General features: G+C 34.5%; 1 protein-coding gene across 1 annotated transcript; it reads left to right on the plus strand.

Annotated features, from left to right (window-relative positions):
- The first annotated feature begins 26,060 nt into the window (after positions 1-26,060).
- Positions 26,061-30,969, plus strand: LOC149184488 (glucan endo-1,3-beta-glucosidase 14-like). Its single transcript, XM_089417524.1, has 4 exons — positions 26,061-26,396; positions 27,216-28,264; positions 30,293-30,642; positions 30,767-30,969. The coding sequence occupies exons 1-3, from the start codon at positions 26,201-26,203 to the stop codon at positions 30,386-30,388; spliced, it is 1,341 nt and encodes a 446-aa protein (XP_089273650.1). The 5' UTR covers positions 26,061-26,200; the 3' UTR covers positions 30,389-30,642; positions 30,767-30,969.
- The last annotated feature ends 41,120 nt before the right edge of the window (positions 30,970-72,089 follow it).

Genomic DNA, 72,089 nt, shown 5'->3' on the forward strand with positions numbered 1-72,089 from the left:
CTTTAGGCCTAGAATGAACATGACATCCTTGAGTCTGAGAGGGGATCCCGACTCCCTCTGAAAGGTGATTGTACCAATATTAGTCGTGCTATACCTTCCATTGTATCCAAACTCGATATTCGTATGGAGATCTTTCTCCTTTAGGTCACTAAAAAACTCTCTACACCCAGTCATGTGGAATGAGGCCCCTAGATCCAAGTACCACACACTCCCCATCACAATGTTGGTAATGCATGTGATAAGCGTGAAATCTAGCTCAAACTGTGAATCCAAAGCTTCAACTACCACTGCTACAACAGATTCCTTCTTGCTAGAATTTTTTTGGGGACACTTAGTAGCATAATTCCTGAATTCATGACAATTGAAGTATTTAATTTTGGAGAATTCTTTCTTCTTGCCCACTTGGTTGGATTCAGCCTCACCTCGGGACTTCTTTCCCTTGGCCTTCATTCCTTTGTTGACTAGAGAAAATTTCTCTTCCTCTTCTTTGGATGAGGTTCCACCTCTGGTATTCCACCTTATTTCATCCTATATCAAATTAGACCATAAGTGCTCCCAATTTGATAGTTTCTCCCTCCCGTTCACCAAATCTTGATAGTTATGCCAGCTTTTGGGGAGGCCCATTAGGGCTAGGCTTACCAAGTATTCTTCAGGGAAATTAACATCGACCCCACCAAGTTCATCATGTGTGTAAACTTTATCAGATACTACGGAATTGTGTCATTCTTTTGCATCTTGATACTTCAAATTTATCCTCGAGCACTAGCTTCTTGTGGTCACTAATATTCTCAAACAATTTTTCCAATGCTTTCCACATCACGAACAAAGTTTCTTTTTCATGGATATTCGAGACAATATGATCCTGTACTCCCTCCAATATTATTCTCCTTGCCTTGGCTACATCTTTCTTCCACTGAGAAATGTTATAGGCATTAGACAATTGAGGTTTTGCAACATTTGTCTTGATGTATTTTAGCAATCCATTGTCATCCAGTACTGCCTCCATGTGTGTAGGTTTTAACCCTGTACAGAAATTACCTACATATGAATTCTAAAACACAGAAAATAAACAATGCGAGAGCATAACACATAAAACACATATACACAGACATTTTCCCTGGATCCCAAAACCAGGACTACTAGATTGATTTTTCATTATGTTCCTTTCAGTGTTACAATACATATGTATACATGTCGAAGCATCCAATACCATGGACCGAAAAACCATCGCTCCTAAAACCATGCATAAAACCATAAGTAGGTTCGTCCCACCTAATATAGGGTCCCAAAAAAATTTCCCCGGGGCATTACCCCGGACCCCATAGAGGGCGGTTGCCCACCCCCCCTCTACGCAATCGACACAACAAATGGAGCGCTCTGCCCCCGGTTAACTAGGGTAGCTAGTCGTGGAAAGAATATAACACGGCCCAACATTCTCCCACTTGTTGTTTTCTTTCCACAGGAGAGCTTAGTCATTTATCCAGCCCTACAATGCCCATTATTTCTCTACTCCAAGAGAACTTCTCAGAGCTCACAGATTTTGTCAATGCATCTACAGTATTCTTTAAAGTGTCCACCTTTACCAGCAACACCTTTTTGTCTTCTATCATATCCCTCACAAAGTGATACTGAACATCAATGTGCTTTGTCTTTGAATGATAAGAAGGGTTCTTTGCCAAGAAAATTGCACTTTGGCTGTCATAGTCTATCCTTATAGCTCCCTATACTAACCCCATACTTGAACACAATCTCTGCAACCAAACTGCTTCCTTGCTTGCATGAGTGGATGCTATGTATTCTACCTCTATAGTTGATGGTGACACTATAGATTGTTTCTTACTCATCCAACTGACTGCACCTCCAAATAGGTTAAACACATACCCACTTGTAGATATCCTGTGATCCAGATCTCTAGCCCAGTATGCATCAACAAAGCCACGGATATCCAAAACTCTGTCCAATCCTGGTCTTCCTTGGTAGCACAAACCATAATCACTAGTGCCACGCAAATACCTGAAAACCCGCTTCACTGATGTCCAATGCTACTTCCCTTGTTTTGACATAAACCTGCTCAATACTCCCACTGCATGTGCAATGTCTGGTCTAGTACAGACCATTGCATACATCAGGCTACCAACCGCACTTGCATATTGAACACGGGACATGTCCTCTTTCTCTTGTTGTGTCTTGGGACACTGTTCAGTAGATAACTTCACACCTACAGGAATATGAACCTTCACCAGTTTACTATCCTGCATATTAAACCTCTGCAGTATTATCTCGACATACTTCCTTTGATTTAACCAGAGCTTCCTCTTTGTCCGATCTCTTTTAATTTCCATGTCCAAAATATAGTTTGTAGCACCAAGATCTTTCATGTTGAATTTGGAGGACAATTGGGTCTTCAAATCCTGGATAATTTCTTTTTCATTTCCAACTAGCAACATATCATCCACATACAAGACTAGATAAATAACACGGTCACCAATTAATTTAAAATACACACAGTGATCTACTTTGCTTCTAGTGAAGCCAAGTCCCTGTATAAATGTATCAAATTTCTGATACCACATCCTTGGTGACTGTTTTAACCCATACATAGACTTTTTTAACTTGCATACCAGTTCTTTCTTACCCTTCATTGCAAAGCCTTCAGGTTGCTTCATGTAGATCTCTTCTTCCAGATCCCCATGAAGAAATGTTGTCTTCACATCCATATGTTCTAACTAAAAATCAAAAGAAGTAGCAACAAATAAAAGTAATCTAATAGAAGCTACCTTAGCAACAGGAGAAAAAATATCACCAAAATCAATTCCTGACACATGGGAATAACCTTTTGCTACCAACTGAGTTTTGTATTTGTCCACCTTTCCTTCTACATTTGTCTTCTTCTTGAACACCCATTTGCTGCTAATGGGTTTCCTTCTAGCCGGCAACTCCACCAAATCCCAAGCCTCATTTTTGTGCAAAGATTCCATTTCATCAACCATGGCCTCTTTCCAGAGTTTTCCATCCTCTGAATCTACTGCTTCCTTCACAGTTCTGGGATCATCATCAATAATAGATAAAGAAAAATTTGAACAGAAAGCATATGGACTATACATTTCTGGTTGCCTTCTTTCTCGAATTGATCTTCTCACACCCAGATTTTGTGGCTCTTCATCTTCTGATTCCTTTTCTACTGTAGAGTCTGATTCTTCCTTCTTAAGCTCAAACTCTATCTCCTCAGGTTCCTTTGGTTAGACTTCATGTTTAATAACATCTTTCACCTCTCTGAACACCACATCTCGGCTATACACAACCTTCCTTGTTACTGGGTTCCAAAGCTTATAAAACTTGAAACCATCCTTATACCCAATAAAGATGCACTTTTTAGATTTACTATCCAACTTTGTTCTTTTCTCCTTTGGAACATGTACATATGCATCACATCCAAATACCCTCAGATGTGAAAGAGATGGTTTCTTACCAATCCATACCTCTTGTGGAGTCTTATCCTCCAACGCTGATGAAGGTGATCTATTGACCAGGTAACATGTTGTTTCCACCGCCTCTGCCCAGAATTCTTGTCCTAACCCGACACCACTTAACATGCTTCTTGCCCTTTCCATCAATGTCTTGTTCATTCTTTCTGCAACTCCATTTTGCTTAGGTGTGTATGGAGTAGTCTTCTGTCGTGCTATACCACACTTCTTACAGAATTCTTCAAATTCCTTGTTTCAAAACTCTCCACCGTTATCTATCCTCAACACCTTTATCTTCTTCTCTGTCTGGTTTTCCACTAGAGCCTTAAATTCTTTAAACCTGTCAAAGACTTCAGGTTTCTTCTTAAGGAAATATATCCATGTATTCCTTGAGAAGTCATCTATAAATGATACATAGTACACAGACTTACCCAGTGATGGAACATTCACAAGTCCAAACACATCACTGTGTACAAGCTCTAATATTTGTTTTGCCCTCTTACCACCAGAGGGGAAACTCACCCGATTCTGCTTCCCACATACATAATTTTCATAGCAATCAAAATCCAGAGAGCTATCAGTCATACTTTTTACCATACCTTTACCATGAAGTATTCGAAGGCCCTTCTCTCCAATATGTCCAAGCCTTTGATGCCATAGCATGGTCTTTTCTCCAAAGACCACTAGATTTTCTGCTCCACTTTTAAGAACCACAGAACTGTTTCATCCATCAATAATAGTGCTACCTTGCAGCGTGTACAGAGTTCCAACCCGAACTCCCCGCATCAATACCAGTGCTACCCGAACCATCTTGCATTTATCTTTCTCAAACATTGTTTTTACACCTGCATCATCCAGCTTACTTACCAAAATCAAATTTCTAGCCAATGCAGAAATATGCAGAACACCCGGAAGTGTTCTAACCCTTCCACTTTGCAACTTCAACTTTACTTTTCTGTGACCAATGATTCTAGCCTTCCTATCATCCCCTAAGAAGACATCACCACCATCATATTTCTCATACTCGCAGAACCACTCTCTATGTGGAGTGAAGTGAAAGGATGCACCTAAGTCAATCAACCATGCCTCATGATTTACATGTGTACTTGAAGAAGCCAAGTACACATCCCCACCTTCATCTAAGGTGGTTTTCGACTCTGCAGAAGGAGCATCATTAGATCCCTTTCCTTTGTCAGGAGCTTTAGATTTACAGTCCCTTTTGTAGTGCCCTTCCTTTCCGCATTTCTAGCACACCTTTACAGGTTTTCGTAGAGATTTAGATCTCCCTCTAGATTTAGATCTCCCACTCGATGACTTATTTTTGTTTATGTTCTGGGACCGTCCTCGTACAGACAAGGCATCACCATTCTGGCTCTCCATATTTTTCTGTCTCATCTCCTCCGTCAACAAGGATGAGACTATTTCATCAAACTGTAAGGCAATTGCATTGCTACCTATTGCAATAACCAGACTATCCCACGAATCTGGTAGAGAACACAACACACTGATGCACTTATCTTCATCTGAAATTTTAATATCAATAGATAATAACTGACTTACCACGGTATTAAATGCGTTTAGATGCTCTGTCACCAAGTCTCCATCTTTCATCCTCAGGTTTTATAACTTTTTCTGTAGGAATAGTTTATTCACCAGAGACTTAGATTGGTACAAAGTCCCTAACTGGACCCACAAAGCCTTAGCCATAGCTTCCACTGATACATTCAACAATACTGAATCTGAGAAACACAATCTTATTGTGCTCTTTGCCTTCCGATCCAACTTCTTCCATTCTTCATCAGACACTCTCATTGGTTTAGTACCCGGATCTACCGCGATCCACTGATCTTTATCTACCAATAGATCCTCCATCTTGAGTTTCCATAACTCAAAACTCTGACCATTAAATTTTTTGATCTCTATCTTTCCACTGCTCGCCATCTTCTTTCACCACCAAAATCGATCCCGCAGATCTCCCACTGAACAGGGTCTACCACAGGCCCGAGCGAAACCCGTCAGCAACAAAGGTGTCCCCTTGAAGCCAAAATAGCTCTGATACCAAATGTAGGTTTTAACCCCGTACAGAACCATAGGTAGGTTCGTCCCACCTAATATAGGGTCCCAAAAACTTTTCCTCGGGGCACTGCCCAGACCCCATAGAGGGGGGATACCCGCCCCCCTCAAACCCCCTGGACAAGGGGGGATGCCCCCCCCCCCCTGTGACCCCCTTGTTGCGCAATCGGCGCAACAAACCCCCCCTCTAACCCCCAAGTTAACTAAGGTAGCTAGTCATGGAAAGAATATAACACAACCCAACAATGTGGTCCTTCCATGCAAAAGAAATTGAGGTGAATTCCAAGGCATACTCTAGCGTTAGTCTATTGAAGACCATCTTCTTAGCTCTGAAAAAATCCTGCTACATTGATCTTCAAATTCGAACCTCTAAGAAACAAATTTGAATTTCCTGCTCTAATGTGAATCCAACTCTGGTACCATGTAGAAATTAATGTGTAGATTCAATACTTCTCATGAAATTTACTAAATCAAAATCACAAGACACAAACCTACTCTACTATTATTCAAACATTAATTCACAATTTAGAACAAAAATATCAGACATGCAATAAGAAATCACATACTTGCAAATAGTACGACAATTTGTTTTCTCAACTGAGCTCACCCTGTAAGTGCACAACCTATCTCTCTACTCACTGAAGGCATCTAACCCAAACTTAGTCAAATTTTGCATTTACTTGAGCCCTTATTTTCCTACGCAATTCTTGAGGAAATAAGTTCCTATTAATTAGGAATTTCGTTCAAAATTCTTGCGTAATTCCTCAAGGTTGATCACCTGACCTCATCCAACACATGTACACTCAACTAGTTTACAATTGTTGGTTAACTGCCTTGGAAACTCCACCACATATGGGCAACTCGTATTCTTTGCATGCATGAGCTAATTATTAGTTGATTGATCAGTTAGTTAGATGTTCTCTAAGTTAGATTGATGTCCCACTATGTAACTGACCACCAACTAGTTCTATTAATAGTTAGAACTATTTTAACTGATTACAACTGAAATTAACTCAACCTAGGCTCATAAAATTTAGGAATCACTACATACAATTGAACTTCATGCCCTTAACTCGAATTAACTGAGCTAGACTCCTGTTTTTTAGGAATCAACACAAGAAAACTGAACTTCAACTCTTTAGCTCGAATTGAGTGTTCTTAACTGAGTGACAAGAGCCATTTCACCTCAGTTAACTCCACAAAGTTTTCTGCTGATGCGGAATTTCGAATTTATTCAATTTGATTATGGCAAAACCAAAATTGAGACTTTCTTGTTGTGTATTCAACACTCAGGATCTCTGATGATTCTCATATCAGTGATGAGAAGGCTCATATTTTAGAGGTTTTTATGAACAACGGTTATAGTAAGCATCAAGGCCTGAAATCCTTCCAAAAAGTGGCAAAAAGGCCTAGAGCTAAGGTTAATCCTAACAATTCTATTTCCATTATTCATCTTCCTTTTATTCAAGGAACAACAAACAAGTTGGCTCGTATTCTTAAGAAAATAATATCTCTACAACCTTTAAGTCGCTTAATACTATAAGATCCTCCCTCAAGTATGTCAAAGACCGAATTGACCCCCTCTAACAATAACGGGCTCTACATCATCCCTTGTTTTTGTTGGAAACCTTGTATAGGTGAGACTGGTTGGTCTATCAAGTGTAGAATTCAGGAGCATGTTGTGGGCATTAGACATAATCACTCTTGCTCTACAGCTCTTATTGAACATTATGTTAAAATGAAGCATCACATTTGCATTGAGGATGCTTCTATCCTTGCTAGTATCTCTCATTTTCATCATAAGAAGTTCAAAGAGGCAATCGAGGCCAAGAAACAAATTGCCAACAATTTGAACAGGGATGACGGCTAGAAAATTAATAAAACTTGGATCCACGTTCTCTCCTCGAAATTCTCAAAATTCTCTTCTTCTTAGATTTCGTCTTCCTTCTTTTTTTAAATTATTATATTATTTATTTATTTATTGCATTATTTTTATTTAAGTATTTATTTATTCCCTTGTTTTTTAATCTTTCTTTCTTATTAGGTATTATATATATAATATATAATATATATATATATATATATATATATAGAATATTTTTATATTTTTATATTTTTTATAATATATATTTTAGTATCTTAGTCTTTTTCCCTTAATATTTATCTTAAAATATTAATATAATATCTATTTATATTTATATTTACTATTATTTTTAAATTTTCCTTATTTTTACCTTAATATTATTTTGTACCCTTATTATTTATTCTAATGTATTAATATATTAATTATACTCTTTTTTTTTTCTTTTTTATCCTATTTATCGTTAATAGTAACTTATTCCCCTTTTTAATATATGTTTATTCCCCTAATACTATATTATCCTTATTTTTAATAAAATTATCCCTTAGTTTATTTTTATAAATAAATTATAATAATTGTTTATAGCAATTTATATTATTATTTCTTAACGCTTATTTTGATTTTTTTTAATCATTTTTCTAACAGTCATTTTCTTTAGACTTTTGCTCTTTATATACCTTTGCTTGATCTGATTTTCTCCATCTTATCGTCCTGATGTTGAACCACATTAGTTGGTTCGAAGCGCGTCGACAAATAATCCTTTCATGTGATGAATCCTAAAGTCATTTTTCTAGATTTTATTTAGTTTTTAGAAATTTTTGGTGATTTTTAAAGTAAAATACTTTTTCCTTATCAAATTTGAGCAAATCATTTTAGTAAAAAATAAAAATTAATTAATTGTTTTTTGAAAAATACATAAAAAAATATTAATTCATTAGAAAAATTTAGCCCCCAAAAATTTCCATAAATCCAATCTTCATCATACAATCATTGGAACAATAACATGTTAATTTCCTTATACCATTTACAATGACTCAAAGATAAAAACATGTATATCTTATTCTCATGAATGCATTCACTAAGTAGCTAAAAGTTTCCCCGCATAAAAGGTTGCATAAATAGTTGTGAAATTTTAACACATTCATTAAGTACACCTAAAAGTTATTTCCACTCCATAAGGCATTTCCTAAATAGTTGTGTAATTTTGTAATTTTTGTTAACTTAAATAATTATATGACAAACCTTAAAATCCCTTTAAAATTGGTTAATGTTATTGAAACCCCTGCTTGAATGTCATTACTAATCATTTAACATATTAATTGATGATTACACTCAGGTGTTCCCATCCTACCAAAGTAGTAATGGTATAACAAATTCTAGAGTTAAAAGCTATGTAACATTTGAAAGAAAGCATTCAAATTAGTAAGGATTAGTAAGGATGAACTAGGTATGTTACTCTTGTAGTTTATTAGGAATTCAAAAAAAATACACTAAGATGCAACAAGATATATCTATTTGATTTAATTTATTTAATTTTCATGTAAGAAGTTCGTTTTACTATAGAATATCTTATTTTTACCACGGGGATGAGATAATTTTCTAAAAGATAGATAGATGCAATTAACATATGTGGATAAACTTAGGCTTAATGATGTGTTAACAATTAGCACCCAAAGGTTATTGATGACTTTAAATAGTCACCTACTGATAATATATTCAAAACAATCATATTTGCGGATTTGTAAATATTTTACCATTTTTTAAAATTTATCGCATCCTATTCATATTTTTCTAAATCCCTAGCAATAAACACAATTACGAGTATTAATAGTTCTTTGTGAAATTTTATCATTTTGACAACACAAATTTTATCAACAATTTAGTATATGTATATAAACCTAATTATAAAGTTGTGTACTCTAATTTTAGATATCATTTTATTAAAATGTGTTTAGAAAACTATACAGTACCCATTCTATGAACTCACGTATTATTCATCCAAATTATCGAGTGATGCTTTAATTATAACGACAAGAAAATTAAGAGGAAAAATATTTAAGGATAGTGATTTGATGTGTTTACTGTGTTTACTTGGGTTTTTGAACAGTTCAAAAAATTAGAAGACAACTCTACCACACATTAAGTCCATAGGACTATTATTTCCCCTAATGCTCCCAAATTTTAAAGTAGAAAAATCCCTCTCTATTCAAGCTATCAATAACTATGGCAACAACACTTAGGATTTAGATAACCACTACATTTATATAACCCCAGCATATTGTTATGGAACTTGGAATTCACCCTAAAGTTTGGCTCCAAAGATGCCTTGTTGTATTTGGATGAGAATAGGTAATGTGGGTTTGGTCAAAACAAGATTTGTTCATACATTTTGTTGGGTATATTCAAATATGGCACTTATAGAGGCATCCTTGCAACAGTAATCCATATGTGTACCCACATAAAGACTAGATTTTTGCCACCAATGATATTAACATGATTTATATGTTTTGTTGTTCACATATCATTACCCATTAATTGTGTTGCATTAACATACATGAAGATACTCCCAACTATGTGTGGTGCAATTCCATGGTCACACTTTTTGGCTTGGCTCTTTATGGATGCCCTTGTTGTATGATGTGATAGTTGAAAGCTCACCATGTAAACTGGCACAAGGATTATTATGTAAAAATGAAACCAATTAGACTTTGGAAGTTATCAAACTTATGGCGCACTTGATGAAATCCATTCACACCATCCATACTTATGTCAACTTAAAGGTTTTAAAGAACAAGTACTCAAGGTTGATGGCTAGAAGTTGTTCAAATTGTCCCATGTTAAAGATAGACATTGTATTTTGGCTGAAGTTATAAAGATATTATGAAATATTATTAATTGCACTTGGCGTTTTGACTTTGTGGCATTGATAAAAATTAAGCACAAACACATTGATTATTAAAAAAATAGGTGAGAAATAATTTATAACCAAAAATGAAGGATAAGAGCACAACCATTGCTTATTGATATATAATTTTGAAGTGGTAAGTCCATATACAATTTATAGATGTATACATATATGCAAGAACTGGGTTATGAGTTCTCTTACTATATTATACCATCAACCAACAAATTCACAAGAAAAAGGGTTATGAGTTCTCTTACTATATTATACCATCAATCAACAAATTCACAAGAAAAAGAGAGGTAACCAATTCCCTATAATGTGTAGTTCCCCAATGGAAGATTATTAATTCATGCTTTTGTTGAATAATATATTGAGGCTATCCATATACATATATAAGACTAGTTAGAGTGTTTCAAGTTGGGCATTGACAAGTATCATTTTGGCAAACAAGGTGTATGGTGACCATCACTTATGAATTACAAAAGCAAGTTATATGCATATAAATTTCTTGATTGGATTAGAGAGGATGGTGTTTCAAGTTGGCTTTGAAAAGTATCATTCTATCAAACAAGGTGCATGGTGACCATCACATATGAATTACAAAAGCAAGTTATATGAATAAAAAAATCTTGATTAGGTTAGAGAGGATATGAATACATTGTAGGTGTTGGATAGAATATTAAAGAGATTAATAAATCATATGCCTAAATACAGGGAGTTAATTTCTTAGAAGAGACACCCACAATAGTAAACACAATGCTTGTATAGAGAGGAGAAACACTTGATGGCATAGGAAGACAAGAAAGTTGTTGAAAAAATGATGAAACAAGGTAGGCACTCTTAGAACCCCAAGTTGTGTGTTTATGGGATGTAATCTAGTACCTCTTTTCTTTAAAAGTAGAAACCCAAAGAAAAACCCACACATATAGAGCAGCATCCAAGCAATAAGAAGAATAATCCATCACTTAAGCATCTTATTACATACACCAAGCCAAGAAAAAACCACTAAATAAGAAGAAGTGCAACAAGATCCTATTGAGAAATTCCTCTTGAATGAATGCACCCATGTCCATTCAACTCCCCAATCTACTTCCCTAACCTTGAATTCCACATTAGATCATATCCTACAACGCAATAGAAATGAGAAGAGACTTTGGGATCCCACTTTACTACATGCACAACAAAGTGGCATTTTCTCAATAGATGAATTAATACAAAATAATGTAAAACAAACCTAACAAACTATATATGACACCACCTTTGCCATCACATATAAATCCCATGTTACTTTATTGAGCCCAAATTTACCTTATAAAATAACATAGCCAATGCACCAACATTTCCATTGAAGAGGTATCATATGGTATATACATAAACAAGTCACTTGATGTCCCAATTATTGACCATTAGCAGTTGTTGTCCCCTATCAACAACTTCCACAGTCCCCTACCAACAATGTTCATGGTTCTTGGCCAAACAACATTGTCCACAACTTGCTAACTAGCAACACCTAGTGTCACCCAAATAATAGTTATCAGAAATCCAATTCATTGACTCATTTACTAGTAGGAGTAGAATTAAGGTCCATTTGAATCCCTCCCATATTGCAAACATACATAGGCTTTTTCCTTTTAGTACCACCATTTTGATTTTTATCTTAAGTAAGGATCTCTCAAGTTTATTGGTGATCATGAGAGAAGATGAAGAAGAATATTGGCAAGAAACAATTTGTAATAATTCATTAGCCACCTTGCATTTTGTAAATCATATTGTGTTAGAACATTACATCAAGACCACCAAGAATCTTATAGAATACCAAAACCATTTACAATGCAAGTAAAGACTAACCCTAAGGGAATTTATCTTCGTGATTTAAAGACTATTTGCATTAAACTTGAAGAATTACATCTAGTTGATTGATATGTCCAAGTTTTAGATAGTTTAATTTGCACACCGACCTATTAGATGTATTTCATGACTGAATTAAGTGCCATACTTCTGAGTTTGAGAAGTTGAGATAAAAAACTATGGTAAAATTGATCAAGTTGGAATATGTTATGCAACAAATTACTTTTCATAACCATGTAGTTGTAGACAAGCATATAGATTTAGAGATGAAATTGTAATAACCCTGGTTAAAAATCCATGTAATAAAGTTAATAAAGGCAAAAATAATAACCATGATCATGGGACACATATTCCAAGCTAAATGTTGGGCAAACACATAGTGACAGGGATCACTTGTGATCAATAAATGGCTATGGAAATTGGCAAAGGAAATGGCAAAGGCTTTGGAAGTCCATGAGACATTTATTGACATTTTATTTATGAAAATAATGGGAATTAGGAGAAAAGGAAGGTGAAAGGTCACAGGTTGCATGTGAGGAGGAAAATGAAGGAAAATAATGGAAAACTGAAGAAAATAAAGGCCTCATTAATAAAAGGCTTTTGAGGATCAATTTGTAGCTTTTTGTCACTTCCGTTTTGGAGCTCTCATACCTTTGGACACTTAGAATTTTCTGGGAGCACTCTTGGAGGAGTGTGCCATACTTGGGATTTGGAGCAAGAGGTAAAAGGAAAAGCAGGAAAGTGCAAGAGGACATTAAAATCTGTAACTACAACAAGCTTTTCTTATAGGTACCAAGTTGCATATATGATTTCCTTACTAGTTTTGGCAGGCATGACACATGCATGTGGTTTCTTGGTTATGATTTGTCATTGGCATGGAGATTGCCTATATTGACAATAGATTTTCGTAGCCTTTCCATTTATTGTATAGTCATGGTGTTGTGGGTGTATTTCCTTTTTTTTTCTATTTGGTTCTCATGTTCCTTATGGCTGTGGATTGAGTTACTAGTTCCTGGAAGCCTTGGTTGGACAAACGCTCAAGAAGCTCTGTAACAACTTGGGTTGAGCTACTAGTCCTGGAAGCCTTGGTTGGAAAAACGCTCCAGAATCCCTTGTTGGGGGTATTTATTGGTCCTAGAAGCCTTGGTTGGACAAACACTCTGGAATCTCGACAACATCTATGGGTTGAGTTACTAGTCTTGGAAGCCCTGGTTGGAACAAACACTCTAGAGCCTTGGATAGCTTGGGTAGAGACCAATCTAGTGATGGTTAGTGATGTCTGACCATGAGGTGGAATCGTTGGTTGAGGGTTGATGTGGCTTGGCCTCTGGAAACCCTGGTTTGGTTTTGTTTTATTTGTTCCATGAGATACCACATTCATGCTTGGAATATGGCATGGGGTTGATTGGATGAAAGAAAGATTTAGTTACGCCAATCTATGGTAGGGTGGTACGTGGAAAACCTAGATCTGGTTGCATTTTGTATATGTTAATAAGAGCTCATTTTCCTATTGTATTGATGGGTAAATATACTATTTCATTTGTGGTTTTTATGGTTGTTATATCTTTGTTATTTCTATTGAATATATGTTGGGTAAGAGGATGTTTTATGACAGACTTGATGTATGTCTCTCATCATGTTTTGATTAGCACACAAATGACAAATAAATATATCACCTAATAGATGATAATGCAACTATCATGATAAGGCATCAATTATTCGTTATGAATCTCAGGTAAGTATGAGACCCCTATGCAGATCCATTGTTATGACCTGTAGATTTCATATCTGTGACATGTTTGACAAAATGCCTATCATGGCTATTAGGGGTCAGATCAAGTATCTATACCAATGATTGCATTAGCAGCCTTATTCCATTGTTATTTATCATTTATGAAAGTTTCATGAAGTTATGGGTAGTGGCCTGAGCCCTAGCCCTGAAAAAATGACACAAAATCCGAGGTTGTTGGCTCAGAATTGGCTGAAAAAGTCCATAGTCGTTGGCATGCCTTACTGTGAGAGTAATTAGAAGGCCTTAGTCACATGCATGGCTTGTCATGGGAGCATCTGAGGGTCTAGATCAAAGAAATGCCGAGTTTTCTCAGGGGTTGGTCACCTGGAAGGGTTGTTTGGCTCCTGATGGTTTTGTAGCATGTGTGGAAGGTCATAATGGTTTTGTTTTTTCGATTCCACTTCCTTAAATGTACATGGGGAGTTGAATCACATCAAGTATTGTCTTGTCACATGTTTACCACGACGGAACGGTTAAATCGGGTAAATGTGGGAGGAGGGTGTTACAGAAACATGATATTACACCATTATGGTTTAAGTCAAAAGGTGATTAAAGTGACCAATGTGTTGAAAATGTAGCAAGAAAATCTCAGTTTGACTTTTCCTTTTTCAAACTAGAGAGAATTTGAATATCTATTTTAGTAGAAATCTTGGAGGTAGTTAACTGAGGTGAGATGGAACTTGTCACTTAGTTAACTCAGTTAATTTGAGTTGGGGAAGCTTGATTTCAGTTCAGTATGTTTGATTGCTAATTTGTAGCAATTTATTTCAGTTAATTTGAGTTATTTTCAGCTAAATAAGTTCTAACTATCAGAAGAACTAGTGGAGGTCAAGTTGTGGAAGTGTAACTTCAACCACACTCAGTGATCAACTAGTTAACTGATCAATTAAACTAAAATAATTGTTGCATGCAGAGAATTCGAGTTACTGAGTTGAGATGGAGATTCCAACTTAGTGTACTATCAGTTGTAGCATATTCCCATGTGTACAGGTGGTGCATGCAGTTAGAGGAAGGAACTAGAGGAATTGTGCAATTAAATAGTGAGAAATTCCTAAATAATAGGGGCTAATTTACCAGAGGAACAACGCAAGGAAATAGGATATTGGAGGGCTTGAAAATTAACTAAGTGTTGGCCAGAGTCAGTCAGTCAGGAAGAGGGATAGACTATACACTTGCAGGGCGTGTTCAAGCTTGAGAAAGCATATGTATTTCATCTCTATTCTATGATTAATGCAATATAGATAGTAAGGGGTTTTGAAAAATTGCTTTCCCCTAGATAAATATCTGTGCATATGTGATGTTTCCTTTTGCATGTCTATGATTTGTGTTCTAGATGGTGAATTAACTTTTGTAGATCCATAGAGTGGCTTCAAGTCTTGTGATTAGTAAATTTCATGAAAATTTTTGAATATACACATTAATTTCTACACAATGGATGAGTACATCATTGGTTATAAGGAGAAGAAATGGGAAAATATGAAAATATTGTGATGTACACTCTTTTAAGATGAATGGATGAAGAAGTTAGTAGAAATATACATGTTTATTGAATAACACATAATTGCATTAAAGGATCTAGATAAAGCCATTGGTTCCCTACAAACATTTAGTTTAATCAAACTAAACCCCAAACATGAAAACATTAGATGCACATGTTTTAAAGAGTGTGGTTGTATTTAAAATATATATCTTTAAGCATTCTAATGTGTTATGAGATTCCTCCACACATGATTTTGGGTGAATTTGTATCAATTAAAATATGTTTACACAAATAACTCTACATTTTAAAATAGCCAATAAATTACACACTTTTAAAATTATAGACAAACAATTTTAAGAATATTTATAAAATAAATTTTTATATAATAAATATTATATAATACTCTTCTTCAAACCATATTCTCCTAAATTATAAAGTTATTAATATAAATATTAATAGATTACAAACTATTGTAACCCAAAACCCATAGAAAGCCATTCAAAATAAACTTTGAAAATATATTTTGTAAAAATAATATATATATATATATATATATATATATATATCATCATCATCATTTTTAGTAGCCAACTCAACACATGGCATAACCATTTCACATTTTCTTGGAAGCCCTCTCATATATCTTTTTCTAAAGAGGTATTGAGCATTGGCTACTAATATATTGAATCAATTTCTAATTGTATTTAGTGTTAGGTGGATTAATTTCCCTTTTAATTCAAAACAACTAATCCAACTCTCACATTAATTATTAATCCAGGTAGGCTTTTTCTTTCAAGGCTATCACACAAAATATATGCAGATGGAAACTAGCACTCATAAAACCTCAAACCATCATTGTAATGTCACTCCCAGGAATCACAACACACTTGTTGTTACAATCCAATTCTTGCTCACACGTTCAGAAAAGAAAGACACATGTTGCAGAAGAAAACTCACTTTGTCACACAATCACTCCAATTTGAAGAAACAACACTCCTGAAAACTATTGACGCTCAAGCAATTGTTGAAACACTCATTCACTAAAAAAAGCAAAAGAGTTGTAATAGAAATCAAATAACACCACACCAATGTAGGGAATAGTCTAGGACCTATGTTGTTACACAATAACAGAGATTATAATTCTACAACCACTTGATGCATGAAAAAATTGTAATAATAACAATAAATCACATATGAATAATAACTGGGAGGAAATAAACACGTTGTTACAATACCTCTCTAACTAGTGATCCCTGCTAAGAAGGAGGGCCCTTCCTTCCTAGCATAGGTTGATAAATTACATAGCACACAAGCTACTCAGAAGAAAGGTATGAAGCCATGAATGGTAGAGATTTGCATTAATGAAAAAATACATTATATAAGGATTACAACGTTGGTACTACCTTCTTTGTTCTCTTATATGTGTGTCTCATGAGTAGAGAGTACATTCTTTTATAATTACAAAATACATTCCTATTTTTGAAAGACAATATCATCATGAGAATCTCTCGATTCTCATGTGATCTAAATCAAGAAGATAAATGCCTTTTAACAAATAACCCTAGTTGAAACCAAGTTGTAATAGTTTGTCTAATATTACAATGATTTCTTAATTAAGAATCTTAACTATTTCAATTAGGTCAATTGTGTTTTCCACAAATGTCTCCTTCGATGGTCGAGCTAGCTCTAACCGAGTGTCTATCCAAATCGGTCTTCATTACTAAAAATAGGATAAGAATGTGTCCAAATGAATTCATTGTGTATTAGCAGTGTCAACAAGCTCTTTGCTCCATTCTTGGCGAGGAACAATTAGGAAATATAATCCTGTAACAACACCTTAACAAGCCACATACCCTATAACAAAACTTCGACATTTTATTGATAAAATTGTCTAAAGTAGTTAGCTTCCAAGTCAAATTATGAGCAAAACTAGATAACAAGTATGAAATATAGAAAGGAAATATACTCTAGTTAATGATGACTATCAAAGTGATAAAGTATGGCTTTTGAGAGTCAAAATGATAAGAAAAGGTAGGGAAAATAGGTGTAAAAAGGTGTTAATTTTGTGTCCCAGCATTTAGCACAAATTATTTGAGCATCAATGAAACCTAAAGGGTTAGATAATGTTGAGCACTCATTCAGTGTACACACCTTTGGCATGGAACCCTTTCAAAGGGTTAAGTGATACTTTAATTGCATTTATATTATTTCATGTCAACATAATAGGTAAAAAATTTATTTAATTATATTTTATTAAGATGGGATATTATTGTGGATTTGAATGACCCCCGCCACTTTGGGAATTTGTTGTCAAGGGGGCGCCCCAGCCCCTTCTCCACTACGTCTATCCTTCTACTTCTTTTCTCTAGTGACTACTAGACTTTTGACTCTAAGCCATCCACTTTTATTTAGCCGGAAGCCTCACTTTCTTAGCTTAAGTAGGAAGGCATGTCATGTCAACCAACATCAGTTCGTCGAGGTGTAGCCTATTTCCAAGATCATGGCCGAAACCAGGCCCAACTACGAGTTGAAATCTTTGTAGCCAAGTTTTGAGAACTAACCCTACATCCCATTTAGGATGAACTAACCTAAGTGAAACACAATTTGGCAGATGAATGCTGCACCTTCACTAACTATGAATTGCTAACTAAAGTGGTTGAACGAGTACTTGATGTAGGCCATACTCCAGGAAAATACAACCAATACATGTACACATTGGACATCTACTAGCATCTTAAATTTCTACTTGGCAGGATCCTCCTTGACCAAAACACCACTAATGAAGACATGTTACTTTCCCTAGACCACATGCAATGAAAATTGGCATCCATAGACAGAATGATGGGACACATTGAAGGACACATGAGCCTCCCTCCAGAACTAGGTTGCTCTCCTAGTAGCAACAAGGATCCCATCCAATAGAAGTCACTGACTTAGATCCTACATCTTGAAGATTTTCTGTTTGTTTTGTTAATTTTCATGCATCATTTTTGTATGTATCATTTTATTAAAGGCCCTTTAGGCCTAACTATTAATTTTAGTTTTATAGATTTAGATTATGGGGATAGATTTTGGATAAAGACACTTTTGAAAGGTTTGACTTTTTGCATATCGTTGCATCTTTCTAATGGCAAATGACATCAGATATAAATTGTAACCCATATTAGTAGGAAATACAAACTTTAACTCCACAAAAAAAGAATATCCAAACTCAAATATTTACTAAAATTTATATATATATATATATATATATATATATATATATATATATATATATATATATATATATATATATTATATATATATATATATATATATATATATATTCATTCATTCATTCATTCTTAAATTGTTTGTCTTTTATACATATATGTATATATAACTTTCCATTTTATCATTTTTTCTTAATTTCTATTTCTTTTTTAAAATATTATTGAAATTAATAAAAATTATTATTTGAAAAACTTATGCCTTTTACATTTAATTACTAAAAATTAACTATGACTTCAATTTTAGGGATGGCAGGAACCAAGGGTGGGTTATTTTTCATCTTGGTGGACAACTAGAACTATCATACTCCCAGGGTTTACGACTTGCATCCAACAACTAGGACGAAGCTTATGGATTGTATCAAGGTTGCTTCAAGCCTCAAATATCAACCTAATAAGATTAATAACTATAAGATACTCACAAATTTTAATTCATCATCTTAAGCTAGGTTCCAATATGAAGGATATGCAACTAAGCATCCTCCTCAAAAGAATAAGATTTCTTCTAAATCTATTTCAAGCTTTGTTATTTACCATGTATTGAGGAAGAATACCTAGGACATTGATCTCCATGCAAACATAGGAGCTAGGATGGAACAAGGCTCCCTTCTAGTTAATGGAAAGGGTTATTTTTTCATATCCCCTAATGTTTTCAATCAAGAGAAGTTATGAAAGAAGAGTGCTTGCACCTAGGACATGTGTGCTCATGCATAATAACATATAACAATGGGATAAGTGTATTAAATATGGTGGAGGGGTTGTAATCTATTCATGACTCGTGCTAAAGTCAAGAATGGGGGATTATTGATATATCATGAAATTTAATTGTGATTATGTCATTCATTAATGGCACATGCTAATATTTATTTGTATTGGGGCATGTTATTAGTGCATCCAAGCCTGGGTGAGGTGGCTGAGAGGATAGGCTAAGGTGAATATAAAGTGGTATTATGAAATTTCATTGCAAAAATTATTGGGTGGTGGTAGTATGAGGAATAGGGAGTTATTCCTTCATGGGAGGGGAGGTTCTAGTTCTCAAGACCTTCCTCTCGTACCAGATTTTGATGTTGAAATAAGGTATGGAGGGTTTAATGAAGGATATACATTAATTCAACTATGTGTTAGGGTGAATTTAATAGTGAAAATTTGTTTGTGGGAGTTCTTGTTCATATTTGTAAGTTTAATTAGAAGTATAGTTATTGATTCCTCTATGCATGACTATTTCTTTAATATGTTTTTGCCAAGGAATGGATATGTTGATAGTGTAGTGAAAGAAAAGGTAGGAATTTGTTTGGAGTTTCAAAGGGTCCTTATAGAAGTTTGGCAAGGAATTGGAACCATGTGGAATAAAATTAATTTGGATCTTTGGGTCTGATGAAATATCTTAGAAGTGTTAAGTGATTGTGCTAGTGTACTAGGTTTTGATCCTAAAAGTGTAGGTACTGGCCTTACTTTCCTAGAGACTAGTCCCTTGTTTGGTCATTAGCTTTGTTCTTGTTTTGGAGAAATTTCTTAAATTAGACATCTATACTTGATTCGGTAGCAACTAATCTTGCAATGCCGCATCAAGATGATAGTGTTCTTCAAGACATTCATGAAGACATTTGTAATTGTAGACTTGTTACAATCAAATTTCCTCTATTTTAACATCAACCATGGAAATTCTAATTGGAAAGGGGTCTCAAATACAAATGGTAGAATATGAAATGGTAAGTCTTAGGAATAAATTAGAAGAACTGTAATAAGAATTAGCTGAAGATCAACAAGGCTCTTTCTGCTTGGGAATTTCTTTGAGTGAAGTAAATTATCGACTCTTGTATCTTAATGTTATTGTATCTAATGAAATTTAGGAGGCAAACAAGGCCAAACGCTCTCCAAAATAGCTCAAATATTCATCAAAATTAAATTATGTTTCTTACTTGGTGTGTTTTGGAAAGTGTATACATACAATCCATGTAGTTTCCTACTATTGGTGATAAGTACTAGGTTTGATTCCTCACTTTTAGAGCAGGAAAAAATTGAGTCAAAAAGGTCGTTCTTATACACTTTTGACTAATGGTGTATTGTTGCACCCACAAACATAGATTTATAATATAAAATTTCATATTTAGTTAAACAAAACTAAGTACTTAATATTTTTTATTACTCTAACATATAAAAATGTGATATTTAATAATTTTATATTTTAAAATTTATATCCAAATCAAGGTATTCAATTTTTGGCCTTTCCACTATATCTAGTGGATAATTGTTTATCAAACCATTTAATTACTATTTTATTGCTCCAAAAAGAACTCACACATTGGCTTCACTACATTACAATATCTAAAAAGGGATAACATTTTCTTCTAACTCCTGGTTGACAATAACAATTTGGCAAATTGTCTCATTTTTTTTTCTCTTTTAATTTAATATAATTAGCAAAATGTTTTGACACGATTATAGACCTCAGTAATTTTGATATATATATTAATTGTTAACAAATTGAGGAAATGATTAGTTCCCATTCCTTAATATCCAAATAATTTTTTTCATACCTCCTTTTTTCTTCCATGAGGAATAACTAAATATGAAGACTTGCAGTTAACAGGTTGACTCTTTAGTCATCATTATATCAATGTCTACACCACACCTTTTAGTGGGTGAGGTGGGGTCATTTGTTGCTCCACCTAATGATGATTCATCATTGAATACTTCCACCATGTGGGTTTATCATTCTTAGAATTTTCTACTTTAGAAACTTTTAACTTTTACCACATGCTCATGATTAAACAACCCCCCCCTCCCCCCCCCCCCCCCCACCAAAAAAAAATAAAAAAAAAAAAAAAAAAAAAAAAATTCATTATGTTCATAAATAAATAAATAAAAAGGTTTCCAATGAGAAAGCTCACACTCCAACATAATTTTATTAAAAAAACTCTTTGCTCAAATTACTGTAGATTCAAGTAATTATAATCCCATTGTATGGAATTAAGATAATAAAATTTCTTTAGATATTATCAATCATTAAATATAGTTTCAATACTCAAGAGGGACAAAAAATTCCACAATAAAAAACTTTTAGCACATAGGTGGATCATAAGCACCTCTAACAAGAAAGAATCCCATGAAACAAAGATCCACATTAAGAGATTATTTTGTGATGGAAATAAGCAATAAGTCATCATGTCTTTAAAAAAATAATCACCTTCCACCATAACCCATAGAGGAAGTTAATTTTCTTCCTCCTTCAACCACTTAACGTCAAGGTTCAAAACTAACTAAGAAAATGGTATCCACGTAGAAAGAAAAAATAGAGCAAGGGAATAATTATTTGAAACCAAACCAGTAACAAACTTAGTGTTACTATAGTGCTTCCTAATCATAAAAATACATCCTTAAGTTGTACTTCTTTAACATAAACAAACCCTTCAAATAGAATACTAGGGTAACTTTTAAGATCTCAAAGTAGGACATTGACCCTCTTTTTTAGAAGCTTTCTCCTTGCAACAAAAAACTGTTGCACCATACCCAAACCACTACTAATGAAAAAAATGCAGGTTCATAGAAAGAAGAACACAAATATTTCAAATTTCTTTCAACAAGATAATGATGTAGGCAAGCATGGCATACTCCATGGTAGAAGTTTTTCACCCTTAACACCATTAAGAACAACAATGAAGAGTTCACATCTACCTAGAAGTTGAGATTTGAACTCTTGTACAATGAAAGCATAATAAGATCATGAAGCATTGAGAATTCAAACAACCATGGTTAGTAAAATATAAAGACATATTTTTAAAAAGTTTATTCACATAAATATAATATATTAATTTTTAAAATATTTTATTTAATTTAATTAATGCATTTGTAAAAGTTAAAATGAAAATAGAAAATAGATGAAAGGCTAATAGACTTGAGTATTGTATCCCCCCATATATATATAGAGAGAGAGAGAGTAAAATTATTGTAAAAATCATGTAAACTCCAATGATTATATTAGAGTTAGTGACCCTAATAAATGCAAATAAACCATGTTAACGACATTTTCAAACAAGTTAGGCATGATGATGATCAAAAACTTATAAATATCACTAAAATTTGGACAACTACTACAATGCATTGGCTAAGGATGCTTCTCCTTGTTAAGTATCTTAAACAATCATTAATATACCAATTTTTTATTTTTATTTTTGATGGGGTGGCATTATTGGAGACCTCTAGAGTAAAACTACATGTACTTTTGACTAAAAATCAAGATCACCTTTAGATGTAAGGGGTCACTTCATGCAGATTAGAGTGATCTAATCAATGCAATCACTTCATCCCTCCTAAGGGGTCATCTCTCTAAATAATCTAATGTATATTAGGGCTTAGTTCAATGTGCATGACTAAACTTGAATGCTCATCTATGGTTGTGGAGGGTAATATTGGGATAGATTGGTGGGTGAAGGTCCAAGCTCTTTGCCATTTTTGACATTCATTTAAGAGTTAGAATAGAATGTCCAATTTTTGCAATTTTCCTCTTTCTTCTACTAAAATCTTGGCCTTAAAGGCATACCTACTTAAAATTAGCAATTTCCTGACACACTCTACTCTTAATGCTATATTCTCATAATCCCATCTATATATCCAAAGAGAGTCATTCCAAGCTATTGCAATCTTATATTTTCTTATGTGAACATACTAGGTAATGCTGCATAAATGGACATGATTGATTCTATATTCAAATATTTTCTAAAATATTTTTGCATTAGTTTTAGAGTGATTGCTAATCCCACATAAAGTGTGGGAGATTCAACGTACATGACCACACAAGGTAGTGATAACAAACATTGTAGCTAAATTGAATTTGATGTTATCTAAACTTGTAAGAAACTTCCTTCTAGTGGCTGGAATCAATTGATATATAGAGTAAAAGTTCCCATCCATCAAAACTTTAATCAAAATTTTGACATGTTAGATTAATTAAGATTGAGAAAAACCCTTGTTAACTTCATTCTGCCCTGCATAGAACTTGGATCATAATGGAACTTTGATCATGCCTAAAATTTGTCTTATATCATTATTAAATTATAACAAAAAAGACTATTTTCATACAATATTAACTCATTCCAATTAGACTCTAAAGATGTAAGATTTAATAAAAAACTCAATAATCTCCTCTTCCAAAACCTTTATACACTCATAATTAATATAGTATAAAAAACAACAAAACTAAACAAAACTTTAACTTTTTAAAACATATATAAAATATCAAACTTTATTGCCCTATAACTATGATCCACCCACAAAGAAAAGTGAATAATGACACTCAAATATCATTGAATCATAATTTTAAATGCCTTGTCACAAGAATCCTTTCTAACCCACATCCTCCCAAAAGCAAAAGTTTAAGGGAGGCCTAAATTTATAATATTATATGAGGTGTATGATGTTTTTAGGGTTTTATTTAACTTTAAACTAAATATACTTTTAAAAATTGATTATAATTGCACTCATAAGTGTTTTTTAGTTGAGTATGGAAGATATATGTTTTAAAAGAAGAAAGACCGTAGATTCATTTTAATTTTGAATTTATTAAGTACCTAAAGGGATCAAATCTTTTTTCATTCTAAAAGAGATTTGTACCCGAAGAAGTTTGATAGAGATTTGATTACTCTTTGGCCTTGGTAGATCTAGAATTAAGATGGATCTTAAGATGCCTATAAATTTAGAATTAAGATGGATCTTAAGATGCCTATAAATTTATCAAAACTCTTGATATAATTTTTTTTTCTAAAAAAAAGTTATAACATAATTAAATTAAATATTATACTAGGTATATGATCACATACTTGCTTTTAGTTGAGGGTATCTTGGATGGTTGGGTGGAATGGTTGCTATCTTCCCCACCTAGGTTGAAAACCGGCTAGTAATATGATGAGCTACTATGACTTTGTGTCTTGCTAGTAATATGACGAGTTACAATGACTTTTTTTTTTCAGAAGAAAAAAGCATAATATATTCATATAAAAAGAGATTACATGATGCAAAATGCAAGAAGCATATGCAATAACGTGGACCGAGCCACATACAAATCTGTATAAACAGATCACCAAATATAGCCCCGAAAGACCAAATATGCCCAGAAACATGGCAAACACATCTATAAGGTGCAGAAAAGGCACCAAAGCACAAAGCAGATAAGCAACGGAAGACAGCGCAGGATCTGACCGCCCAATACAATAAGGAGAGGCACGAAATGAGGAAGAGAGCAGCACAAGAAGCCACTCCTTCCCCGCCCCCTCAAACTCTCCACTCGAAATCAGACGAGAAACAAGATCACTGCCACAATCAACCGCATTTACAATGACTTTATCTCTATATAAACTCTTAAATGAATATTACTGAAAAAGAAACTGACTTCTTTTTCAAAAAAAATCATCACATAGTAAAAAATAAATAAATTAATAAATACAAATAATATAACATTCCAATTTTACATTAAAATCTGATTTTCCACAATTACTCAAAAGTTTTAATATAATTAGTCTTACATTCAAATTCTGCATTGTAATAGATTCTCTATGTAAAAATGATATCCTTTACCTAATTCAAAATGAATTCAAATTATTAATTTAAAAAACCAAAATTGTCAAAATTAGATGGTTCTATTAATTTTTAATTCCTCTCTTAATAAATTCCCATACTACCAACTAAATTCTAAAATTAGTCTTACATTCAAATTCCGCATTGTAATAGATTCTCTATGTAAAAATGATATCCTTTACCTAATTCAAAATGAATTCAAATTATTAATTTAAAAAACCAAAATTGTCAAAATTAGATGGTTCTATTAATTTTTAATTCCTCTCTTAATAAATTCCCATACTACCAACTAAATTCTAAAAATTTGTCCATTTCATATGATAATAACATTTTTCTAAAATTCTAGAACAAATACATTTAACACGTGGAAATAAAACACCAATCAATTCAACTAAATTAACACGTGGAAATATTAAACCAACCAATTAAATTCAAGTTAATTTACACTTGGAAATAATAAACCAACCACTTAAATTCAAGTAAATTCACACGTGGATTTAACACCAACCAATTCAACTAACCCTCTGGTTAGATGGGTGGAATAAGCTGACATTGATTGCAGCTGACGTGGCACCGGAAACCGCAGAAACCGGAGTCAAAAGTGTGAGAAACCGGGAAATGCTGATCACGTGGCCACGCGAGGGCTAATGATGAGAAACACCCCACGCCCGATTGGTCTGCATAATAGGTTGTCCGTACATACGACAGACAGTCCGCCACGTGGTAACATGCCACGTGGACATTGCCGGCGCCTTGCAAAAGCGCGGCAAAAGGCGGTGCCTTTGGGTTAATAAATTGGCAGGGTGAACAAACCGGGTAAGGAAGGAAGGTAGCGAGTGGGCGACAGTGAGGGAGGGAAAGGCAAGAAAGGGATCGCGGAGGGCGAACGAAGGAGCTCTGAGATATATTTTAAGCTCAAAGGAAGGGAAGAAGCAACAATGAAAATAACATCTGCAAGAAAATCTTCCCTTCCATTCATTTCATTTATTGATTTTCGATGTGATTCGAGTGCTCTTACAGAAACCAGAGCGCTGCCGTTACGTTGCATTCAGTGCCGCCGGCTTATGCGATTTGGGATTAGTTGCAGAATGGCTATGGTGTTCATTGTCTGGGCTCTCATGGCGTTTCTATCAGGTTTGTGTGTCTCTTGGCGTTGTCTAAGGAGGCAACGATTTTGTCTGGATAATTAATTTCTCTCCAGAATCAGGGAAAATGGATCCAACACCATTAAGAATTTTTAAAGCATCTAAAATTTTAGAAGTTTTGAAGCTTTGACGGTCTTTTTTTTATGGTAAAATTGGATTCAATACTATTAAGAATTTTTAGAAGTTTTGACAGTTTCTTTTAAGGTTGAAAATGGATTCAACATTATTAAGAATTTCTAGAAGAAGCTTTTAGAAGTTTTGACAGTTTTTTTTAATGTCAAAAATAGATTCAACATTATTAAGAATTTCTTTTTTAATGTCGAAAATAGATTCAACATTATTAAAAATTTCTAGAAGCTTTGAAGCTTTGACAGCTTTTTTCAATGGCAAAACTAGATTCAACATTATTAGGAATTTCTAGTAAGAATTTCTAGAAACTTTAAAGCTTTGACAGCTTTTTTAATGACAAAAATGGATTAAACACTATTAAAAATTTCTAAAAGCTTTGACAGCTTGTTTTAATGGCAAAAATGGATTCAATTAAGAATTTCTAGAAACTTTGAACACTTTTTTTAATGCAATCTATTAAGAAATTATAGAACATCTAAAATTTTTGAAGCTTTGAGTTTTGATAATTGTAACTGGCATTTTCAAAAAATTATTTCCAAACTTTATCAAAATGATGCTGGAATTTCTATTGTTTTACTGGCCAAATTTGTGGCTACCCTGTTTTTTTGGCTGACATTCTGGTTTTTCTTTATTTTTGTGTATTTTTGTGCTGAAAGTTGGGCTGGATTTTGTTTGGCAGTTGGGTTGGAGGATTCGAAGGCATTGGCCATTACTGGCAGCACAGTGGGGATTAATTACGGACAAATAGCCGACAATTTGCCCCCGCCGGCTAAAGTAGCAGAGCTTCTGAAGGCCTTAAAAGTAACCAAAGTGAAGCTCTATGACTGGAACCCTGCGATCCTGAAGGCCTTTGCCAATTCGGATATTGAGCTGGTAGTGGGCATCGGCAACGGGTTTGTGGCGGGACTCATGGACACGCAGGCGGCCCTTTCTTGGGTAACGCAGAACATCCAGCCTTATCTTAGCAGTACCAAAGTCACGGGGTTCTCGGTGGGCAACGAGGTCTACACGGGCGACGATGCTGCCCTCAAGGCGAACCTGGTACCTGCAATGCGGAGCATCCATACGGCCCTGGTGAGCCTCGGTTTGGACTCTGCAATCAAAATCTCGACGGCCCATTCGCTCTCGGTGCTCACCAGCAGTTACCCGCCCTCCGCCGGTGCCTTCGATCCTGCTATTATGCAGCTCCTGAGGGAGCACCTGGACTTCCTGGCGGTCACCGGAGCTCCGTTCTGGATCAACGCGTACCCTTTTTTTGCCTACAAGGACAACGCTGGGAAAATCTCTTTGGACTACGCGCTGCTCAAACCCAACCCCGGAACTGACGACCCCAACACTCATCTGCACTACGATAACATGCTGTACGCCATGGTGGACGCGGTTTACTCTGCGCTCGGTGCCATGGGGTATGGGAATCTGGAGGTCAGAATTTCAGAGACCGGGTGGCCTTCCAAAGGGGACGCCGATGAATTAGGGGCCTCCCTTCAGAACGCTGCGACGTATAACAGGAACCTGCTCCAGCGCCTTTTGAAGAATCAGGGCACTCCCATGAAGCCCAACTTTGCTCTCCAGGCTTATATTTTCGCCCTCTTCAATGAAGACCTGAAGAACGGCCCTACATCTGAGAGAAATTATGGGCTCTTTAAGCCCGATGAAACCATGGTGTATAATATCGGTCTTGAAGGAGGACTCACAGTTGAATTCTCCGCTTACACTTCTTCAGCTCAGGTATTATTATCAGTCAAAATTCATCTTAGTAATGGCTGCTCTGCAAGTTATATAAGTTCCAACCTATCATCTTTCCATATCTTTGGAGTTAATGATTTTACTGAGAGAAAAGCTCGCCATTCATCTTAATTTGTTCTAGTTAAGATTAACCAGTGTTATGGAGATTTTTAATCTTAGCTAGTTGTAAATTCAGAACAATAGTTAGTTGTAAATTCAGAGGATAGAGTGTACCAAAGTGTGGCAAGTAAGTTTGTTTGTTTTTTTTTTTTTTTCAAATTTTATCAATTTTAGTTTTAAATTCAGAGGCATAGCATACATAGTTTTAAATTTAGAGGCATAGAATATATTTAGTTTATTTTAGTTTTTGTATTCAAATCAAACTGTGGCCAGGAAAAATTATTTTGTCACAAACAAAGATATTATACACCAATTCATTGTTTAATGGGTTAATAACTGAATAATAATCTTAAATTAGATTATTATTATTATAATTATTGATTGAAAATGATTGATTTAACTCTCATGAATGGAGAGAATAATAAAAATATAATATTATAATTATTATAATAAATCATCATTTGTTTAGTTAAATTTAACGTGTTTATGAAGTTTTTTAATTTTGTTGCTTCATGTAAGAAGTCATTAGTTTAAATCTAGAAAAAAAATATAAGATAAGTAAAATATGTATAGTTTATGAATTTTATAATCAAAATTTTCTAGTCTTGTTGCTTCTCGTAAGAGGTTATTAGTTTAAATCTAGAGAGATAGAATATGAGACCCGGAGAATATGTATAGCTTATGAATGTTTGTAATCAAAGCAATGAATATTTAGAAAAATATTATACATTAATTTAGTATTTAACTTAACGAAAATATTAAATTAAATTATTATTATTTCATTAAATTAGATTATTATTATTATAATATTTAATTGAACAAGATTGTTTTAACCCTAATAACTAGGAATGAATAATAAAAAACATATTATAATCCAACAGAATGAATAATAAAAAGCATAATATAGTATAATTAGATAGTAATTGTAAAATTAGATAGTAGTAATATATTACTGCTTGTGACATTTTGTTATGATTATAAAAAAATATTGGTCTGGTGAGAAATCTGATCATTAGAAGTTTTAGCATAGTTATGAAATTATGAACTTTTGATGACATACTTTTGAAATTATGAGCATACCATGTGCAGTGTTCTGTATGTCAATGTCTACAAGTTGTCCACAGTGCATATTACATAATAATTGATAGTGATTGATTTCTTGAGGGATGGTGCTTGGGTGTCAACAGACTGACAGTGGTCCTCCATTAACATGTTTATTAATATGTTTCCTATTCACATAATAATTGTGATTGTGGGACAGGGTTGACAGCAATTTCACATTAGTTGTGAGTTCTTGTTAGGGACAACATATAGCTGCTAAGATACCATACTTCTTATGTCAACTGGCTGTCCACGGTGTTAATGAGCCTGGTCAGTGGTCAGTGTAATGCCTTGTGTCAACTGGTTGTAAACAATACTGATTGTCCAGAGTGTTACTCAGCCAGGTCAGTGTAATGCCTTATTTCAACTGGTTGTAACCAATACTGGATGACCCTCTATTCATATAAAATGATAAATTAGTTTATATCAACATAATAATTGATTAGTTCTGAGATGAATATGAGGTTAGGTCCATCACTGTGATGCCCAATTACTCAATCAATCTATTAGTTCTGAGATGAATACAAGGGTAGGTCCATCACTGTAATGCCCAATCACTCATCAATCTATCAGTTCTGAGATGAATATGAGGTTGGGTCCATCACTGTAATGCCCAATCACTCATCAATCTATCGATCCCTAGCAATTGAGTTCCACAAGTATAAAGAGGCAGTTAAAAGTTTAGATTCACTGTAGTACATTTTTTCATGGAAGTTACTGTTTATAAGTTTTCTTTATTCTAATTTCTTCATGAACACGTTTTCTCAAGTTCCTAGCAATCTGATGAAATATTGCTCATATTGCTTGCAGAGAAGATATAATGGCGCTGCAATGTCCATCGCCCTCTCGCTCCTGCTCTCAGGCCTTTGCACGGTTTATTTCGTTCTACCTCGATTACATTTCTAGCTGTATATTCATTGTCATTCTGCATTTAATGCTTGCAATCCTGGGCAAGCAGTGAATTGAATCCAATGATCAGCCATTGAAGCAATATGCAGATGATCTCAATCTTAACACACAGAGAGGCCGTGGACTATAAAGTCAGATGGACGACCCTTCTCTTTTAACATGACATTGCCCATTCGATTATGCGCAGCTCTTGTAATGGTTATGGCCGCTCTGCTCTTGAACAAGGCATGGCAATTGAGGATTCAATTCAAGTAAATAATTTCTACTCGAATCCCTCGTATATATATCTATCTGTGTGTGGATCACTTAAATTAATTATAGCTCATATTTTAGCTCACACCTTGGTTACATTGTTTGTCTTTTTTGTTGTTGCAGAATAATATTTCATGTTGCCTGCGGCCGAATAACAGCAGCGTGGGATATCTCTGTTACAAGTTCTGATTTAGACATTATAAACAAATTACGATGATTTGTACCATACATGAATACCTAACCAAAAACCTGTTAGTCCATCTTTTTCTACATGTACAAAATTGATTAAGTTGATAAAAAATCTGGCCTTGCATGATTTCTTATGATGTCACTGTTATCAAGAGTATTATCTTCAATTTCTTTCCCTTCTTTCCCTTCATGGTGCGAATAAGGATATTATACAAATTCCTATTACTTATTTATACTTTATGCAGAGGGGTGGTGAATTTAGTGGTTGTTAATTCTAATGGCAAATTTAATGATTATCAATTTTACAAAAATTTAATGATTGAGTTGTTTATTGAGGTCGAGGAATTTGTTAGAATAGTTAAATGTGAAAAGAATCTGGCTAAAAAAAATTTCAATTTTTTTTTTGTAATAACTGTGTTTGAATCGGGTTTTTAATGGTGAATTCAGCACCATGGAAAATCCATGGAGCATCTAAAATCTTAAAGTTTGACAGCCATAATTTGGATTTACAAAAATCTCTACCAAAATTTCTTAATATATTACCAAAATTTCAATGATTTTCAAGAAAAAAAACAATCTAATTAGACTAAAGCTTTAAAGAACACTAACTAATTAGAAATTTTTTTTTTTTTTTTTTTCACTTCACTAGGCTTGCAAATAACACAGATATTTCAGGACTTTCATCCCTGTTGTTGCCAAAAAGCAAGAAAATTCACAGATAACACAGATATTTCAGGACTTTCATCTATGTTGTTGCCAAAAAGCAAGAAAATTAAACAAGCTTCATGAAAATATTATAAACCCTCTCATAGCATACATAACTTTACAGAACTTTCATTTATGTGGTTGCAAAGGAAAGCCTGAAAATTAAACAAGATTCCATAAACCCTAAAGAGTCCCTATGAAATATTATGATACAGCAACTTCAACTGTAGCTGACAAACACAAGCATGAAAATTACGCAAGTCCTCATAAGGGTAACATACATATAAATGTTTTGGCATTTTAAATTTTTGGGGTTTATATATTAAAATGGAAAAAAAAAACCTATACTCTGTCACGCTAGACAGCAGCATCTTTAGCTCTGTGACTGTAAAAGCAAAAGCTACTTTTAACTAAATAGTTATGGCAAAAGCAAAAGTAGGAAAATTAAACAAATGACTAAAGTGGTCATATTTATAGTGACGCTTTCTATTTTTACTTTTTTAATACTTCTAACATAGAATTAAGAGTTAAAGAAAATATATTTGACAGTTGGAGTGGTATGGTTAGTTTATTAAAACCAGAGGTATATATTAATTAGTATTTATTGTTTAATTTAAGTATAGTTTAATTAAACTAAAAATTAATATATATATATATATTATAAAAATAAAATATTGTATTGTTGAATGTTATTATTAAAAATTAGAAATTTAATCTATATATAAATATAATTTTTTTTTTTATATATATTGTGTTTTTTCACTAATATATAATTTTTTATTATTAAATTAACTAAAATATGTTTTTAATATAATAATAACTTATTTTAAATTGAAAATATAAACGAAAAACTATAATTCATCAAAAAAAAACTAAATATAGTAACTAACAAAAATGGAAGTTGTTAAACATCCCATAACAAGACTTCAACCAATAACATTACAAATAAATGAATTTAAATAATAATAAAAAATAACAAAAAATGAATTCTCAATGTTAAACTATGGATAAAAGAAATAAATTTTTAGTCAAAATCAAACTAATACAAAGTCAAAGAAAAAATAAATAAGTAATACCATGCTTGAGATGGATAATAAATGCTCCATTTCAGTATTCAATTAAAAATTATTTCCATTTAATTGTTTTAAATACTTTTTATTTTAAAAATATAAAATAATTAAGTTATTGAATGAACTAACATATTTTCACATATTGTTTATAGAGAATACATAAATTATGGTATTTTGTGGTAAAATGGTTCATTAAACAAACTTAACCAACTTAAAAAATCAAATAGATCATTTTTATTTTTTAAAATTTTATAATAATAAGAACATGGAAAAATCTTGACATAAGGGCTTGGTAGGACAAATTAACACAAATATTAATATAAGGGTTAAATATTATAAATTGTTTAAAAGTTAAGTTTTATGGAAAAAAATTAGATATTATAAATTGTTTTTTAACATTTATTATATTATAAAGTAATAAGATTTGAAATTAATTTTATGAAGTTTTGTATACTCCAGTGGGTTTAATGATTAAGAGCATGTGTTTCTTCTTAAGAAGTTAAATGTTCAAATTCAAAAAGGAGCTAGAATATGTACACCTTTCTTGTCTCAAAAACAAGGTCTTATACACTCATTGTTGTCCAACTTGGTTGTGACCTTAAAAATAGATTATTAAGTATTACTTTTGACTTTAAGGGCATTGGATCAAATCCATTTCATTTAATTTATTGATTGTGACTAGACAAATGTGTTTTTAAAGAAGGTAGGTTAGACCAAACACAAATAATAGTATTAACATTTTTTAAAGAAGGTAGGTTAGACCCAGCACACATGATAGTATTAACATTTTTGTTGTGGTTAGTAATTGAAAACAATCGTACACAAAGGAATCAAGCACTTACAAATGCCAAGTAACTCCAAATTACTTATAAATTGGGCAAATGGAAAGTGTCAAATCACAAAGCTAACTCTGAACCCTAGTATAGATAGAATTGACATACAAAATCTCTTTAATTTTAATTCATATTTTCAAGAAATTCAATAACCAACCTAAATCCATCTTTACTCCGAATTTATGAAGTACTTATAGGGATCAAATAGTATAGATAGAATTGACATACAAAATCTCTTTAATTTTAATTCATATTTTCAAGAATTTCAATAACCAACCTAAATGCATCTTAGCTCCGAATTTATGAAGTAATTATAGGGATCAAATAGTATAGATAGAATTGACATACAAAATCTCTTTTATTTTAATTCATATTTTCAAGAAATTCGGTAACCAACCTAAATCCATCTTAACTCTGAATTTATGAAGTACTTATAGGGATCAAATCTGGCAAATTGTGAACTTTTCCTTAAGTTTTGCATTCAAAAAAAGTTTGCACCTTGAGAGATTTAATCTCTCTGGGTACCATTGGTTATATTTATTTTTATTTGACCTAGTCAAAATGTTTACATTACACTATTTCTTCTATATTGGATTGGAGAGCGCCTCAAAAAACAAACTCGATTAAAGTTTCCTCTCTTCTTGCAAAAAAAATCTCAATAATACAAAAATATAAAAGAGTTCAATAATAAAAGGGAACAAATATATTATCTAATTTTCTCATTTTTGAGTTGATGTAGATAATGACTGTAACATAAAAGGTTTTGATGGGATAATACCCTAAATGCATATTAGGACTGGGATGTAATATGAAGAAAGTGATGATAAACTTCTTAAAAATGTTAGAATTTGATTTTTTGGCAAAAATGTAATAGGAGAAGATTTAATAGTATATAAGTGATTTTTTTCATTTTAACATTAGAAAATAATGAAACTTGGGCAATATACATTTTGGTTTTTTCCAAATATTAAATGTTATATTATTTAGGAAAAAAAAATTGTTAATTTTTGGTTTTTTTATTGAATTGGAGAAAAACAAAAACATTAAAACATAATTTTGTATTAAAAAATAATATTCATGATATATATATATATAGAGTATTTTGTGTTTTTTATTTCACAGACATAAACATAAACATAATTTAAATTATTTCTAATACATAAAAATAAAATAGTAATAAGAATGACATAGTTTAATTAATAGATAAAATATTTTTTTTCCCTTAAGATTATGATTTGTGATTTATTAAATAATACAATTAAAACAATATTCATTAAAGAGATGACGCAAATAAATCATTAAAAAGAATTGAAATGCCTCACTATCACTTTTACTCCACCGAAAAACAATATTAATTTATTCCCAAAAAAAATCCAAAAGTCAAAATGTAAGGGTTAACAAACTCTGATCCTTGATTATGTCACCTTGTGTGCAATTTTGTAGTTATTTGTGCCGTGTATGAAAGCGAGCGTGCAGAAATTAGCGAGTTGGGCCAACACGCTTTAGCTGTTGTCATTTCAGTACTGTGACTTTGTGAAAAAAACCACTAATGTTGATGTTTCTGCAATTAATATTTCAACTTTATTGAACGTGTAATAGTTTTATGTAAAGTTCCCAGCTGTACGTGATTAAGAATCAAATCCATGATAGTTCACATGTCAAATTCTTTATTGAACCTGAAAATCTCAAAGTTGTTGCACTGCAAAATAATGTTGTCACATCAAAATTGGTGCTTTGGTTGGGCATATGCCAATCCATGTTATACACTCTGCTGTCTAACCATATTTTACAGTTGTTATCAGTATAAACATTTTTGTATTTTGTATTTTATAGTATGTTTAGGTGTTTTTCATTTGTCAAATTGTTTGTAATTTTTTAGATTTGATATGTGGCTTGAGGGTCACACTAGCTTTTAATTGACTAGATTTTTTAGCATGTCTCTTCCCCCTAGCACAAGGCACAAGCACCTTCTCTGAGGTTTGATTGTGGGTCGCCTTGTTGACTAGACCCATCCTCAACTAATGGGATTTGACACATAATGTTTAGGTTAATAATATATATTAAAATGTTCATTTTGAAATCTAAATTTGTGGAGGATAAATATTATATTATGGTTTAGTATTTAATATGATGTGATTTCGGATTTTTTGGAAAAAAAAAATTATTAGTGGTTTTTTTTTAAGTTTAGCAGAACTACATTTTCATCATCTCCAATATATCACCATGATAGGGGTGAGGAATTGAACCAATGAGTTCACATCAAAAAATGCCTTACTTAATTCTGATTAGAAAATGAGATATTTTATAGTTAATTAAGATATTTTATTCAGTTAATTAATTTGTAAATAATAATATATTAAAAATTAAATTTAAATAAAAAAGAGAAGACTACTAATAATTTTTCCATATGTTCAATTTCAATTTAATTAACTAAAATATAATTTTAAAAATTTTAATCTATAATTTAATTTAATAAAAAAATAAAAAAACAATAAATACAAAATCAGATTTGATTTTAACCTAAATAGTTTGGTGAACAATTCCTTTAGATAGTTAAATAATTAATAACATTTATGAAAAATAATACTGACATCTCATCTTTCTAAATATCCATTCTCCAAAAACAAATTTATAATATACCCATAATAAATTAAACTAATTTCAATATATTGTTTTTCTTAATATTAATAAATTAAATAATTTTGTAAAATTATTAATAACCACACTAATATTATAAATGTGTTGATAAATAGATAAATTTATATTTAATTATTATTATTAGATTTAGGTTAGGTAATTGGAAAAAGAACTATAACAACTTAATGCATAAGGTACTATAAGACTCTTTTCTTCATCCTTATAAACAAAAATAATTTTAATACCTTATTTTATAAATATTATAAAAGTACAATTTTATATTTAAATTTATATTTTTTATATCATTACTTCATATTTAATTTGTTAATTTTTAAAATATATAAAATTATTAAGTAAAAAATATTTATTATTTTATTATTTTAACCAACCTAAAATTAATTTTTTTTTTACCATCTAAATTAATTTCTAAATTTTATTACTATTTTTGTAATTTATAATAATAATATCTAAAATATAATTTAATAATAAATAAAATACAATAATTTAAACTAAATTTTCAATAAAGAAGACAAAAATTAAATATAAACCAACCTTGTAATAATCTAAATAAGTTTAAGTTTCACCTTACAATGATCCTAATATTTATCTTGCTTATCAAATGGAAAATTGATGATGGTCATTTGTCTGTTACTTTAGGGTTTTATGTAAATTTTCAAACTTCTATTTTCTGTATTGTTATATGCATTTTTTTATAACAATGGGGAGGTAAGGTTTAATATAATTATGCTTAGAAAAAGAAAACACAATAGCTGAGTACAATATGAAATTTATGACAACTATGTCCAAGTAAACAATATCTCTACTTTAATGTTTCTCAATATTCTTTTTTGTGCCTATAAAAATCTCATTTACAACATATTTACTTTAATGTTTCTCAATATTCTTTTTTGTATCTATAAGAATGTCATTTACAACATATCCACAAAAAAGCACCAAAATATAAATATTGTAATTAAATAAAATATTAAACTTAACATAATTGTAAATCACTCATTAAACTTTATGAAAAACCACTTAAACATTTAAACATCAAATTAAAATTTCAAAATATGTTTACTCAAAATTTTCTATCCACCTCAAATACATTTAAAAACCAAAAAAACCCTTTTCAAATTCCAAGCCACCAATAACAATTACCTTGGCCCCGTCCTGTAAAAGCAATGCAATCACTTTTCTAAGTAAATTTCAGCTTGGTCACTCATGTTTAGCTTTACAAGACAACCACTTTCAAGGAAGGACATTATACACCAAAGCCAACACATTGTCAAAAGTTGGTGCTAACCATTCAACACTAATTATGTACCATGCTCTAAAACTCACATCCCCAAGTGATATATGGAAAAACAAAGGTCTACTTTTGTGTTAAATGTTCTAACACTAACTATGTACCACACTTTAAAACCCCCATCCCAAAGTGACAAATGGAAAAAATCAAAGGTTTACAACTTTATTAATCATCTATGTTTCTAACCACCATTCAACATTAATTAGTGCCATTCTTTAAAACCCACATCCCAAAGTTGGTAACCACTCATAACACTAGTTTTGTACCACACCCTAAAACCCACATCTCATACCAATAGTGACATAGGGAAAAACAAAGGCTTGCCAGTGCATTAACTAATGTATTATTTAATAACATGACGGATTATTTTTATTTTATGCGAATATTATTAAGTTGTTTTTTTCTTTTGTTTATATTATTAAGTGGAATATTGAAAAAATATTTATATTATAAAAAATATTTAAAATATAAATATTAAGTATTTTTAATTAGTAATGGGTATGTTTAGTGGGTATTTATAATTTTTGTCGGGCACTTTTGTGATAGTTGCTGGGAAAAAAAAATTAGTTGGATTGATGTGGTTCAGATTTAAAAATTAGTTATGTTATTAGATTGATGTGATTTAGATATTAAATTAAGCATAATTTTTAAAAGTGATTTTTATGAATTAAATATTTTTTTAGATTTTAATTAAAAATTCTAAAATATAAAATAGCTATTTTACTTATAAATTTAGTATTGGTAAGGTTATCTTATGATTATGTCTAAGAATAACACTTAAATATTTATGAGTGTTGTAATAACATTTGATTATTATCTATCTAAAGTCTGTGGACAAAAAATTACACATAATAATTAGAAAAAGCCAAATAAATATTTTAAAATAATATTAATATTTAAAAAATTATTACAAACCCCAAAAATATAATATAACCACTGATATCAACTTCATATCACCTACTCTCGTACAAAAAATAATAATTGATATTTAAAAAAAATATACCTTTACTTAAAAATATACTTCTACTTTTGTTTTTAATTAATATTTTTATTTATAAAAAATAAAATAATTTATTTAATATTTCATATAATTTTAATTTTAATAATTCATTTTTTAACTAAATTTTTTATATCTATCATGCATTCAATTATATATTTTTAATAACCACTTTTACATAAAAGCTCCAGAAACTTTCCTAATTGAATCATCACCATTTAACCCCACAAACTTTCCGAGTTGAATCATCACCATTTAACCCCACCTAAATCGCTCTGTATTTAGCTCCAAAATCTTTCCCATTGTAATCATCACCATTTAACCCCCACATAAGATTCACAATCTCTCCATGTTAAGCAATAATGTTATCATTTTAATTAATTTTTAATTGTTTTGCTAAAGGGATCCTATGTCAAATGTCAAAAGGTTGGTATCACTAAATGCATTGACCTATTGGAAATAGTGGACTCTCTTGCCATCTAGGTATCTCTTTGCATCAAAGATGTTTTTAGTGGGCACTCCTACCATCTAGGCATCTCTCTACATCAGGGGTGTTTTTCTTGTTTTCTTTTCATTGATGTGGGCTTCAATGTAGAATGCTTATTTCTTACTTTAATCCATACAAATAATTTTAGTGGAAAATTTTGATTTGGAATATTTGTGATAAATTTTAGTTTGGAATATTTATTTTAATAATTATCATGATTTTTAATATTTTATTGTTTTTAGAAAAAGTATCAATTTATAAGAAGTAAATGTAATTTGGTAATTAAATCTTAATATAGCACTAATTCCTAAACCACACCATTAAATATATAGTTTAACCAATTAAATAATAATGAAAATTATAAAAAAAATTTAATTTATTTAAAATTTTATTTTTAATAATAAGTTAGTTGGGTAGAGGTAGAAGGGTTATTTTTAATTTTATAGAAAAATTTAAATTAAGTACACTTGAGGGTTAGGTAATTATGCAAATAATATGATAAAGGCATATGGATTGCTAAGAAGGGTTTCTTATCGCCAAAGAGGTAAACATCAAAGATTTGGTGGTGTTTGAAGATTCAAAGTTGAATGTCAATCCCCTTGTTCATTTATCTTTGCCTAAGGATTGCAAGTTGCAAAGCATTATTGATTGAATCAGGAATCTGAAACTAGCCTTCTCTATTATTAGATTCTTTCATTTGTTGAGAATGGACAATTCTGCTATAGATGATCTCACCAATAAAGGTGTAAACTTGGACATATGAGTCCTAATGAAAAATATTATTCCTTCCCTCGCAACTATTCCTTAACAATGGGTCTATTATGCAGTGTAAATTTTGTCTGTATCTACAGGTCTTTTGGAGAATCTACACCTCCAAAGACCCTGCATCCTTTAGGATAGTAAAATGACTAATAGATATTGAGAATAAATTGGCCTCAAAATATTTTCATTATACTCACATGTTGTGTAGGTTGTGATCTAGGTGCAATTTTGATTTAGTGCAATATTCTTATCATGGTTAATAACAATAATAATAATAAAGTTAGTTTATTAAAATAATAAAATTTCGATTAAAAAAATTGAAAATAGATAATGATTATATTTTAAGTATAATGAATAAAAAGTTATTAAAGAGACATAATGTAGATGTAATCATGTAAATTTTTAAATTGTAAATTACTCTTATTATATAAATCAGATGCGGATTTACTTAACCACAAAAATAGATATTTCTAAACATTCAACAATTATAGGTATAATTAAAAATAAATAATTAAACCATAAACATAATACAAAAAAAAATTAAACCCTCAAATTATATTTTCCTTTAAATAGTGCAAGCTTATAATAAACTGCATTAAGTAAGAGTTGTACTTTACACACAAAAATCAAATTTATAGACCTACTGAGATGAATTCGTTTGCTAGTGTGTACAACTCCTCTCTTATGCTCTTAGCTCAATTAATCTCCTTTGATCTCTTGAGTCTTCTTGGTGTTCAAAAATGTGTGTACAATAGCTGTCATTTTCTACATCTAAACCCCAAGGTCGCTTTATGTACACTTCTTCCTCAATGATCTCATTAAGGAGTTTTTTCTTCACATTTGTATGATGTGTAATATACTTGGTGACTAGAGAAAAATTATCCTCATAGTATACTCCCTCTTTCTAGGAGAGCCCTCTCGTTACAAACCTTACTTTGAACTTCTGAATCTTGACATCTGCAACATGTTTGATCCTGTAGAGCTGCTTGGAACTCACAACTGATTTCCCCTTTAGTCTTGACACTATATCCCAAACATCATTCTTCATGATGGAGGTGTGTTCCTCCACCATGGAATCATGTCATACATGTTGGTTTGTTTCCTCCTAAAAAGCTTAAGGATCAAAATCATTGATGTTTCTCATCAATGCCATGTAAGTAGAAAACTTCTTCAAAGGCTTCCTCTCCCTAAATGTGTTCCTACATACTCCTAAGAATCCTTCAATGTCTATGTGAACCATTGAGGTATCCTAATAGAACTAGAAGGGACCAATGTCTCCTCCACCTTATGTGAAGATTATCATCTTGAACTGAAACATTTTGGTGACTTTCATGACCATGGCTCAACCTTTGGAGTTTCCTGCTCCTCATCCTCTATCACTAGGATAGCATCATGTGACCTCCTGGATGTGAAATCTTCCTTAAACTTTACATCTTTGCTCATTATTATCTTCCTCTCCTTTGAAATATAGACCCTATAGGATTTTTAAGTATCACTATCTCCCATAAATAAACCCTTCCTATTAGAGGGATCCAACTTGATCCTCTTTTTTGTTGATACATGGATATAAACTAGACAACCAAAAATGTGGAATTAATTACCTTTGGCTTCACACTAGTGAATTCCTCCTCTGATGTCTTTTCCCCCAAGATCTTGTAAGCACACTTATTCTTGATGCATATTGTTGTGTTGCATGCCTTTGCCCGAAGAAACATGGACACGTCTTGGTCATGGATCATGGCCATAGAAACTCCTGCGATGGATCAATTCTTATGGATTTATAGGTGAAGTCACAATATCCATGATGATATCCTTTAGATCATTTTCTTCCAATACTAATGTTACCTTGGATTTCCAGGATAAGTAACTGAAGACACCATCTAATCTGCCCTCAAATTTGGGGCTTGCTACTGCCATCGTTGATCTATTTTACAAACTTCCCAGATCTAAAGTAAAACAAAATATTAACCCCGTAAAAGTGCTTAGTCATTCAAGCAACAATAATGAAAACCTCTAATTATTGGTCCATCATTTTGGTAGTTAATCTACTACCATAAATCCTTGAGGATCTCGGCCAAAGACTATGATGCTTTGATACCATGTAAATTTTTAAACCATAGAGGAATGGTGTCATATGTTTCTCTTAATTAAAAGAATCATAACTGAACTTATATAATCATGAAAATAAATATTTCTAAACATGCAACAATCACACATATAGCTAAAAATGAATATTGGAAGCATAAACACAATACACCAATAATTACACACTCAATCAACTCTTCATTTAAATATTTGAATCTTATAGTGAAGCCTCCACAAGCTATCAAACTAAGGATCATGCAATATACATAAAACATTAATTTTCACTTTACTATGATGAATCTTCCTACTGGAAAATTGAGAATCTACTTGCTTCTCAACCTCAGCCCCTCTCTAGTGCTTTAGATCTTCTAAATTTATCTCTCTTGATTGAGTCTTCCTTGTCTACAAAAATGTTTGTGCACCACTTAGCCCATCTTGTCCTACTGGACAAGTGAGATAACCAATCTCCTCAATTTGAGCAACTAATCTCCCCTATCTTAGCAACTAATGTCAATTACTCTCCTTAATATTAGCAACCACCTAATCTCAACAATGAGTTGTACAACCAAGATTTCATCAAATCCAACTCACTAATATTCCAAAAATCTATAGAATATCTCATTTAGATTTTTAAGATTTAAGAGATATAAGATAATTAAACGTTCACTTTTATTTGATAAGTGAAAATATGAGATGTTATTATTTTTCACCTTTAATAAGTGATCACTAAAATGATCTCAAATTACTTCTCACACATTCACACTTCACCTCGACAAGATGTTTCAATTGGAGCTACACTTCTCAACAAAATAAACTAATAACATATAAAGTAAATATACACGAGAAACGATTACATTACAACTTACATGTTTTTTAGCATGTAGATTTTCACAGTTAGCAGTAAAATGACGAAAACTTTTAGAATACTGTGTAAGATTATTGAGGGGTCCCACGCTTAGGGTGAATGCTTCACCCAAGGTTCAAATGATGATATGACGAGTGCTAGACCACATATAAATAAAGAAAATGACTGTTTAAAAAGGAAATGAGATTGAGATTGATGAAGATTTAAAATATTAAAATAAAAATTTAATTAAAAAAATTATTTTGGAAAGAAATGAACGTTAAGGTCGTTATATATTATAAACTAATGATTAAATAACAATAAATATAATTTAAGAAAGGGGAAAGTATGAGCTTAAGTTTAATCAATTAAAAAGCATTGACTAAAAAAAGGAATTAATTAAATTATGATTAATAAATTGTTTAAAAAGATAGAAGGATAAAATAAAAATAATACATTGAAATAAACATGAAAAAAATAAAAACAAATTTAAAATTAAAAAAAAAAATTTCTTTAGCCCATGTGTTTTTTTCTTACGACACTCTTCTTTAATGTGGCTTATTTAAAGGCTAATAATTACCTATATCCACCTTAACCAGTGATCTACCAAGCACTAAGAGGGATCAAATTAATTATCAACTCAAATTAAAAAAAAAAAGGACAACTCCTCTTCAAAATTAATTATTGTGCCTGGAGATGCTCTATAGCCCAGTATAGCAACAATGTTGTGAAACACGATTTAATGTTGTCATTTAAAATAAAATTAAAAATTAAAAATAGTAGTTATTTAATAAAATAATAAAATAATTTGGGATCCACACTTGAAATTTTTGGTTGAACATTTTTTCTTGGATAATCTTATATGTATTTTAAGGTTTTTGATAATTTCATGGTTTTAGGTGATGCCTCGGGGTTTTATAGTTATCCTTTTCTATGGGTTTAAGCAATTTGCTAATTATGTGCATGCCTTGGCATGAATTATTTGGAGATAAATGGATATTGTAGCTTCTATAATGAGTAATGTTATGAAATCAATATTTTTTTATGAGCTCAGCCCACGTGACCGCTCACTCCGATGCCTACGGGGGAACTACGTGGCAACTTGCAATAATGAACTGTAGATTATTTGGTATACGAGTTGATTCACCGGCAATTGGATTTATGGTCGCTTCAATTATTCCATGTACTGGCACCAGTGATTGGTACCTACGACTCCCGTTAACTGCCAACTGTCCTCCCTCGGTCTTCACGATCCGCCTAGGTATGTGCGATCAAACCCTCACTGTGGTCATTTGGCTTGTGTCTTTGTTGGGTTCTGTAAGCTCTGTGTATTCGATGTCTTCTGGAGGTTTCGACTTGGGTTTATGCTGCTCGTTCCCTGACTCGGAATACTGACCGGACATTTCCCTCCTCGTCTGCTTACAATGTTGGTCCGGTAAGGTCTGTTCTTACTTGCTCTGTTCTTGTTTTTGGCGGGTTATTGGTTATCCACGGTCTGCATTTGCATTTTTGCACTTCTTGTAAATGACTGTATGAATGTTTGTGGTTTCGTTCTTTTTGTCACTGCATTCGACTATTGACTAGACTGCTCCAGATGTTCGTTCTCCGGCTCCGGTTCCTGGTTATCCTTTCTGGTTCGTGGCAGGTTATGGTGTCAACTCCTTCCGGCGCCTTCGTCCATCCACCAGGTAAATTCTCTGATTCTATGCTATCAATATATGCTTTCTCCTTACTCAGATAACTAACGTCTCGGCTCCTTCATGAGAAGGGCAGTCTGGTATAGTTTTTCCGGCCACAGCTCGCCAACGTCAGGTAAGCGCTTTGGGGTTCTGTTTTGTTACCACCTGTTAGACATTTATTTCTCCTTGCATGCTTTTCCCTGTGTTTGTGACATTGTGCTATTGGTTGCAGGGTCCGATTCCTCGGAAGGATTGGAGCCCGACGACTTGGTTGGCGATTCAAAATAATTCCACACCCGGTAGCTCGGTTGCCTCAGTTTGTCATGGGTAGCAACATTCCTCTGTTCTAGTTGCTGTTGTTTGTTCCTTTCTCGAATGGATGTGTCGATGGCTTGTTGTGTTCCCGTCGGTGGCAGTCTTGGATGTTGAACATACAGTTTTGATTTCACTGTCTCGTTCCTTGTAGTGGCGTTGTGGGTTTCCAAACCCTTGTCATATCTTATCCGATTTTTTTTTTAAGGAATTTATTTTCTTTAACACGACACTGTAACTATTGAATGTTCTTATTTCGACTGATATATCTATGAAATGAATGTGCAGTGATTTTCTTTTGTTTCCTTTATGTATACGTTTAGATGTAAAGGATTGTGAATATTCGTCGGGGTTCATACCTGGCAGTGTTTGAATTTTGATTTCCCGTTTGTGAATTATGTGTTCGATCGGCGTTGTTATTTCTATATATGGGTCTTCTCGTGAACTGGAAAAAAATTCTTTAGTCCCTCGTCTTGGGTTCATTCAAGTGCTCTCCAACCTCAGTTCTCTTTCTTGGACCAACGTGCTTTTGTTCTTGTATGTGACCACATGCCTGTAAATTTATCATGCACAGAAACTATAAAATGCACATAAAAGAAACTGGGTGCGATATGGTATAACAGTTCAACTGTTTAGGGACGCTAAGGAGGTTAGAATACACAAAATAATTTTTGTAAAAACAATTTCTCTATTTCCCAGAATATCGAAGAAGAAGAAGCTATGATGTTTTTGTCCATTTTTTAACCACTGTTAGATGGTTAGCAGTTTCTTTCCAACTGCTGTCGGTTATGTTTTGAGTAGTTACATCAGTTTTGTTCCGAACTGTTTCTTTGTCGTAGTTACATCAGTTTTGTTCCGAACTGTTTCTTTGTCGTTAGTCATTAACACATGGACAAAAATTGACTGTCTTAAAATCCTAATCCTAAATAATTAACATTCCTATTAACATTTCTACTGTTCCTAATTACTGTTCAGTTACTTGACTCTTACAGCTTAATTAAATAAAAGACAAAAAATAAAACAACCACATTATCATTGCAGTGAATTTACTCCTTCGTTCCCTTCAGAGACCATTCCGCCTTTATTTTGTCTTTGTCCTGTCAGCCAGATGCTCCTACATCAGGCTCCCGGGGTAAGAGAAAATCATGGCTCCGTTCCATGAGCTCCTCCACCGAATAGCCAGCCTTCTGTATCTGCGCCGCGTCGAGCCACGAACTGTCCTCAATTGGACGGTTTTTCCACTTGACGAGATATCGCAGATATTCCTTCCTGCGTGTCTTCTTGGCTACCTGGGTATCGAGAATTCCCTCAATCTCATGGGGTTGAACCATAGGCATATGCCTCATCCAAGAACTGTCCTCAACTTGGGTGTCCCATTCTGGCCGTACCACATTGTCGTCCTCTGCGTGGGCAGTATATGGGAACAGGTCCGCCACATTGAAAATAGGTGATATGCCTATGTCAGGTGGCAGCTGAATTTCATAAGCGTTGGCTGAGAACTTACGCAAAATCTTGCAGGGACCAATCTTTTTAAATTTCAACTTATTATATGTGCCCTTAGGAAATCGTTCTTTGCGCAAGTGTGCAAGGACCTCATCTCCAACATCAAATTGGACTTCCCTCCGCCTTGAATCTGCTTGCTGCTTATATTTCTGTACGCTGTCCTGCAACTTTAATTTTACCCGTTCGTGTAGTTCACTCATCGCTTCGGCAAAATCTTCGCCATCCGCACTTCTCCGCTCCAATTTCCCCAAATCTCGCAGTTCATGTATCCCCCGAGGATGCATGTTGTACAAGATTTGAAATGGGTTGTGTCCGGTGCTACGATTTGGCGAATCGTTATAAGCGAATTCTGCCTGAGCGAGAGCACGATCCCATAACCGTGAATTTTCCCCAGTCAAACTCCGTAATAAATTTCCCAAACTCCTGTTCACTACTTCCGTTTGTCCATCAGTCTGCGGATGATACGCAGAACTGAAATTCAATTGCGTGCCCAACTTTTTCCACAGGGTACGCCAAAAGTGTCCTGTGAATTTTACGTCCCTGTCAGAAACAATAGATCTGGGTAGGCCGTGTAATCTAACAATCTCTGTGAAAAACAGGTGAGCTACATACGTGGCATCACTAGTTTTTCGGCAAGGGATGAAATGCGCCATCTTTGAAAACCTGTCTACCACCACCATCACTGAATCGTACCCTCGCTGCGTTCTAGGTAGTCCTAAGACAAAGTCAATGCTGACTGAGTCCCATGGCCTGCTTGGAACAGGTAGTGGTGTGTAAAGTCCATTATTTTGGCTGTGTCCCTTTGCTAGCTGGCATACTTTACACCGGTTCACATACCGCTGTACATCCCTGCGGATTCTAGGCCAGTAATAAAAATGTCCGAGCTGCTCCAAAGTTTTGTCTATGCCGAAATGACTGGCTAGACCCCCGCTATGTTTCTCCTGTATGATATTTTCCCTCATCGAACAGTCCGGGATACACAACTGTCCACCTCTGAATAATAGTCCTTCTTGAAAATTTTAATCCAACCACGGACTTGTATTTCTCAGCACAGAATTTTGGTAGGCTTCAAAGGCTTCCTTGAAGTCCGTGTCGGCCTGATACAAATCTTTTAGATGTTCGAATCCCATCACCTGTATTGTACTTTCCTGTAAGAGCAAAGCTCTTCTGCTCAAGGCATCTGCCACTTTATTGGCTTGCCCACTGATGTGTTTTAACATGAAATTGAAACTCTGCAGATATTCTACCCATTTGGCGTGTTTATGGTTTAATTTGTGCTGTTGCATTACATATTGCAGTGCTAAATTATAAGAGAATAACACAAACTCGTTGCCCAACAGGTAGTGTCTCCAATGCTTTAAAGCTTGGACCACGACATAAAATTCCTTGTCATATGAGGAGTATTTCTGCATGCTTTCATTCAATTTCTCACTAAAGAATGCCATTGGTCTATCTTCCTGATTGAGCACAACGCCAATAGCTGTCCCACTTGCATCACATCGTACCTGGAAAAGCTTGTTAAAATTTGGCAGCCTTAAAATTGGCCTCTCTGTAATCTTCTGCTTCAAAAGCTGAAAGCTGTCTTCCGTTGCTCTGGTCCAACAAAAAGGTTGACTGGCCTTTTTGATGGTGTCTAGCATTGATGCGCAGATTTCACTGAAATTTCTAATAAACTTTCGATAAAAACTCGCCAATCCGTGAAAGCTACGTACCTCAAACAAGCTCTTTGGTGACGGCCAGTTGATGATTGTTGCGATCTTTTCTGGATCCATCTTTAATTCATTTTCTGCGACTACAAACCCCAAATAAACCAGTTCCTTGTGCAGGAAAGTACACTTTTTAAAGTTTATCAGTAGTTTGTTCTATTGCAACTTCTCTAGCACTCTTTGAACATGCTAAAGGTGCTCTCCCTTCGTTCTGCTAAAAATCAAAATATCGTCAAGATAGACTATCACAAACTTGCCAACAAATTCTTTTAACATCTCATTCAGCAACCTCATAAAAGTACTAGGAGCGTTGCTCAAACCGAACGGCATGACTAGCCACTCGTACAGCCCTTCGTTGGTTTTGAAGGCTGTTTTCCACTCATCTCCCTCTCTGATCCTGATCTGATGATATCCACTCTTCAAATCAATCTTCGTGAAATAAGCTGCTCCGCTGAGACAATCCATTATATCGTCCATTCTGGGTAAGGGAAACCTGTACCGAATGGTGATTTTATTAATAGCTCGCGAATCCGTACACATCCGCCATTCTCCACCCTTCTTAGGTGCGAGTACTGTTGGTACTGCACAAGGGCTCAAGCTTTCTCTGATCAGCCCCTTATCCAGCAGCTCTTGTACCTGTTTACGAATCTCTTCATTATCTTTTGGGCTCATTCGATACGCTGCTTTATTTGGTAGGCTTGCTCCGGGTATGAAATCGATATGATGGCTGATGCTCCTTTTGGGAGGCAACTTGTCCGGTAAGTCATCAACTACAATGTCTTTAAATTCTTCTAACATCTTCTGAATCTCTGTAGGCAATTCAGACATTTCTGTGTTCAGCAACACAGTCTTAGTTTTCCTCACGACCGCATAATTCACTTCGTTTTCCTCAATCTGTTTAATAAACTGCTTTCCTCCCACCAATAATGCCTTTGTTCCACTTGCTTCTGTTGTATCCTCTTCTTTGATGGGTACAAGTGTATGCTTGACGCCATCTTTCACAAATTTATAGCAATTCGTCTTTCCATCGTGCATCACCTTCCGATCATACTGCCACGGTCTTCCCAGCAGTATATGGCACACATCCATTGGCATGATATCACAGACAACCTTGTCTTGGTATTTGCCAATGTGAAATTCAACCTCGCACTGTTCATCAACTAATAGCTGGTGGCCTTTCTGCAGCCACGACACCTTGTAAGGTGTGGGATGCTTAAGTCGCTTCAAACCCAGCTTCTCCACCATCTCGGTGGCAACCAAATTGTCTATACTCCCACTATCTATGATCAATTTACAACACTTTCCATGTGATTTGCAAACTGTTCGGAACAGTGCCTTTCGTTGTGTTTGCTCAGTCGTCTCCTTGGCTGGCTTCAACAATACTTTATTTAAAACCAACGCCTCTCCTGTTTCCGCCACATTTTCCACCTCCTAAGGTGGTGCTTCAGCTTCCTCAGGCTGTGCAACAAATGTTCCCCTCTGGCCAGCATGCTCAGCTTCCGGGCATTCATAGGATCTGTGCCCCCACTTGTGGCACCTGTAGCACTGGACATTGGCTCCCCTTCCTCAACCATTTCCTCTTCCTCGCTGATATGGCCGTCCTCCTCTCGTGCTATCCCCCTTCTCTGCTGTTCCTGAAGCTCTGGAGCTGCTTCCTTCCTCGCTGTTAGTGGCAGTTCTTCCTCTGCCATAGGACTGTCCTCGTCCTCTGCCATTTCCTCGCCCTCTCCTGTTATTCTGTTTTCTATTAATTTTTTCCTCAGCCTTTACAGCACTCTGAAAGGCTTCTTCTATATTCCGCGGAGAGAGAATACTGATCTCATCCAGTATTTCCATCCTCAAACCATTCACATATCTTGCTGTCTTCTCTGGAGTATCATCAGTATAACCAGCCCTCAGGTTTACTCGATAAAACTCCTCTGTATATTCCTTTACGGTCATACCCTTCTGTCTTAAATTCTGCACCCGTCGGTAAAGCTCGACCTGATAATCTTTAGGCAGAAATCTGCCTTTCAGTTTTGCCACCATCCTTGACCACTTCCTTATCGGCAGCTTGTTCATTCTTCTCATGTCTGCTTGGACACTATCCCACCACAAAGCGGCGTGTCCCTTTAACTTAGTTGCAACAAATCTGACTCTTTTTTCCTCACTGATCTCTTCATTTTTAAAATACTTATCTAACTCACTTACCCAATCCAGCAAAACATTTGCAGACAGACTACTGTCATAATTTGGAATCTCAGGTTTGGGTTTGCTGCTGGCTAGCAATACCTACCTCAACAGTCTTAATTCTGGGTCTCTTCATCTGATCCGTTTGTAGCAGTTACTCCCTCATCTTCGCTATCATCTCCAAGTTCTGGGTCTCTTCTCCTACCTGCCTCCACTGCTTCTAAATGAGCAGTAAGGGCCCTTAGTTCTCCCCTCAAGCCCTCATCTGCTGCCCTGCGCACACCTCTTCCACGTCCTTGTCTTTGAACGTCCATATCCTGATTTCTTCAACAACCAGGCTCTGATACCACTTGATGAGCTCAGCCCACGTGACCGCTCACTCCGATGCCTACGCGGGAACTACGTGTCAACTTGCAATAATGAACTGCAGATTATTTGGTATACGAGTTGATTCGTCGGAAATTGGATTTATGGTCACTTCAATTATTCCCTGTACTAGCACCGATGATTGGTACCTCCGACTCACGTTAACTGCCAACTATCCTCCCTTGGTCTTCACGATCCGCCTAGGTATGAGCGATCAAACCCTCGCTGTGGTCATTTGGCTTGTGTCTTCGTTGGGTTCTGTAAGCTCTGTGTATTCGATGTCTTCTGGAGGTTTCGACCTGGGTTTATGCTGCTCGTTCCCCGACTCGGAATACTGACCGGACGTTTCCCTCCTCGTCTGCTTACAATGCTGGTCCGGTAAGGTCTGTTCTTACTTGCTCTGTTCTTGTTTTTGGCGGGTTACTGGTTATCCACGGTCTGTGTTTGCATTTTTGCACTTCTTGTAAATGAATGTATGAATGTTTGTGGTTTCGTTCTTTTTGTCACTGCATTCGACTATCGACTAGACTGCTCCAGATGTTCGTTCTCTGGCTCTGGTTCCTGGTTATCCTTTCTGGTTGGTGGTAGGTTATGGTGTCAACTCCTTCCGGCGCCTTCGTCCATCCACCAGGTAAGTTCTCTGATTCTATGCTATCAGTATATGCTTTCTCCTTACTCAGCTAACTAACGTCTCGGCTCCTTTGTGAGCAGGGTATTTTGGTATAGTTATTCCGGCCACGGCTCGCCAACGTCAGGTAAGCACTTTGGGGTTCTATTTTGTTACCACCTGTTATACATTTGTTTCTCCTTGCATGCTTTTCCCTGTGTTTATGACACTCTGTTGTTGGTTGCAGGGTCCGATTCCTCGGAAGGATTGGAGCCCGACGACTTGGTTGGCGATTCAAAGCAATTCCACACCCGGCAGCTCGGTTGTCTCAGTTTGTCACCGGTAGCAACATTCCTCTGTTCTGGTTGCTGTTGTTTGTTCTTTTCTCGAATGGATGTGTCGATGGCTTGCTGTGCTCCCGTCGGTGGCAGTCTTGGTTGTTGAACTTACAGTTGTGATTTCACTGTCTGGTTCCTTGTAGTGGCGTTGTGGGTTTCCAAACCCACATGATATCTTGTCCGAATATTTTTTTTAAGGAATTTATTTTCTTTAACACGACACTATGACTATTGAATGTTCTTGTTTCGATTGATGTATCTATGAAATGAATGTGCAGTGATTTTCTTTTGTTTCCTTTATGTATACGTTTAGATGTAAAGGATTGTGAATATTCGTCGGGGGTTCATACCTGGCAATGTTTGAATTTTGATTTCCCGTCTATGAATTATGTGTTCGACCGACGTTGTTATTTCTATATATGGGTCTTCTTGTGAACTGGAAAAAAATTCTTTAGTCCCTTTTCCTGGGGTTCATTCGAGTGCTGTCCAGCCTCAGTTCTCTTTCCTGGACCAACGTGCTTTTGTTCTTGTATGTGACCACACGCCTGTAAATTTATCATGCACAGAAACTATACAATGCACATAAAAGAAACTGGGTGCGATATGGTATAACAGTTCAACTGTTTAGGGACGCTGTGGAGGTTAGAATACACATAATAATTTTTGTAAAAACAATTTCTTTATTTCCCAGAATATCGAAGAAGAAGAAGCTATGATGTTTTTGTCCATCTTTTTAACCACTGTTAGATGGTTAGCAGTTTCTTTCCAACTGCTGTCGGTTATGTTTTGAGTAGTTACATCAGTTTTGTTCCGAACTGTTTCTTTGTCGTTAGTCATTAACACATGGACAAAAATTGACTGTCTTAAAATCCTAATCCTAAATAATTAACATTCCTATTAACATTTCTACTGTTCCTAATTACTGTTCAGTTACTTGACTCTTACAACTTAATTAAATAAAAGACAAAAAATAAAACAACCACATTATCATTGCAGTGAATTTACTCCTTCGTTCCCTTCAGAGACCATTCCGCCTTTATTTTGTCTTTGTCTTGTCAACCAGATGCTCTTGCATCATTTTTGGCCATCAAGAAATGCTTTTTTCCTTCAGCCCATCCAGGGGATTCTGCTGCCTCTATAATGTGCTGAAATTTGTCAACAACTACAATGAAATACAAGCTCGTGGACATTTCATTGATTCAAGATGACAAAAAAAGGTGCCAGGCTTCAAAAATCTGTTGTGAAGGTTGGCCTAATGTTTTTGAGAGTAAGCCCTGCAAAAAATCTTGAACTCCATGCTCATTTCTTAAAGTATATCTTTGAAGTAGTAGTAGTAAAGGGTTATCTATTAATGAAGTAGGAATTAAGATAGGTTAGAGTAGATAGTTAGAGTTATTAGATCTATTTATTTTTTAGAGTAGGAACTACTATTAGAGTAGGATCTATACTTTACTATAACCAAGGTATAAAACCTCATTCATTTTTTTGATATACGACAAATTCATTTTTTCCTCCGACAAGCTTAGGGTTTGGCCTCGATTAGTTGCTCAATAACCCTTTCCTAGATTATATCCCCTTTTGAAAAAAATTTAATCAATTATAATAATAATGTATTGAGTTACAAAGTTGTGGCATTAATAACATCCTTTTGAGAAGCTCATGTAATATTTTCAAAGAGACATATTATGAATATTATAATGGGAAAATCCAAGAAAAATACTTTAAAAGAAAAAAAATCCCTTTTAAAATTAAAAAAATGAGTATAAGCCTAAAGTGGAAAAATTAGGTGTTTTAATATATATATATTTTTTTTAAATTTATATTTATCTAATTTTTAAACTAGCTTAGATTCATATTAATTCTGTATCTATCAAGCATCGAGAATGATCAAATCTCTCAAGATGAAAACCTTGATTTTGAGTGCAAAACCTATGGAAAGGTTCACACACCAAGATATTGGATCCCTCTCTGATCTAGGTGGTTATTGGTGGCCACTTGCCTATTCTACCTAGAACCCCCAGTTGGTTTCATCTGTTTCCTTAATTGTAGCATAGTTTACTATTTTTGGTAGTTTTTCGGTCTTGAATTTCCGGAGCCGTTTTGAGGCCCTAAATGATGTTTTTTTTGGCAAAATTTCTTTGCTTATTGCTATTGAAATTGCATCAGTAGCTATAGTTCTTGGAGAGATCTTTCCAACGAGGTATCATACACATTAAATGGATATAATATGACCAAGTTACGACCCTGGGAAGTTGGCTGCCCAACTAACCCCAACAGGGCCCATAAACTCTTGGTGTTACATCTCCTCGGGTTAGGATTTTGGTTGTTTAGGGTTTTCTCCTATTGTTCAGTAATAAAATGTCCCTTGAACCTCATTGTAACTTAGTTCAGAGGCATGTAGCCACCACATCTCTTCTCAGAGATAAGCTACCATCATCCGGGCTAGTCTTATTTCCATTTTGTTTATAAGCATATTTTTGTAGGAATTTATAGGGTACGTTCCTCAGATAGAACACCAAAGGACACTGCTCACAAACAGACCACACATCAATACACCAGTATTCTTGACATGGTTAAAACCCTCAAAGAGGGAAACAGTCCATGACCTGAGCCAACACTGCCACTTCAGGCAATTTATTAATGTAAAAGAAAGAAAATTTACATAAGCTTCTCTCATGAACAGTCACCCTACAAATGACCCTCCATGCTCTTTAAATAGAGATCATGGACCAATTGTGTGTTAAGCCACGAATCAAGTGTTGGTAATACTGAGGAGAGAATGAACTGTCAGATCACTTAATGTCTAGAACATATCGTGACCGTCAGATTGTAAGTTACAAAAGTGCATAGTAAAGAAACACACTTTACCTAACTCTACACTAGACCAAGTTATACTTAACTATTTCCTATGTGTCGGAATATCCTAACATCCCCCCTTAAGAACAACTTGGGATATGATTGAAGGATGTATAAATATGACACAATGGGAGAAGGAAGGAGGCATTAGAGCCTATCCCCCCTTAGTGACAACTTCCTGAACTCCAACCATAAATCAAAGTTTAGTAAACTTCGCTTCTGTGAGAGCCTTTGTAAAGATGTCTGCAACTTGATCATCGGTTGAACAATATTTCATCTGCATCTATGTTTTTATGGTTATATCTATAATTTGTTGCGTTCCTATTTAAATCCGGATCACTCTTGATGCTTAATAGATCCAGAGTTAGGATGAATCTAGGTGGATTTACTCTATTTCAAGAAACTCCACCTATATTGTAAAAGGCCAATCCTTTGAAACTTATTTTCACTCAATTCTCACTCTAAATCAAAATCCTCCACAAATTCATAACAACCTCTTAGCCAACACAATTCTTGAAACACCTAATGGGCTAAGCATTGAAGCGTGACATTGTCCCTTGGTTTTCATCATTTTACTAATCATAGATTAAATGGGATAAATATGAAGTTGGCGTCCATATTCTTCCATGTCATAAAACTTAATTAAAAACAATATGATAGTCTTTTGATTTTAGTTTTTTTTTTCACTTTCATATTTAGATTACATTCAAAGTCATTTTATTAGATATTTTAAATTTGATATATTAAAACTTTATAAGGGTAAAAGCATAGAGTTGGGTTACACTTTTTGGCAAGGGATGGTGCATTTAGGTGAAAAAAGAGAGCTTGATTGAGCTCCTTGAGCGTTAAAAAATAGCTTGATGGAGGGTTTAAAACAACACCCGATCAAGCTTTTGTTTAACCTGACAGTAAAAGCTTCATCGAGCCCATATTTTGTATTAAAAGGCACAACCGAGGTCTACGCAAGTCATTGTTTCACATACCATGGGGTAAATAGGAGCTTGACCAAGACTATTAGGCTCGACCAAGGGTATTGAAGATTGATTGAGTGATTCAACCATGGATCAGCCCAAACAACCTCGCAAACAACCCCACCAACATTCCAGAGGCTCAAGTCAAGGTAGGTTTCCTATAATTTTTGTCTTTTTTATTTAATTTTTCTTGCAAAATTAAATAAATTAATTTGAAAAAAAAAGGTTACCATACAAGAACCATGAAAGCCACAAAAAGTGAAAAAAAAAAAAACACTTCAAAACAACAAAAAATAAGTTAGAAAACCACAAAAACAACAAAAAATTACGCTTCAAAACCGCCAAAAGAACTATAATTTAGGTTTTAATTTTTTTTCTTACTTGCAATGGTAGCATGTTTATTTTGAATATTCTCTCATTTTGAATGGTAAAAACTTTATTTTCTAATTATTTTAAGTTTTAAAATTTTTCGTTAGGAATTTAGTGAAAAAAAATTTCAATTTTTTTTTTTTTTTTTAATTTAAAATACATTTTAAATTTTGAACAAATTTGAAAGAAAATATACCCCCAAAAACTCCAAAACAGAAAATAACATAACTATAACCAATAAATATATAAATTAGGAGCTTGAGATTGACATGATGAATATGATGGCTCATCATGAACCTCTTTTTATCAAATAAGAAATTTTATTTCATTTTAGTATTATTTTTAATTTATATTTTAATAATAAATATAATACAATTAATTTAAAAAAATTAATTACTTAAATAAAAGGTTAATATAACATGACTATAAATACCCCGGATGCGGGTGATGGCACGTCAGATGGGGACGAGCCACATGCCCAGCATGTGCCGCCCCGTGCTAGCAACAGAATGTAATGGTGTTTCGCCGCCAAAGTATATTGTTCAGTCGCCCGCGCTCTAGGCATTCAATGCCAAGCAGAGTGAAACGATGGGGATGCAGGTCGCAGTTAATGTGTGCTCACATCGAGGGAATGATGCGAGTTTTCAAGGGGAAGATGGATCGATGCAAGTTCATTTGTATGGAGAAGACGGGGCGGTGCAGGCACAGAGGATCTCTGAACGGGTGGGCGCTCTGCCACCTCAATACGCAGTCACTGCATTCCGTCGCTGTAACTCAAGCAATTGCCTCAGGTGGGAGCGGCAATTTAAGGGCAATCGAGGTAAATTGGAGGCGTGGAGTGAAATTTTTCCCTCAGGCAAAATCTGTTTGGTGGTCGTTACGCCTGCGTGCGGTTTGGGGCAAGGTCCGCACTGTACTTATTATTACTATACACTTCAGGAGCAAGAAGAAGGCATTGGGACGTCCATGGCAAAACTGCGAGAGCGGCAACCAAGCAGAAGGGGTCCTGGGCGAGGTGCATCCTCTCGCCACCCTGCAGCGGATGAGCACCATCACTGCTGTTGCTGCTATTGCCACAGGAGGGCAAGAGCCACACCACTCCAAGCCGGGTAGTTTATGGAGGTTGGCAGCTCAAGTGAAGGGGAACCAGTGCTTCCCGCTTTCGGCTCAGTCGTGTTCACCTTGGGCAGCTCAAAGGATAATGCAGGTATCAGTGCTCATATTTCAGTCCTCTTTACTAAAGCTCCTGAGGGAAATGAAGGTGGAATGCTGCCAGTTATGGCTGAGCCACCTCCAGAGGGCAATGGGGAGGAGAGTCCTGTATTGCAGCCACCAATTGAGGCGGGCTCCTCTGGGAAAGCGATCCAGCAAGCCCCTTCTCATCCCCCGGAGCTGGAACCTCAGGCCACCGCAAAGGATCCATGGGCCATGGGGGAAGGGATCCCTGAGGGCCAAGGTTGGAGCCACACCGTGGAAGAAGAGACCGAAGAATGATCCTCAGATGCACGTTCCAGCACACGCCTTTCTCTCTCGGCTCTGTTCTAAGCTAACGGTCTCTGCGGGTACTTGGGTACTGCTCGTCACTGTGTTTGTTTATTTTCAGTTCTTAATATTGTCTTGTTTCTATCGGTCTCGCGTTTGGACAAGGTCCACTGTAAGTTCTTTGATGGACAAGGTTCACAGTCAGTTTTTGATGGAAGCCCCTGCGCGGGCCGTCTCGTTCATGTTTAGCTCAGCGTTGTTCTATGTTCTGGTGTAGTCATGTCATTTTGGTCTTTTTGGTCTTTTGCCTCAGCAAGCTTTGGAGGAATTTGGGAAAGTCCTGTAGATGCTGCCCCTGCGAGGGAGCTTTTTGCATCAAGCTAAGCCATCCAAGGTGCCATTGCTGGGCCTGGATGGCCTGTCTCACTGCATGTAAAATTTACCTGTAAATATAATACAATAGACTAGCTAGCTTTTACCGAGAAAAAAAAAACATGACTATAAATAACTATAAATTATGTATAATATAACATTATAATTATAACATAACATAGTGTAACATGCACAACATAACTATAACATTAACATAGTATAAGTATTTAAAAAATAACACACACATATAAAACATTTAACTATATAATTATATAACTATATATATAAGTTCAAGTTTCAACAATGCATCATTGATAGATATATTAAATCCATCATGAAAAATGCATTTAAAGTGAATAAAAACATTTTGACTATTTTCTAATTTGTACCATATTGTTTTATTATATAGTATGTTATACCATAAACATTGTGTTCATGTGCTTGCACCTAGTACATGTCATGTGTCAAAGTCAAACATTATAAGAACTTAAAGTCTATTGGAGTATTTGGTTGACATGAAATTTTATTAGTTTTGCAAATAGGTTTATTTCAATTTTTTACATATATATTTACATATTTATGCCCTATGAATAAAATGCATTATTTAGAAATGGGAAAAAGTGTGAGGGTAGATTTGATCACTTTTTTCGATTGTGTTTACATGGAACTTAGAACTCTAGTTGATAAATTATCAAAAAATGGACTCTAAAGTTTAAGACTTCATGCTAGATTATTCTACTTGAGTTTAAAAATGGTTTTCTTGTCAACATTCTTTCTAAGTCAATATTTATTCTTGGATTAGTTTATATGTATCATATGTAATAATTTTGTATTATATGTAATAGTTTGGTCAACAATTTTTTTATTATTAGTTTATATGTATGAAATATGAATTATATGTGATATGCAAAGCCAAATCCTATATGCCCCCAAACGTAGGCCATCATAGTGTGGGGGGATCTGTTATACATGGTCGGTTTTATGATAGACCACGTAGCCCAACTAGAGTGTGAGTTCCATTCGTAGATCCTATCTTTGACACCAGTTGGAGTGTCAAAGGTCGTGTTTTTGTCTTTATTAATGATAATCTTATAGATAGTGGACCATCTTCACCTACTATAGGTGCATTTTTAAATCCTCTTAGACTTTATGTGTTTATGTCTTGAAATCATCTTCAACTGATGTGTTTGAATTTAATGTACATATGTTATTATGATTCTAGTTTGTTAAATATATATGTTAAATTATGTTTATGATTTGGTGATCCTCAGTAAGGTGAAGCTAAGGATCCCAGTGTAGTGTTTATCCCTCCGTGGGATGATGCTACAACTAGTATCACATTGGAGGATGTTATGACACAACATATGTGGATCACATGAGATTTATGTAAAATCCCTTCCAGTTCACCTAGTAGGTGTAATTTGTCTTTGATGCTGGATAGCATCAATAGGATAATCAAGACATACTGGAGGTCGGGCCCACAAAGCTACCTACTACATTCCATACACAAGATTAGGAGGCATGAGGTTAGAGGCCCACATACTTGGGAGGTGGTGAAAGAGACCACCAAGAACATTATGTTCGTGGGGAGTTGTTCAACATCCCTTCGGAGTGCCCTGCTAGACATAAAGGTTCAATTCCAGTCAAATATTTTAACAATGTTGATGTAACCCCTTTTGTGTATGATCTATTCATTGGAGCTTGGGACTAGTCCCCCCCACCATGACCAGGTTGCGCCCTAATTTTGCCAAGCATATATATGTAGAGTTTGTGCTACATACGAGGTCAGATTTCACTGATACTAGATCTGATTTTTATCGATTTGGCTTGGGACATACATATGATCATGATGGGGCTCATAGGGACCCTGGGCATGTACCACCACCTCCAAGATTATTTCCACTACCATCTCAGAGTGTGGTATTACTGAAAAAGCTATAGGATCTGTCGCAACTCGGTGTTGATACCAAGGATACCATTGTAGATAACATGTTGATGACATTGGTCAGTGCACATGTCACATTACATGGAGAGATGAGTAGATCACCACCATTGCCTCATGAGATTCGAATTCCATTATATGATGATTAATTTCTCGTGAGTCTACTCGTTGACTAGCTTTTGTTATATGCATGTATGTGTTGTGATGTCATCTGTGACACTTGGAGGGTGAATGACTTACGTGACATAGACCAGGTACATATATACAACAATTTTGACTCTTATCATCAATTTATGCATAATTATTTATATGAATTCAGTTCCTATTAGTTTATATTTATATTAATAATTTCATGGTAACATGTAGACACAACCCAATTACATGGATGAGCTTATGAGGTCATCCAAGGGGGAAGTTGATAAGCTAGAATAGCCTCCACCAGTGCATGTTTCCATGGATTCTTCTCCACCTCCACCTCATAACACTCATGTGGAGGAGAGTCACTATGTACAACCACATGGACCAACAATTGAGGTAAACATTTTTATTCCTAATATTTCAACATTTTCTTTTTTAAGTTACATGCATGCTAATTAATTCGTAGACTAATTATAATTTGTCCTTGCCATTGTGTACACAGGCCCATATGTAGTGTTGTTGATGTTGCATTTATGTGGATGCATGAGTGGGATGTTGGGTATAGAGGCATTGATGATGTGGGTCCATCGATGTAGGCCCCAATCTTTGAGCCATAGGTTGAGGAGCACCAAACCTAGATTTATCAGACCCCCATCCTAGATGAATTAAATTCAGACTTGAGTAAGGTTAGTAGATTCATATATTTAGTTAAAAAATGCGGTTCAAAATCATTTATTTCCATATAGTTTAATTGTACAAATAATGATCTAATTAATTTGAATTTGAATGTGTTGTATTGGAGTACTAGATTATGGATGGTTAATTTGCACATCAGAACTCACATAGGAGTTATGGTGGTACTTAGAGTGGATAATTTATATATTTGCAGGCCCATTTTGTAGGCCACATTCACATGTGATACAAACATTGTATATTGTCATATATGGACTGTTTATGGATGCACATGAACATTATTCAGTTTATGGATGCTTATTATATTAGTTTATGGATGTTCATGTAACATTTGTAATTTGTGTTATATTCTTTCCACATATAGCTCCCATAGTAAACTGGGGGATAGGGGGGGCGGATCCCCTCCTTCGTTGCGCCAATTACGCAGTGGAGGGTTTGAGGGGGGCGGTTAGCCCCCCTCTATGGGGCCCAGGGCAGCGCCCCAGGGATTTTTTTTTTGGACCCTATATTAGGTGGGTAAAGCTACCTATGGTTTTGTGCATGGTTTTCACATATGGTTTTGGGCGTGATGGTTTTTGGTCCATGGTATTGGATGCTTCGGCATGTAGAAATATGTATTGTAACATTGAAAGGAACATAATGAAAAATCAAGCTGGTAGTCCCGGTTTTGGGATCCAGGGGAAAATCTCTATGTATTTGTGTTTTATGTGGTATGTTATTGCATTGTCCATTTTCTGTGTTTTAGAATTCGTATGCTGGTAATTTCTGTACGGGGTTAAAACCTACATTTGGTATCATAGCTACTTTGGCTTCAAGGGGACGTCTTTGTTGCGGAGGGGTTTCACTCGGGCCTATGGTAGACCCTATTCAGTGGGAGATCTGTGGGATCGATTCTGGTGGTGAAAGAAGATGATGAGCAGTGGAAAGATAGAGATCCATAAATTTAATGGTTAGAGTTTTGAGTTGTGGAAACTCAAGATGGAGGATATGTTGGTGGATAAAGATCAGTGGATTGCGGTAGATCCGAGTACTAAACCAACAGGAGTGTTCGATGAAGAATGGAAGAAGTTGGATCAGAAGGCAAAGAGCACAATACGATTGTGTGTCTCAAATTCTGTATTGCTGAATGTATCAGGGAAAGCTATGACTAAGGCTTTGAGGGACATGTTAGGGACTTTGTATCAATCTAAGTCTCCGGTGAATAAATTGTTCCTACGGAAAAAGTTATATAACCCGAGGATGAAAGATGGAGACTCAGTGACAGAGCATCTGAACACATTTAATACTGTGGTAAGTCAATTATTATCTGCTAATATTAAAATTTCAGATGAAGATAAGTGCATTAGTTTGTTGTGTTCTCTACCAGATTCGTGGGATAGTCTGGTTATTGCAATAGGTAGAAATGCAACTACCTTGTAGTTTGATGAAACAGTCTCATCCTTACTGATGGAGGAAATGAGACAGAAAAATATGGAGAGCCAGAATGGTGATGTCTTGTTTGTACGAGGATAGTCCTAGAATAGAAACAAAAATAAGTCATTGAGTGGGAGATTTAAATCTAGAGGGAGATCTAAATCTCCAGGAAAACCTGTAAAGGTGTGCTAGAAATGCGGAAAGAAAGGGCACTAAAAAAGGGACTGTAAATCTAAAGCTCCTGACAAAGGAAAGAGATATGATGATGCTCCTTCTGCAGAGGTGAAAACCACTTCAGATGAAGGTGGGGATGTGTACTTGGCTTCTTCAAGTACACATGTAGATCATGAGGCATGGTTGATTGACTCAGGTGCATCCTTTCACTTCACTCCCCAGAGTGGTTCTGGAGTATGAGAAATATGATGGTTGTGATGTCTTCTTGGGGGATGACAGGAAGGCTAGAATCGTTTGTTTGTGGAAAAGTAAAGTTGAAGTTGCAAGGTGGAAGGATTAGAACACTTCTGGTTGTTCTGCATATTCCTGCATTGGCCAAAAATCTGATTTCTGTAAGCAAGCTGGATGATGCAGGCGTAAAAATAGTGTTCGAGAAAGATACCTTTAAGATGGTTCAGGGAGCACTAGTATTGATGTGGGGAGTTAAGATTGGAACTTTGTACAAGCTGCAAGGTAGCACTGTTATTGATGGGTGCAACAGTTCTATGGTTCCTGAAAGTGGAGAATAAAATCTAGTGGTCTCTGGAGAAAAGACCATGCTATGGAATCAAAGGCTTGGACATATTGGAGAGAAGGGCCTTCAAATACTTCATGCTAAAGGTATGGTAGAAGGTATGACTAATAGCTCTCTTTATTTTGATTTCTTTGAAAATTGTGTATATGGGAAGTAGAATCGGGCAGGGAAAATTTTAAGAACCCCCCCTAAATTTATAAATATAATAAATTGGCGAATCTCCATGGTATATAGGAAAAATGAAAGGCGATTTTATCAATAATATAATATGTATATATAATTTTTTGGCGAATCTCTCACCAGGCATGGCAAATATTTTACTCAATTATAAAATCTTGTAAGATCTTGGCGAGTCTTTCACTAAATAATAAAACTTTGTAAAGCCCTAGTGAATCTTAGCATAGGCTACATGCTGGTTTAATTCCCCCATTTAAATAGGCTACATTCCAAGTGAATACCATGGGTCAATACCATGTGCCATTTTGGTGAATACCATGGGTCAATACCATGTGCCATTTTTATTTTTATTAATTCTAATACTAGGGTTAATAATGGTTTTTTGCATGGTATTAATAGCAATCTAGTCCATGGTATTTGTCCCATAGTATTTTGGCCATAGGTTTCACCTAAATATAACCCATTTTTTGAGTGTTCGTAAATATAAGGTGACTTACGGAGTAAATATAAAAAAATGTTTTAATTGTTTACCATACCTCTCGTTTATTTATATTTTTATTAATTTACCATACCTCTTTTACAAATATGGTGTTTGGCCCATAGGATTCACTTAAATAAAACCTCTTTCTTGAGCCTTCATAAATAGAACGAGGGTTATGTACTAAATATAAAAAGATGTTTTATTTATTTACGATACGTCTAGTTTATTTATATTTTTATTTATTTACCATACCTTTTGAGTAAGTATAAAAAGATGTTTTATTTATTTACCATACCTCCACTTTACTTATATTTTTATTTGTTTACACCCTTACATGTATATAAGGTGACTTATGGAGTAAATATAAAAAATGTTTTATTTATTTACCATACCTCTCATTTATTTATATTTTTATTAATTTACCATACCTCTTTTATAAATATGGTATTTGGCCCATAGGATTCACTTAAATAAAACCTATTCTTGAAAATGGGCGAATGGATTCACTTAAATAAGACCTATTCTTGAAAATGGGCGAATGGAAGGTTGTAAGTCCTAATTTCAAGGGCTAAATTTACCTTTTTTACCCTCTCCCTTAAAATAAGGTGGGCTATTTGAGGTGATTTGTAAAAATGTACTATGATACAAAATATTCGCCCACTAAAAATTTAAAACCCCTTAATTTCGCCAAAGGGCGAACATTCGCCCCTAAAATTATCCTTGGAATCGGGTGAGTTTTCCCTCTAGTGGTAAGAGGGCGAAACAAATATTAGAGCTTGTGCACAGTGATGTGTTTGGACATGTGAAGGTTCCATCACTGGGTAAGTCTATGTACTATGTATCATTTATAGATGAATTCTGAAGGAATAGATGGATATATTTCCTCAAGAAGAAATCTGAAGTCTTTGACAAGTTTAAAGAATTTAAGGCTCCGATGGAAAACCAAATAGAGAAGAAGATAAAGGTGCTGAGGACAGATAACGGTGGAGAGTTTTGCAAGAAGGAATTTGAAGAATTCTGTAAGAAGTGTGGTATAGCACGACATAAGACTACTCCATACACACCTGAGAAAAATGGAGTTGCAGAAAGAATGAACAAGACGTTGATGGAAAGGGCAAGAAGCATGCTTAGTGGTGCTGGGTTAGGACAAGAATTTTGGGTAGAGGCGGTGGAGACTGCATGTTACCTGGTCAATAGATCACCTTCATCAGTGTTGGAGGATAAGACTCCACAAGAGGCATGGAATGGTAAGAAACCCTCTCTTTCACATCTGAGGGTATTTGGATGTGATGCATATGTACATGTTCCAAAGTAGAAAAGGACAAAGTTGGATAGTAAATCTGAAAAGTGAATCTTTATTGGGTATAAGGATGGTTTAAAGGGTTATAAACTTTGGAACCTAGTAACAAGGAAGGTTGTGTACAGTCGAGATGTGGTGTTGAGAGAGGTGAAAGATGTTATTAAACATGAAGTCCAACCAAAGGAACCTGGGAAGATAGATTTTTAGCTAAAGGAGGAAGAATCAGGCTCTACAGCAGAAGAGGAATCTAAAGATGAACATCCACAAACTCTGATTGTGAGAAGATCAGTTCGAGAAAGAAGGCAACCATAAAGGTATAGTCCATCTACTTTTTGTTCAAATTTTGCTTTATCTATTACTGATGATGATCCCAGAAATGTGAAGGAAGCAGTGGATTTAGATGATGGAAAACTCTGGAAAGAGGCCATGGTTGATGAAATGGCATCTTTGCACAAAAATGAGGCTTGGGATCTGGTGAAGTTTCCGATTGGAAGGAAACCCATTGGCAGCAAATGGGTGTTCAAGAAGAAGACAAATGCAAAAGGAAAGGTGGAGAAATATAAAGCTCAGTTGGTAGCAAAAGGTTATTCCCAAGTGCCGGGAATTGATTTTGGTGATATTTTTTCTCCTGTTGCCAAGGTAACTTCTATTAGATTACTTTTATCTGTTGATGCTGCTTTTGATTTTGAGGTAGAACAGATGGATGTGAAGACAACATTTCTTCACGGGGATCTGGAAGAGGAAATATACATGAAGCAACCTGAAGGCTTTGCGGTGAAGGATAAGAAAGAACTGGTATGCAAGTTAAAGAAGTCTCTGTATGGGTTAAAACAGTCACCAAGGATGTGGTATCAGAAATTTGTTACATTTATATGGGGACTTGGGTTAATCAAAAGCAAAGCAGATCAATGTGTGTATTTTAAATTAATTGGTGACCGTGTTATTTATATGGTCTTGTATGTGGATGATATGTTACTGGTTGGAAATGACAAAGGAATTATCCAAGATTTGAAGACCCAATTGCCCTCCAAATTCGACATGAAAGATCTTGGTGTTGCAAACTATATTTTGGGCATGGAAATTAAAAGAGATCGGGCAAAGAGGAAGCTCTGGTTAAACCAGAGGAATTATGTCTAGACAATGATGTTGAGGTTTAATATGGAGGATAGTAAATCAGTGAAGGTTCCTATTCCTGTAGGTGTAAATTTATCTATTGAACAATGTCCCAAGGCACAAGAAGAGGAAGAGGACATGTCCTGTGTTCCATATGCAAGTGCAGTTGGTAGCTTGATGTATGCAATGGCTTGTACTAGACCAGACATTGCACATGCAGTGGGAGTATTGAGCAAGTTTATGTCAAAAAAAGGGAAGGAGCATTGGACAACAGTGAAGTGGGTCTTCAAGTATTTGCGTGGCACTAGTGATTATGGTTTGTGTTACCAAGGAAGACCAGGATTAGACAAATTTTTGGATATTCATGGCTTTGTTGATGCAAACTGGGCTAGAGATATGCATCAGAGAAGATCTACAAGTGGGTATGTGTTTAATCTATTTGGAAGTGCAGTCAGTTGGATGAGTAAGAAACAATCTGTAGTGGCACTATTAACTACATAGGTAGAATACATGGTAGCCACTCATGCAAGCAAGGAAGTAGTTTGGTTGCAGAGATTATGTTCAACTATGGGGTTAATACAGGGAGCTGTAAGAATAGATTGTGATAGCCAAAATGAAATTTTCTTGGCAAAGAACCCTACTTATCATTCAAAGACAAAGCACATTGATGTTCACTATCACTTTGTGAGGGATATGATAGAAGACAAAAAGGTGTTGTTGGTAAAGGTGGACACTTTGAAGAATATTGCAAATGCATTGAAAAAATCTGTGAGCTCTGAGAAGTTCTCTTGGTGTAGAGAAACAATGGGCATTGCAGGGCTGGATAAATGACTAAGCTCTCCTGTGGCCACCTATGGAAAGAAAACAACAAGTGGGAGAATGTTGGGTTGTGTTATATTCTTTCCATGACTAGCTCCCCTAGTTAATCGGGAGGTTAGAAGGGGGGTGGAGCCCCCCCTTCCTTGCGTTGATTACGTAACGGGGTGTCTGAGGGGGGTGGTTAGCCCCCCTCTACGGGGTCCGGGGCAATGCCCTAGGGATTTTTTTTTCTGGACCCTATATTAGGTGGGTAAAACTACCTATGGTTTTGTGCATGGTTTTCGCACATGGTTTTGGGCGCGATGGTTTTCAGTCCATGGTATTGGATGCTTCGGCATGTATAAATATGTATTGTAACATTGAAAGGAACATAATGAAAAATCAAGCTGGTAGTCCCGGTTTTGGGATCCAGGGGAAAATCTCTATGTATATGTGTTTTATGTGTTATGCTCTCACATTGGTTTATTTTTGTGTTTTAGAATTCGTATGCAGGTAATTTCTGTATGGGGTTAAATCCTATAATTTCTATATATTTTCATATGGAAAATTTATTGATATATTCATTATTTTAGTTTATGGATTTTTATTAATCTTGTTTATGGAGGTTCATTAAATTTTGAAGTTCATAAATATGTTAAAATTATTTCGCTAGTTTAATTTTTTTTATATATAGTATAACGTTTATTAAAAAAATGTAACAATTTTGATTTCTAGTTTCATAGACTAAGAAAATGACTACAATCTTAAGTTATGATTCAAGTCACTTTGATACTTAAAATGAACTCAAATATATGATGGTTGAATTAAAAACACAAATATGATTGAAATAAGTTTTACATTCAATTTTAAAAGATATCGAGTAAAAAACAAATAATTTTTATTCAATTTTATTTCTTTTTGAGGTTATCTACAAGAGCTTAGTTATAACATGATATTTGAGTCATATGTATTGGAATTTAATATACCAAAAAAAATAATAATGATATATGTTTCTATAATTTTATATATAATTAAATATGAACTTTCATAAATTTACTAGGCTATCTTAAGGTTCAATTAAAAACACAAATGAAATTGAAATAAGTTTTATTCAATTTTTTCTTTTTGAGTTCATCAACAAGAGCTTAGTCACAAGATGATATAAGTACAATATTACTATGATGCAAGTCACTTTGATAGTTAAAATGAACTAAAATATATCGAGTATCAATTTAATATTGAGCATGGAAAGAATTACAAATATGCTTCATATTGGTTTGTAGAAAGTGTCTTTTAGTGCAATCAACATGTATGTTATTACAATTCAATTTTAAAAATAATTTATTTGAATTCTAAAGTCATCCGTATAATTAAAAAAAAAAAAATATGAAAATTTTATTTATGGTTGAATTACTGTAACATAGAAATTAATGTCAATAATTTTCATAACAAATTATTTGAATTCTAAATTTTTCCATATTATAATTTAAGAAATCTATATATGGAAAATTTTGCGACCCACCCCTTTACCATTGCATGGACAACTCCTTTAAGTATATTTCAATCAATTCCTTCTCTCAAGGTTCAATAAAAAATATAAATAAGATTGAAATAATTTTTATTCAATTTTAAAAGATGTCTTGTAAACAACAAATAAGTTTTGTTCAATTTTATTTATTTTGAGGCCATCTTCAAGAGCTTAGTCATAACATGATATAGGTACAATCTTACTATGATGCAAGTAACTTTGACACTTAAAATAAATTAAAATATATCATGTATCAATTTAATATTGAGCATGGAAAGAATTACAAATATGCTTCATATTGGCTTGTAGAAAGTGTCATTTAGTGCAATCAACATGTATGCCATTACAATTCAATTTTAAAAATAATTTATTTGAATTATAAAGTCATCCATATTATAATAAAAAATAAATTATATGAAAATTTATTTATGGCTGAATTACTGTAACATAGAAATTAATGCACATGCCAATATTTTTTTTGTGATTACACCGAAATAAATACCAATGTTAATCTAATTACCTTGAAATTAATGTACACCATACATCTAGTTACATCAAATAAAAAATCAACATCTTCGTTGAAATCAACGCATCTAATGCAAACAAACAAATAGGATGATAAATCAATATCTACACTAAAATAAATGCATCTAATGCAAACAATCAAATAGGATTGGAAATGAACATCTACACTGAAATCAATGCATCTCATGAAAACAATCAAATAGGATTATGTTGTTGCTACTACAACACCCTCGAATTTTTTTTTTATATTCAAATTTTGGAGCCTACCCTTTATCATGCGAGGTGTCACTTTGGTCGTCAAGTGTTGTTTCATGTTTCTTCACATATGTTAAGTGTCCATGTTCCTTTCTAAGTGTTGCTGCATCTTCAAGAGTAACAATAGTGAACTTTAGGGTCATAGTACACTTCATGGTCACAAAACAACACTTTCAGTCGCAACTACACATACTTTGTCTATTCTACTTGGAGAATGTTTGTGAACTAGTGTTATGATGTATACTTCTTAGTATTAGGTCCTATCCAAGTTTTTTTGGTGAGTTGATATGTGTCCCACTTGATTTTTCTTATAACTCAGTGTGTTTTTCAAGGTTGCACCCTCCTATACTTAGACAATTTTTTTTGACTTTGCAAGCGTTTCCTCTAGGTTAGGAGAGCACATTGTGCACTCTCAAGGCTTAGTGGAGCCCTCCTCTTCAGTTGTGAATGTGCCATATGTCTAGAAATCCTTCCTCCAACGCACAATGCACTCCCAGTCAACAATTCCTCATCCTTGTTGCTTGTTTCTACGCCTTACGACCAACCTTAGCCTCTGCCTACCAATTGAGCACATTGCGCACTCTCAGTGGGTAGTGAGGCCTCCCTTGTGCCTTGTTCCTATGCCTTGCACCCTCGTTGTGGCCCTGAATTCCCTTACACATGCACAGTGCATCCTTAATGAACAATCATGCTACCTATCCCTTATTGTTGTGCCTTGCACCTTCCATTAGGCCTTCTACTCCTCTACTTGAGTGCACAATTCATCATCAAGGACCAATGAATCCCCTCCGTGTCTCCTTCAAGTGCACCCTGTGCACATAAATCTTTTCTCTCACACCTTGGTGCATTTTTGATCCACAGATAAAACAATTGCATGAAACTTGATAGAATATGAGATTATGGGCTAGTGATCTACATCTATGGATTTTCAATGAAGCATGGTAAAGGTCTAAGAGGAGATTTGATGAGATTTTTTCGCCAAGGAAGCATCTTGAAGACAAAGGCACCATGTTGTGATAATTGAAATAACAATGGATCGTGATGATCAAAGTGACTCATGAAGACCCCGAGATCTTTCAAGAGCCTTTGGAGGTTAGATAACAACAAAAATGCAATATTTTTCATGAGTATTGAAGATATAGTGGCAGTGTCATCACCCATTAAAGAATCTTATGTACAAGTCACTGTGAGTCCAAGTCATCAATGTTGTTGACTTGTCATATTGGCATCACATGATGATGTGGAAATTATGATGTAATTTTAACGATTATTGTAAATGTGAATATGTGGAAGCCCAAGAGCCATACATGGAAAAAAGAGCCACATGGAGAAGTACAAAAGTCTCATAGAAGTTCGAAGGTCACTTAGAAGTTCAAAAGTCATATAGGAGTCTAAAGGTCATATTAGAAGTCTAAGGGTCATGAGGAAGTTCAAAAGTCATGAGGATATGAAAGGTCATTCATTTTGTTATAAAATAAGCCTCATTACTATAAGAGAGGAATTTTAACCTTGGCTTCTCCACCCAAGAATTAGAGAGGAAGATACTTCATTTGGAGAGAAAGAAGTGGCTTAACGCTAGTTATTTTGGAGATAAATAAGTGGCTTAACGCTCCACTAATAGAGCTAGTGGTGTTCATTGTATTAATGTATCTTGGAAATTTCACCTAATATTTGAAGCTATATTGAGCCAACACATTTTCATGCATATATTGTGAATGTTTTGAGACTATTCTTTGGATGTTTATGGTATATGTTGGTATTCACATGTGCTAAAGAAATTGAACTATTTCGGTGGCTTTGGTGCTCATGTCATTGAATATGTGTTGTATTTGTTTTCATGATCATTACATCTACATGAACTATTTTGCTTGACTATTATGATGTGCGTGTGTCTTTATTAGATTAGTATTAATACTTCTCTTCTAAAGGATCAATTTTGTTCCCTTCTAGTGAAAGAGTCTTGATACACATTACAATTGAACATTCCACAAGGCATACTTGCTTGCTTATTCAAAAGTACATATGCATTGCTCTCTTGTGCTCATAGCAGCAACCAAGGAAAATATTTAAGTAAATGGAAGTTGGGCCATACTTCCATATGGGACTCCTATACCAAATGGTGTAAGGTCTAATTGACACTTCATATCACAGAGGTCCCCTGTATGTTGGTGGGTCCAACACTGTCAACATTCTAGCATTAGAAGGAGGGTAGTATTTATATGAATAGAAGTTCATCTCATCGAAGAAACCACACTTCCATGCAAGGTAGTAATGCTTTGGGTCCCACTCTGATTCATGATCCTGAGAGAAGAGAATCCTCTCATCAAATTTTGGATTAAGCTTTTTAAGTTACTTACGATCAACTCTCGATAATCTGGCCTATTTCTTGTAATTTTGCAAGAGCTCCTTTTTCACTTCCTGTTGCTACTATTCTACCTCATAAGATGATAAATAAAGAAACAACATGCAATGGTGTATTAGTTTCTTCGGTGGAAGATTTGGTTATTGCAACCATTGAAGAGTTATTTGATTCTTATGATAGGATAAATCAACAAGGATAACTTTCACCTATTGAGGAAGATTTAGATGGTGAAGGGGAAGATTTTCAATCTTCTGACGAAGAATAACTGAGACAAGGAGAACAACTAGATTATAATGAAGATTTGAATGGTGAGGGAGAAGACTCTTCGGATTTAGAAGGAGAAGAAGAGGAGGAAGAAGACATGGTTGATGAACAGTTGGATTGGATGGACTAAGGTACACTTGCTCTTCTGGGAAATCTTCATCATATGCCTAAACACCTGGAAAAAATGCTTTCAAAGTTTGATTCTGATAAGAAGATGAAAATTGAGGACCATATTGATGAATTCTACATGCATTTGTGAATTCTTGAGGTATGATTTGTTGGCGTTGCTTGTAGACTTTTCCCTTACACTCTAGAAGGCAGAGAATCAATCTAGTATCATAGTATTTCACCTAATTCAATCCATAGTTGAAGGTAGTTCAAGAAGTTTTTCTTGGATAAATTTGCTAATGATAAGACTCCCACCATGTTGCTCAAAGAAATCAAGAATCTTACGATGGGGGATAAGGAGAAGTTGAAGGATTTCAATCCAAGGTTTACCTGTTTATAGAATAAGTTCCCCACAGATGTTCAACCACACCATTCAATAACCAAATATTATTATACAACTAAATTTCTTACAAATATTTTTGTGTTCATTAAAAGCGCTGCAAAGGAAACACTGACTTTGAACTTTGTAGAGGCAACTGTTGTAGAGAAAGACTTGCGTTCTATTGGATCCATTCAATATCATGAAGATCCTAAAGTCTCCATAGACACTGGTAAGAAAAATCAAGCCTCTTATACTAAAGCTAAAGAGGAGCATTCATTCGATATGGAAATCTTGGCCAAGTTGTTAAAATTTCTCACTAATGAGGTTCCTGAATTAAAGAGAAGGTCAATAAAGGCATCTAATAACAATAAGTATTTTAAGCCACTTTTATTGAAAAAGAACAAAAAAAACAAACCAACTAAATCCACAAGGAGCTCTAATTCAGTGTTTAATGTTGAAAGTTGGCCTATGGATAACTATTGCACTTTTCATTAGAAGAAGCATTCAAAGAAGAGATATCCCCATTGGAACCATAACATGAATTCTATTATGGATAAATTTGTAGATACTTTAT

The sequence above is a fragment of the Pinus tabuliformis genome, chromosome 3_2 (assembly GCF_031772625.1).
Source record: "Pinus tabuliformis cultivar Carrire ecotype Pingquan chromosome 3_2, CPIR1, whole genome shotgun sequence".
NCBI classification, from domain to species: domain Eukaryota; kingdom Viridiplantae; phylum Streptophyta; class Pinopsida; order Pinales; family Pinaceae; genus Pinus; species Pinus tabuliformis.

Excerpts from the sequence above, each read along its gene's own strand:
- LOC149184488 (XM_089417524.1), top strand. The coding sequence starts at position 26,201 with ATGAAAATAACATCTGCAAGAAAATCTTCCCTTCCATTCATTTCATTT. Across the intron at positions 26,397-27,215 it reads TCTCATGGCGTTTCTATCAG|TTGGGTTGGAGGATTCGAAG; the intron begins GTTTGTGTGTCT and ends TTTGTTTGGCAG. Across the intron at positions 28,265-30,292 it reads CTTACACTTCTTCAGCTCAG|AGAAGATATAATGGCGCTGC; the intron begins GTATTATTATCA and ends TATTGCTTGCAG.